Below are 51218 nucleotides of genomic sequence, written 5' to 3' on the forward strand. Positions count from 1 at the left end.
ACAGTTTTTTTCCAGCACTTTGTTGGTCATAATCCAGTTTTTTTTTCGGCCAAAGCCTTGTATTTGGCACTCAAATCCAGCATGCAACTCCCTAACTAACTGATTAACATATCTAGTTCAGAAAACAACTTCAATCATCAACACAAAATCATCTAAAAATTTCCAGAAACATCCAACAAGCCTCGGATGAACGTGCACTTGGCAGAATTCAATTTCATTTTATTTTTCTGCTTTAAACCCGTTAATTAACTATAGGCAGAACTTAATCATCTTGTAGTTTACTAGTTAGTCGTAGTTAGAGGTTCAGAACAGCAAAATTATACCCAATGAAACTACATGACTCAAGACAAATCTCGGCAGAATCCTTTCAGCAAAACAGAATTTTTCTAAGCTCCTTAATTCATCACCCAAATACATAAAATTATCATGCAAGGCCCTAATCATAATAATCATCCAAAAATTCAGTTAGTTAAACATCATTTCATGCTCGAATTACTTCAGCAAAACAACATTGAAGCTGCGGTATCCACTCAGCTTCTCGGCAGAAACAATTACTTCCAAGACAGATTTTCTAATGTTTTGATTTCATCATCCGATGGTTTAAAATCATCATGCAAAGCTCAATTATCATGGTATTAACTAGTTATTCATGGTTACAAACTCAAAACAACGAAATTGAATCACATGAAGCTGCAAAAATGCAGGACAAACTCTCGGCTGCAACAATTCATAAGAACAGAATTTCTTCTTCTAAATCACTTGTCCGGATGTTTGAAACCCATATGCGAGGCCCTAACCGCATTAATCATCCCAGATTTAGATAGCTAATCATGAATACAATTCCGAATTATCACAAGAAAGCAGATTTCATCAAGCATGTCTTAATCAATTCTCGGAAATCCAATTTCAGCGCACGTCAGATTTTTCTTTTCCTAAATTCCTCATTCATTGCCTAAGCTTCACATGCAGGGCCCTAGATAGCTTAATCCACCATTGGTCAGTTAGCTTTAGTTCAGAAATTACCTCACCGATGACTCACTCGCGTGGCAAGGAAGCTGAAAATTTTCTCTCGGCTTCGTACGCTGGTTTGATTGTTGCAGAACCGCAGCTCACCAGCTCTTCTTGTTCACACGCGAACTGGGGTAATGGTTCTGGTTGGATGTTGCAGTTGCGATGGAGTTGGGAACCAGAAATGGTTGCAGCTCGCGGACAGAACCAGAAATCTTCCTCTCGGCTGCAGAGTGCAGCTCGGCCTCTCTCTCTCTTTCTCTTACTTGGTCGATAATCACGAGGTGAAGAGAAATGTTGTAGTAGTCTGCGGTTTGAGGTGAGATGGTCGAGAGAAATGGTGCCCGGTTGGAGGAGTTTGAGTACTGGAGTCGAGAGGAAAAATGAAGTGCGGCAGAAATGAAATGTGTTTTTTTTTATTTTTTCTTTCACCTTAATTATTTAACAAAAATAATAGTAAAACTAAATAATAATAAAAACAACAATTTTAATTACAAACACATCGAAATAAACAAACTAAAAATAACAAAATTACCATTTTCGATCTTTTCTTTCATTTTTCATCATTTTTTCCTCTTTTCTTTTTTTTCAAATAAATTAACAAAAATAAACCAAAATGCCAAAAAATTAAATTTGAACGTATTTTTGTGAACAATTTTCTTTTTTTCTCTTTTTCCATGATTTTTCTACGTTAAAACTTAAAAATTAAAATAGAAACTAGAAACTAAAAAAAACAAAAGCAACCACGACAAAATGAGAATAAAAAGTAAAAGAAATTACACCAAAAATTTGGTGTCTACAGTTAGGGTTGGGTTCTTCTGGCTTTAATGCAATTGGGTAATTAAATTCCTACGGTCGTACCTAGGGTTGTTATCTGGTTAGAGAAGCAGTCAATGGTCGTACCTTGACTGTCGAAAAAGTAAGGAAGAGCTGGTTGTCAGAGCTTATTGATGGCTATAACCAACCTAGTGATAAATGGGTGAAATATCTTTGCATCGATGAGCATTTAATTGGACCGTGCCTGAGCAGTTGATCCTTTGGGTAGAACTTTTGTTAATTGTTATTTTCAGTGAGTTGTGCTTTGTGAGTTAGTTTTGAATTTTGTTTGTTTTATTTTATTTTATTTGTGTGCCTCCCATTGAAAATCCCCCAATTCTGTTCTACTGATTTGGAAAGAAATAATTTCCTACCTGCTCCCTGTGGATTCGACCCTACTCACCGCTATATACAAAATTTGTAATTTTCTTGAGTAGGTATTTATTATTGCACAGGTTCGGCACCTGTCAAATGCGAATGTTTTACACCGTTATTTCCTTAGTTTGTTTCCCCACAAAATGCAGAAAAAAGAAAAAAAAAAAAAAGAGGGAAAGGAAAATCCTTTCCTGGCTTGAGGATGTCCAAAACTATGATCAAGCGTTATATCAGTTGAGCAGGATGCTACCACATGTTGCTATAAAGATCTGTCGCACAAAGATGCTTGAAAACCAAGAAGAAGTAAAGTTTGCCAAATTAAGCACATCTCCCATCAGGAGCCTTACTTGGAGGAAACATGCATGGGCATACATCTCTATAATTAGATCAAATGCAATTCCAAAGCAAGCGAGCCTAGCCAAACAGATGTAATTAAGACAGTTCCAAACAAGACGAATTTGAAGAATATGGCATCCAACCAAATCCACCGGCCACCGAGATTATGAAAGATGCGAGAATGTTAGTATATTTTGTATATCAGCTACAAATTAAGGTGCTTAGACCGAAATTGAAGCAAAAGGAAAAGCCAATTTAAGTTGTTTGGCACCTGAGAAGCAAGAGCCCAACGTAAAACCGGATTGCGCTATGACAAAGTGGTGATATTCTCACGCAATATTTAGAATAGCGACTAGAACCGTCCTTCTTCATCATGTCCAGAAAATTCTTGCTCTAGGCCATGAAATTAATGAGAATAAATCATAAAACTCAGAGTTTATTTCATAATAATGTATACACTATCTAGATTATATATATGTGTGTGTGTGTAAAATATAGATTTCAAATTAATTATCATGCATATATACAATTAGCATATAGAATATTAATCCTAAAACTTCACGTTTAACCACAAGAAAGATGTGTTGAGCAAAATACACAGCTCACCAACACAAGCTTAGCAAAACCAACATACATACCATGCATCTAGTATCTATACATGAACTTTCTGCATTCAACGTTTCTTTGTAAATTTTGTAGAAACTTGCTGAAGCACTATAAATTGCTTAATTATATGGGCAATCAACATGGTAAGTTATGAGTGAGATTTAGAAAAAGTGAACTTAGGCTGTATTAAATCATGAAGCTTATTTCAATTTTCAGAATCCTAACTCCTTTAAAATAAAGTGTCGTAAAGGATTTGTATTTGCCCACAACTCTTTGCCAATCAATAAACGACCTAAACTTATTCAAAATCCCTCTCTTCTGCAAATAATGGTTCCATTTTGCTCGAAACTTCAAATACTTGGGGGTTCTCAAGCTAAATAAGGCACGAGAATTGAAGTAGCTTAATGTAGCATGATGTTTTTGGTCCTCACTTATCAGGAACGGTTTAGTTATATACCAAAAGAACAAATGCATCTGTTCTAATATGATTCACCTCTTTGTATTGCGAAAAGATACTCTCTCAAGCGTCAAAGAAAGGCACAACCTGAACAACTTTATCTTATCATGCATGAAGCAGCACAACTTCCAGCATGCATACAGCTTATGCCAGTGTGGGAAAATGTCTAATCATCACCTTGGAACAAATAACAAGTATTTTTTCTAACTCATATGCAAATTATAGTTGATATACAATTTTCCGTGAAAGTCTATCTTGTTTGACAACCCTAATTTTCCATGACACTGCATCAGTAATTAAACGTAGACAAGCGGGAGGATACTTATAAATGATGGATAGTAGGATATGCAATGAACATCAAATAAGTTGAGAACAAATTTCCATTAAACTTTTCTGGCATATTCGATCTTGTTGGGAATGTCAGAAATTTGTACCATACGAAATGCTCATTCATATTCTAAACCTGTGTATTCAACTGGAACTGTGTAGATTTAAAAAAAAAAAAAAAAAAAAGGGAACTAAGTTTGTGATTAGCTTCCGTCAATTCTATTCAACTGTGATTAGAAAATTCTGTAGCCTAAACTGTGTCATTAAGTTGACATATTTGCCTTGATTAACTTGAGCACGCTGATAACGTATCATCTCCTGAACAAATCCAATGTACTTAATCTGTATTTGACATGGCAACATAACAAATTGCTGACACTTCCCATTAAGCAGAATGAATTTCTTTGTTATGTATTTATCAAGCTTCCATGATTACTGATAAATGTATAACAAAGCGTAAATGCGTGCACCGATAATTAGATCGACTCAAAATATGGAAGGGAAAGAACGGTGAAATTTATATCATCTCATCTTGCACAGCACAATCTACCAGATTTAGCGTATTAAAAGGCAAATGTTAGAAGAGGCCAAATACGGTAGAGTGTGATAAGCAAGAAGACATCATACATCATGGTCATGGCCAAAGACAGGCTTTGAATTTCAATAGAAAAGAATCTGGATTTCAAAATAACCAGTCCATGAAACTCTTTTTTTTTTTCTTTTTAATAGCGGATGTAAACTACCTAATACCGAGTTTTCATTTTACTAAATGAGAACCTTACAAAAAGCAAGCAGGAAACTTGAAATCTTCAGAAACCTCTAACTCTTGAAGCCTTGTAAATTCTGTGCTCATATAACATGAGTACCAATTCTGGTATTGCACCAGGGCTAGAAGTTAGAAGTTTTTCCTAGTCATGACTTTTTCAGTCAGCTTTTGTTGCAGAAAGATTATATCAACGTCCATATGACTGGCCTGCAAGATTATGATACAAACCATGCGAATCAAAAGGAGGCACACCAGTTATTTCTGTGGAATTCATTTCGCTAATTCATCATAACTGTACCTCAGTTTGGATTGTGTAAAGAAAATTTTCATCGACTTTTGTGCAGACACAGTTTACAACATTAAGACCCTCGTCAAGCAGCATATCCAGTACCCTTGATAGAGGAAAGCAGTTACCTGCCAAATCATTCTTCATCAGAATCTCGATACCACCACTCTCGCATTGCTTGACTGTGAACGTAGTAGACGAGGAGTTTGTTTCCTCAACACTTTTGACGTTCAGATCGCTCGATCCACCCATCAAATTTCTAAGCTTGTCCCTCTTTACCTTCAATTCCCTAATATTCTTTTCCTTGTGTGTTATATAGTTAACTGCCTGATGAACTTGATCAGACATTGAACGCTTTCCCTGAAAAAAAAAATTGTGAGCAAATCTTGATTTCTTACAGTACAACTAAACTGGCACCCAAAAAAAAAAAAAAGGAAGAAAGGAGTTATTGTTGTATTTTGTTGAACAGGAAAAAATTGAAGGAATATTTGTAAAAGACGAAAAAAAATGGGTTTAAGTACGTATGATCCTACCGAGCAAATGCCAGAAGGGAACACTAGATGAAGATGATCTTTCACTTGTGATTATGCATAAAATGTGAGAATTCACCCATTAATTGATCAGCTAGTACGGTTCAATCACCTTTATGTATTCAAGAGGAAGTAGATTCCTGAGAGAAGCATAAAGATTAGCCATTTCTTGCCTCCTTAGACGCTCAACATCCCTATGAGCTGCTCTTTTCTGCTTGCTGTCATCAGGATCATTGTTATCAGCTGGAATAGCTGATGATGGTTTTTTTCGCTGCCTTCCCCTGGGGTGGTGGTTGTTATTGTCATCGTCATCGATGCTGGTCACCTGATCGTAATGCTGCTGTTGATGGGGAGCAAGTGAGGATGCAGCCTGATTTCCCAGATCTTGATGATGGATAGTGTCGTCTAGGCAAGGATGAATGGTAGGGACTGTAAGGTCATATGGAAAAAGCTGGGAATCATCGTCTTGTTGTAAAGGAATCAAAGAGGAAGTAAAGTCATCCATGTTCAGACAACTGCTCGATTTCTTGGGTTGATATCTTCTGATGATATGATGAAGATGCCAAACTAGGGATACGTTTGTTAGGGTAATTTGGTATGATGAGATCCCTTAAATGGGCCGAGGATGCGCAGATATCTGCCATATCTTCTTAAACTAATACAGAATAGGAGTGACTAGTGACCCTTTCCCTCTCTGATAGGGGGCCATTAATAAAAAAAAAAAAGAAGCTCGCTTGGTTACTGTACGTCTGCACAACAAAATTTCACAGCTGAGTTCACACCAGCGGGTCCAACTTCTCACCTACAATCATATACACTAAACAAAAAAAAAAAAAAGCACTAATATAATAAACTTTAATTGTCTCGTGGTCTTTGGATATCTTTTCATCAAGTGACATGATCATAATTCATAAGGGAAGACTCTTGCTTCCTATTCAGTATTTTGATTGAATAAGAAGTAAGCTTGACCTAATAATGCATGGTAGAAGTACTACTACTGTTTTCCATTTTTTTTTTTTCGAGAAACGCTTTTCAGGTTTTCTTCTAAGATTACGGAGGGGGAGACTTTGGCTAATTAGGGTGTTTATTTTATTTTATTTTGCAATACTAATTGGGCAGATGCTGGATCGATGATCGATCACAATGATCTACAGATTTTAATTATACTCTGACTTTTTCGTAGTCCTGTTCCGTTTAGGAGCGGAGGACTACGGCGTAGTAAGATCACATGTTCGAATTGAAAAACGTTTTTGTTTTTAAATTATTATTTTCTGTTGTTTTTTTGTGTGATGGGTTCATAGGTCAATGACTTGTGATCATATTGCCATCCTTTTTGGAGGGAAGGACAAAATGAGTCACTTCCTGGCTCCTTAATGAGCGTCGGTATATTCAGCTACCTAAAGAAAAAGTTAAAATTCCGTCCAATTCACCCAATAGTTGAGAATCAGACCAGAGAAAAAACAAAATAATTGCAGTCAAATGATGGAGGTATAGATTCAAAGATATGGGCTTGCCTCTTTTATTATTTATTTATTTTTTTTTGTATGCAAGTGCATAAATTTAATTATCAATGGCCTCTTATTTGATTTATGATTTATTAAGTGAATAACAGAAGGGAAAGAAATATAAGTGAGAGACAAACAATGTTTGAATGTTTATCAATATCTTCTAATCATATGGTTTCCACTTTCCAGAGAACGTGTAGTCATACATGATGAATTAATGGTGAGAAATTACATTGGTATTTTCAAAATTTTAAATGGGAAAAAAATGTCATATATATATATATATATTTTACCAAAAACGAATTAAACTGCATCAGAACTACAGGATTACATAGATAAGAGAAACTTTCGATTCTTTTTAACAGAAAATAAACAAATAACTACTTACATCTCGAATTAAAAAGTGGAAAAAGAAAAGGCAAAAGTGGAACTACTATACATGAAAATACCAAATTAATTTGGCAGGAGACATAAACAGGACATCTCTCGTTTGCTTCAACCCTTCACTTATTAGTACAAAGCAATTCTGTGGGACAGCTGCAATGGAAAGCAATAACCCTCCAGATTTGGTATCGTCTCCCTTACTTGTTTAAAATTTATATACTCAAAGTACAGGTTGTTGGTGTCGTTTAACAAGAGGATCTCATCCATTTTTATAAAAAAACCCAACAGTGGGGAAGTTGGAAGTGCAAATGGCAGTGGGCATTGATACTATAATAATGCCTCCTTCAATTAGTGAACGGATTAGGCAGCTCGTTCCATATCTTCTGCCTGACAAGCAAAATCGGGAACCCATTGTTTATGCTGGTTCAGGATGATTGAGCTCATTAGGAATATGGGGGGGGGGGGGGGGGGGGGGGGGGAGGGCAGGCACGTCGGTCGTTCCAGGAGCGAAGGAAAGGATTTTGAAAGGTGACATATATATATCATTACCAGTGGCATACTTTTCTTGTCCATGATTAACGGTTTCCTGCCTCCGTCTGACTCTGCACAACGTATATTATTTTGTTCCCGGAAAAAATACAAGAGCACCATAGACCACTCTTGATACAGGGGCAAGATCTTGTGTCCATGCTTGAAATTGTCCTCATACTACTAGACGTAGATAAGTAGTAATCTCTAAAGATAGCCGCTACGCGGAGAAACAAATCAAAGCCTCTGGTGACAAATCCGTAATCACACAAAGCTTAGACATCAAGAATTGACGTCCTCAGCTCAGCAGAGATGGTCTAGGGCAAAAGAGCTAGTGTAGAATTTGTTGAGGCTGGTGAGATTACTTTTGTATACTAACTAGTAAAGCTCTCCGTGAAGCCCTTGCTTGTATCAGTTGCTTTCCAAGTTACTCGGACCGCTACCATGAGTTTCAGTGCTATATATATGTGCATTAAGCACCAAATTCTTTGAACTGATATTAGTTTCACGCAAATAAAATTAGATGGATTCTCGATATGTGTTCTTCTCTTAATAAACGTGCTTTAATTAATTTCAAGACTTAGCTCAATATGGGGATGGAACAGAGGTCGGATACTGGTATTCTTGTTGGCTTATTCACTTTGATTCTCAATTTAGAGCTTCATGTCCAAAATATAAGTGTTATGATTTACATGAACTTGAGCAGTGTAGAAACGCTGGAACTGCATTAAAAAAAAAAAGGAACTTTTATTGAAGAGTTACCAACTTATCATACAAAACCTCCAAAGCTGCCCGTACGTACCTGGAATCCACTTCCCACTTACAAAAAATGTGGCCCAAGGGTTGCTTTTGAAGATTTGCAAACCTGTAATTACTTTCCGCGGGTAGAATTCTGTCCTTAACTAGATCAATGGGAATCTATGTTGTTTGACCTGCTCGCAATTCCTGCGTTTTACTGTATATTCTAATTTCTAGCTGATAAGTTGCTACCCAAGAAGAGCTTTACGTATTCCAGAAAGTCAAGTTTTGGCAAGTATAGCAGTTGAAGGAGTCCAAATTTTCGTCACTGTAAAACAATATTATACACACAAGAAGTACCGCCTTACTTTTTTAAAACAATACTAGTACAAGGAACACAAGTACCGCCTTGGTTGGTATAAAAATCTTCTGAGTTTGCTCAGACAATAAGCACATAGAATCAGTAGTGTTCTAGAAATCAAACAAACATTAACACAACTCATTGTTGTTTATTTTGGTTCGACTCGTATCTGCTCCTAATTCTTGCTCAATTACTACAAGACTGAGGAAACCTTTTTCAAGAGTGAGGTAAAAGAAAAGTGGGAAGAGAAGACAAAAGAATAATTAAGCCTAATAAAGCACTCACAGGTTGTCCTCTTTTTGATTAGCTAGGATTGAAAAGCTAAGAACTCAAGGTTCCTGACACACAACTGTCGACAGGTGCAAACCGAAAGAAATTGTAGCCAAAACTGAAGAGATAAAATCAATTTGTTTGTTGTATTATGACATGCATATTTGAATTTACAAGCTGTATAAGAGTTGCCTTTATATGTCCCATCATTACAAATCTCTGCAGAAAAACAAAAATAAAAGAAGGTACACACTCAAGTAGCACAACCACAGGCGCATTTAATTTGAAACCCAAAAAAAAAAAAAGAGGATACATCAATTCAAGCGCGGCATAATTTACTAAGGTAGGGTCATCCAAAGTTTCCATGTACACAAACAGTTTATCTCCCTTGCTGGTGTCTTATTTCCCATGTCAGTTCCTCAACATTTTAATGGAATTGGATTATCAGATTCCCTTTGGCACCAATCTCTTCATCTTCCCTTCTTTTCTGTTTCTTTCTTATACTCAGGCTCTCGGTCATATATTGAAATCTAACTAAAAATTGAAAGAATCAAAACAAAACTGCAAAAAAAAAAAAAAAAATTTCAACCACTTGATTACAAGATAAAGATGAACTTGCTTCTATGATTTAATTTGTTTGGTCATACCAGGGAACAGGATGTTATGACAGGTGAATAAGCTACCTTATTCAGCTTTCTGATTAGTTATCACAAATTGATCAAGCTGACCTCAAACTATAGATTAGCCAGGTACATTCTTGCTATTGTGATGGTCATGAATCTTTATTGATCAAGAAATAAGCGAGTGCACAGGAATCAAACAATCCCTACTTACATCAATCCTATCACTATTACAGTGCACAAACTCAATCTTGCTGGAAACACACATGAGATAATCCGACCTCCATACTTAGCTCCCAATTGGCCTTGGTCAGTGAGACTCCCCTCTCCAACTCACAACAGTATTCCTAACTGATTCAAGGACCATAGATGGTGGTCATGAACTTACATAAACGTTGGTCATAATTCGTCAAAATGAGCTGGTCCCAATTTAGTTTCTAGGTTTTCCTTCTAGGTTTCTTCTGGGTGGGAGGGGAGAATGCGACTCAACAGTAAATCACAAACCAAAAATTTTTTTTAAAAAAGGGAAAAAAAAGATACTATATGCATAAAATATGCAAGCAATGAGAGAGGAAAAACATCTTTATAATCACTTGGTCAGTTAACGGAACGGTTCAAGCCTGCAAGGGACATCACGAAAAACTGGAATGAATAGAGAAAGTGCCAAAGCCAGTACATGCTAGGAGTTGTCATTCAAAGCCATAGTCCATAGAGTTTGTGAAATTGTCATCGAGCCCAAGCCTGAGGTTACTGCTAGTCTCTAGACAAATATTAAGATGGAGAGTTACTCAGGAGGGTTAATCGCATTCATCAGTTGGTGTTGCAGCGCCAATGTATCTATACTTTTCCGATCATCAGTAACCTGCAAGGTTCAATTTATTCAAAAAGGTAAATCATCGTTGAGAATTTGGGAGAAAAAATGATATATAAAAGCCCAAAACATGGAATTTTTGGTACCTCCGCCAGAATCTTATGGACTTTGATCTCATTAGTTGCTGTGGAAACACAGCTCACAACATCGAGCCCTTCACCAAGCAACATTTTCAGCACTCTCGAAATGGGGAAAGTTTCCTCCTTAGAACTAATGGAGATCAAAACCTCCACCCCATCGCCGCCTTGGCTCACCCTCACAATCGCACCACAATCACGCAAACACCGACTATCGGCACTTGTGCTTCGATTCCCAGAGCTAAAAGTAGAACTCAAATTACAAGGCGGGATCATGAGCCTGTCTCTCCGTGACCCCAGTTGGTTGATGTTTTTCTGCAGACATTTTATGTAATTCACGGCCTCCTGCATGTGATCAGATATCGCCCGCTTTCCCTGCAATTGATTTTTAACACCCTTAGCTCCATAATAGTTTCAAGAAGTCATCACATAATACTGTGTGTGTAAATTGGTATGAGAGTGACTGCCTTCTTTCTGCTGTACTGAGAGAGAGAAATTTGACAAAGATTGATAATGATCAATTGTACTGACACTAGATCAAAGACGCATATCCATGCAATATTCTTTATGCAAAAGCTAATGATCCAAAATCATGGGGAAAGGAGTACAAGGGCGCTCCTCTGTGGTGGGTCGGGTTCTTGATAGTATTTAGTATGTACCTTAACATAGTCAAGGGGTAGGAGGGATCGAAGGGAAGCATAGAGGTTGGCCATTTCTCGCCTTCTCTGGCGTTCGATGTCTCTATGAAGAATTCTCTTGAGCTTGTGCTGGTTACTATTAGTGGTAGTAGTATCCTCATGATCTTGTTTTTTGTTTTCTTGCTGAATTGCCGGGAGGAATCTCCGGTGGTGGTGCTTCTTTCCGGTGATATTGGTGGCTGGAGGCAGACTGGCAGTACTCTCAAGGGTGACCAGATCGTTAAGGATTTTGTCCGGTTGGCAGGGTATGCAAGGGTTTTGGTTTTCCAGCTCATTGCCTTGTTGTAAAGGATACATATCTAATCCCCGAAGATTAGCCCAATCTTGGGTTCATTCCCCGCGCGATTGATTAAACTCACTCACTCACTCCCTCTCTCTCTCTCTCCGTATAATAGTGGGCATTTGATTTGGAAAAAAGCAGACGAGATACGTTAGTTAAGCAGACGAGATCTTCAATGGCCCTCAGATGCAATAATAAGTAATCTCTGCAACTAATATCTGTCTTCGCTTCATAAACAAGGCGATGCAAGAATCCTTGAAGACTCAATTAAGCAGCGCAATCTTTATTTATTCATGAATTAGGTATAGCACCCCATTTCTCTTCTTATTTTAAGACCGATGTTCAGTCACTTGGTTATTGTACAAATATAGGACCAAGAACCCCACTAACATGTTCACACCAGGTCGTTGATAGAGGACAAATGGTATGGATATGGACCATCCTATTACATGAGCTAGGAGGGGGGCAATAGATGACTGATCGATTTACTGTAAGTAATATGTTCCTTTAATCACCTGCTGAAAACCGTCGACATCCTTGACCTAACAAGAAGGGTAAGTTTCATCCATTTAACACGTTGTAATAATTTGTGATTTTTATGTCGGAAGATAACTGTGGACTGTGGAGGCAGAAACCAGTGCCAATTCCTAGTTTTTTTTTTTATTAATCCCTCCGTCCCACTTTGATAGTCATGTTTCTTTTTTCACACAGTTTAAGAAAAAGTAGTTAACTTTGTTGGAAAAGTAAATTTAGATTGCTATTTTCCTAAAATACCCTCACATTAAATAGAGTATAACTTTATGGGAACTTGAATTGATGGTAAAAAAAAAATTAACTGTCATTAAATGGGGTAGGTTTATAGTAACAACAACTTACATTGAATAAGGGCATTTTAGAAAAATTAAAATACAACTATATTCTTCAATTAGAAAGTGGACTACAATTTGGGACAGAGGAAAAAGGAAAACAGGACTATCAAAGTGGGACGGAGGGAGTATTATTTTAGGGCCAAGTTATAGTTATAGCGTGTTTATATAAGATGTATTGGAATTAACCCATCATTTTGCATGGTTGTAGGTTGTGAATGGCTAACAAATTATATATTCCAGACAAAAGGTATTTAGTTTCTCAACTTGAGGACTAAAATTGAATTGATTATCTCCAAAACCCAACTCAAGTCGTAAAAAATATTAATATTAGTCAGTGATCATTGGATCGCCTCTTCAAGTTCTCCTCCATTTTTCTTTTTTATGAGACCAGGAAAAAAATTGAACTAACCATCTAATTTAGGATTGGGAGAGGCTAATTTAAGCTGTGCTGTTCTGAATGTACACTCAATGTTCTCAAACTCTGTCCGGACTATTTGGTCGAATCAGTTAAACCGGCGACCGAGTTATTTTTTGAATTACGTTAAGGCTCGAATAAAATAAGTGGTCTATTAGGTTTAAACCAGTTAGTTTGTCCGGTTGATCTAAAGGATCATTGAACCAGAACGGTTCTTTTGAACTGTCCGGGTCTCGCTTTCCCTTTGACTGGTGCCGTCCCTACTGCCGACATCATCTGACAAAACACAATATGCAACGTACTTGACTTTTGCTATTTAATCCTCGTAGTTTCTTTTACATTTCAAATCCACCATATAGTTTTGCAGAATACTAAATTTTGTGTCACTTTACTTTTGAAAAATTACAATTTAGCTTTAAATTGGTTAAAATTTTCAAAACTTCTTATTAAAATTCATATTTTTATCCAATAAACCATGATTAAATTAAAATATCTAGATTGTATCTTAGTTTTATATGACTTCCCAAGTTTTTTTATTTTTATGGAATCAAAAGTTCATGTTTTTATCAAAGTTATTTTTTCTTTTTCTTTATTTATTGCCTATATTTGGCGCAATTTAATTTTCTTCTTTGCTTTTAGATGCATTGAGATTGTAAAAATAGATTTATTCAATTTATATTGCATTATCATTTCAACTTTTAAGTTATTTTCATCAATATGGAACCAAAGTATTTTAGCACCATCCATTAATATTCAATTAAGTGTGAATTTAGAAAAGCCATTCTAGTGGTCCATATAATACAAAGTGATACATTATTTATGGCACATTTATAATGTTATAGATTAACAACGACTCAATAACAATTAAGTTGACAGTTGAATCAGTCATTCTTGATCCATTAAGATTTTCAATTTAATGAACGAGTTAGGTGTTGAAATCTTGTGCGTACATTGTTTTAGTTTCAATACAAAGGGTGCAAGTGAGCAACGAGCAAATGTCCAAATTTAGAATGAAGGGCGCGGAACTCCATTCATTTTCAACCTGTGCGTTGTCTTCTTGTTGATTTTTCAGCTTTCCTGGTTGGCAGATTTTTAGACATTCAAATGGAAGACGAATGACTCCAAGGCATGACTTCTGCATATGGAAAATGTCATGGTACTGTGCCTAATTGTGGACAGATCCAGTTCTACGAACCACAACAATGAATGGCATTTACATTTACTATGAGCTCGAGTCTTTTCTAATTCTTGTATTTATATTTTGCATTCTGATTTTTTTTGTCATGAGGCAACGCTTGATGCCTTCAATTCCGACATTGAAATACTAACAATAACAGTTCACTTAGCAAAGAAAATAATTACATTTGCATTGTGATTTCCAGCAGAAAAATTATTACGTTTTTTATGGACATTTTTTTTTTATCTCACATACATTTAATCGTTATAATATATTTTTCTATAAAAATTGGTAAAAATAGCAATATAAATTGACAGAAAAAGCAATATAAATTGCTTTCGTTTGGTTTGGACATCATGCCACCAAAAAAAAAAAAAAACTTGGTTTAGACTATTCTTGTCCACGTAATTAATCCTGTAATATCAACTACTACGTGATTAGTCATCCTTCTCTAAAGCCATACGACAGCTCTTGTTGCTGCCACTTGTAGCATCTGTTATCCCCTCCCTTATTACAAGAAAGTAGTTGTATTAATCACTGTCCATGCATGTTTTTATTGTCTATCGCACGAACCATACTTATATATCAATTCTCCAGTACTAGCGCTCCTATTAGCACTCCAAGGTGAATATATACATACATATATATATATATATATATATTTTAAACAGAAAAGGACATTCGGGATATTATATATGTGGGTCAGGCACCCGATATGAAATTGCCGGGCGATTTCCTCCTTTTTGAAAGCATTATAATACACTATTAAGGAAATAATCAGTGACGCAGAGAATGAGATCATCAGTGATCGGACTGCCGTCAACTTTGCATTGGAAATGATGATTGCAGTGGTAATTCCACGCAGCACAGAGTGAGATAAAGTTCTGCCTATCCTATGATAGTTTAATCTCTTTCGAATTATTTTGGACCTACCTTTCACTATGCTCTGTTTTGATCTAGAAGTTTTTTAAAAATTATAAAAAATTTTAAAAAGTATTATAAAAGGTATCCTAAAAAATAGTCTAAAATTTTTTTAATGTTTAAAAAATATCTCAAAATATATTTTAAAAACTCTACTACTCTTAAATATTTCAAAATATTTTTTAAAAATATCCTAAAATATACTCTAAAAACGCTGCTACAGTAAAATTTTTAAAAAATACCCCAAAAAATAGCTAATCCAAATGAATCCTAGATTATACAACAATTATCGTCTCTAAAAAAAAAAAAAAAGAGATAAAGTGAGTGCAGTGGTATTTCATCCATCAAAACCTTCGCGTTGGTGGGCTTTGTCATGATATCTCAAATTAAGTACTCGCTATGAAGGGGAGATTATACGGTCTCGTTTATGTAACACGTCAAACTTATAAGTTGATTTGCAGACCCTTTTGCCAAAAATTTGTAAACGAAAAAATTTTACTCCTCTGTTCCATTTTAATAGTTCTAATTTTTTTTAATTTAATTTAAGAAAAAGTAATTAACTTTATTAGAAAAACAAATTTAGATTGTTATTTTCCTAAAATACCCTTACATTAAATAAAGTTGGCTTTTCATATATCAATATGTTTTGAAAAATCTAAATACATTAAATGGGTTAGGTTATATTCAATACTAACAATCTCTATTAAATAAGATAGTTTATAGCAATAACAACTTACATTAAATAAGGGTATTTTAGAGAAATTAAAAGCCAACTACATTTTTTAATTAGAAAGTTGACTACAATTTGGAACAGACGAAAAAGAAAAACAAAACTATCAAAGTGGGATGGAGGGAGTATAAAAAGCAAATATTCGTAATACTTCTCCATAGTTTCCTCTTCTTTTTTTTTTTTTGTTTTTTTGAAGAGCTCAATAGTTTCCTCAAGTTTCTCTCTGATAGGGTTGCCTATACCCCGTACCTATATATACAGTTTAGAACAATAAAAGTAGGCTTTACTATAATTAAAGAGAGAGAGAGAGAGATCGCCTGGCATTGCATAAAGATGAAAGAAAGTAATGGGCCTCATTGTATGTTTCCCAGCTGCCTCTTTATTGGATGCATGAATTGAAGAAATCGGGGCATGATTGAGGCCCCGGGAGACAGTGAATACAATAATCCGCCTGTATCTGTCATACATGCAGACTAGTGACGGGTTGGTTTTCTTCTTCATGAATTATTGGAAACAGATGTTACTACGCTGTCTGTCTATAATTACCGCACCAGTTGTGCAATTTTTTTCCCAACCTTCTGTGTTTGGAGGGAAGTCTAAATAGAGTTGTATGATGAGTAGGAAACAAATCATTAGACCAGATAAGTGTATTATTACACTTTTTGAATTTTTTAAGAATAAGAAGTACTATACTTCTTATATAATACACTACGCAATCTCCAATTTAGTGTATCGAGAGAGTTTTATAGCAATTCAAAATATTGATATTACAATTTGGTTTCTTGCCCATGCACACCATTCAATGATTCATATATCATGCTTGGTCAGCATTATATATATATATATATATACATATATTATCATATGGCAACAAGTTGTGAAGGTAACCTACGTGCTTGTGTGGTAACCTACGGTCCGTTGTGAAGGGACTGTTGGACCCTTGGGAAGGGACCGTTGGAGTCACAAAAGTTTTGGCAATAGGAAGACGACACGTCATCGGGTGCTGCTGACAAATCTTATCAACTCTCTTTGTGAGAAATGGCTCCTAGTACTATTATGGACTTTTTTTAAATAATTAAGCGAGATAACAAATTGATTTTGTATGTAGTTCAACTTCAACCAAAACCACCGCGAACGAAACCGAAAGCGTTGAAGGAAGCTGGTTCCAGGCTGTCCCTTTCTGGAAAGGAGGGAATAATTAGAGGAGAGAGAGAGAGAGAGGCATATATAGCATTCCAATTTCGATTGATTACTATGGCTTTTAAGTGCGTTTGGTCCAATGGCAGATTCTAAGAGAAATCTTTGAAAATCCCAAAAAGGTTGCCTTCGAGAAAGCTGTTGGGCAGCATTCAGCTATTTAGCGGCAGAGAGAGAGAGAGAGAGAGAGAGAGAGAGAGAGAGAGAGAGAGAGAGAGAGAGAGAGAGAGAGAGAGAGAGAGAAGAGACCGAATTCTTCTCTTCTTTTTTTTTTGGTTAAACTTTGAACAGGGTCCTCATGGACCATGGTGTTGTCCATCACAGTAGGGTTATAAGCAAGGTCAATGGGAACGACTAGCAGTCACTAGACCAGGAAGAAAACATGCATATGACTAGTGTTAGGTTCTAACCAATTAATTCGTTTAAGTTGAATGCACTGATCTAATGATCAGGAAGGAAGTGCCATTTAAAACTCTTTTGTGCGTTAGATCAAGGATTTAAACCCTGTCTAATGCATTACAAGGGAGCATAATTCTCCTTTGCTCTTAAAAAATTCAAAGCATGCAATAGTGTTTTTATCCGATCTGGTGATTCATTCTCGAACTCCTGTACAAATAATTTTAGGTTCCCCTATCTATAATGTAGGTTAATATAAGAGTAGAATAGATGCTGTCATTGCGGGGAAAAAAATCATTTAGGTTGAATGCGAGGCAAATGCACGCTAAAGAAATATATACAGGAGCAGTAACATTAATTATTGTGTAGGAATTAGGATTTCAGATGCTGATCTATTTTGTAAGATTTTTTTTTTTTAAGAAAAAGAAGAAGTAGGTATTTTTTAGGGAGCACACTTTGAATCAGGTAAACGTCTAATAGATAGAAGGATTATCTAACTAAAATTTCAACGCCAAGGACAGTTATGTGATGAGTCGAACGAAATAAGGAGTGCGAAATACTTGAAGTTCTCAATGGTTAAAAATCTGAAGATTTTACGTTTTAGATTAAAGTGTTTCAGAAGCCACAAATAATACTAGTAATTAGGCAACCGGCAGCAGCTTCATTCAGTAATCTTATTGTCAAAAAATTATGACCGTCGCAGCTATTGTTTAGTAATTGTATTCCGTCGGCAGCCGCAGCAATGGCCGACTGCCGCACCACAAACAGTAGCGTTATTCCGTATTTCCCCCCCCACATCCACATGCATATTTTGTTGACCCCTTATATTATTCTTGTCTTTTTCATGAAAACTAGTACCACTGCGTTACGTTCCACAAATATGATTCCACCACCTGCCGTCGTTGAGCTTTTCTCCTCCTAACTGTGAAGATTTTCGTCTCCAGCGAGATTTGAACATCATCATCATCTTGAAAAAGTAATTGTGAAAGTGCAGAAACCAACGATGCACTGCTGACTGATTGGGACGCCAACAAAACAACAATGAGTAATTAACCAACGCAACGTGGAGAAAACTACACCGCAGATGGGCTTCCATGGTTCGTTCTATCTATCCCTTTCATCACGAAGATTGCAGCCACTACTTTACTACACCATTTGCACCACGTGGAGATGGAAAAGCACACAATTATTAAGGTCAATCGCCATTCTCCTACTATTTGGGCATGCTGTTTATCTCCCCGGCAAAGCTTGCGAATTACCCCGAGTCTGGTCCCCTTGGAAGTGGAGCATGCCACCGGACGCCAAAGCAGACTCTTTCCAACAAATAGTTAAGAAAATCGCTACTAAGGGGTACCCACTAAGTAACTACATCCAGGCAATTGCTGATTGGACAGGCACTCAATAGACCTTATACACTCTCACTCGACTACTTCCTAGACCGATGTGAGAGAAAGAAAGGGGGAGGGAAAACACTCGACAAACTAGCGGCCAGCTATTACCACCTCGCCATGACTCTTGCTTCTTTTCAACAAATAGTTAAGAAATCGCTAATAAGGGAGACCCACTAAGTAACCACATCCAGGCACTTGCTGACTGGACAGACACTCAATGGAGCTTGTACACTCTCACTCGACTACTTCCTAGACCGATGTGGGAGAAAGGGGAAGGGGAGAAACGCCAAAGCAGACTCACTCTTCAGACCATCTTCCTACTCCTATAGTAGTACCTGTGTGCGCGCATGTACACAATTTTTATACAAGTTAATTTTATACACGCTAGCTAACAGAGTATATATTTAAGTTCGATTCAGATTACTTGTTGTCATAAAGTCAATGATAATATATAGACCGTAAATCTTTTTGATCATTTCAATATATAATATCTTAAATATATAAAAGGGGGAAGGGGGAATAGCTACAGTGCAGCCTTCGGCCGGTTTCGATGGTAATTCTGATGACTTCGTGGGGTGTCTTGGTCTTTCCATTAACAAAATCCTCTCAATCACACAACAAAATCCATCACCCCCAACACAGGCTAAGCGCAGGGCCCAAAAACTAGTCTTATATAAAACGTGGGGACTGAATTAAACAAAAAAGAAATGTGGTCTTCCCAGCTGCTGATTGGCCAAGAAGGTTGCTCCACGACACTCGGGGCCATTCACCGCTATTGCCGGCGTTCTTAACATGCTGGTTTTGGTTCCTCACCAGTCTGTAGGCCTTATCTTTGTTCTTAACCAAGACATAGCGAGATATTGTCGCCTGCCTCATTTTTCTGAAACCCCAACTGTTGTTTTCACAATCCAATTACCTCCTCATTGCAACTCGATACACCTAGGAATCAGATGAGCACTCTCATAGTGAACAAGGTTTTTGAATCCAAACTGAGTTTTGTCATCCTCTTCTGGACTACAAAGCGATTTAACTCACTTTTTACGTGGGCAAGGAATTTGGAAAATGGTCTAAGTTCAAAACAAAAACACTTGGCGTCAATCCGCCAGATCAGATTCAGAGCAATATGCATCCCCAGTTATCCAATAATATGTAACCGATAACAAGCCGCAAGATCTTTTCCTATGGATTCATAAAGACAGAGTATCTGTACAAGCAATAAAAATGCAGAAGAGGAGATCCTTTACAAGCCAATTCAATGTCAGCTTGTTTAAACCGGGCTGAAATCATGAGAACATTCTTACATGTAAGTTTCATTCTCCAACCGGGCTGAGATGAACAAAGATCCATCAATCAGAAATCAATTTGGTAACGAGCATTTCGCATCCCTGTGAATCAATATGAACTGCCACAATTTTTTCCCTGCCCATAATATAAAGCAAATCATTCTATACACACCTGGATAGCCAAAGTTAAGGATGTAGTTGGTGCAAAATTTTGAAAGAAATTATATTTAGCAGCATATGAACTCAGTAAATATACCGAGTCCAGTTGAACAACTGATAGCTGATCAAGATAATAAACAAGACTGAGCTAGAAGCCACATGATCAAGCACAGATACCGTATGCCTGGACTCCAGCAAACTTCTTACCACGGACATATAATGTCTGTTATTTCAAACAAATCATAGGCTTATATGCAATAAAACAAGGGCAAGTGAATAACAAACATAGTGCTGCTATTGTTTTCCGGATACAGTAAAGCAGATTTTTGAGAAGTGATTCTTCCCAACTTAATAGATTTTCTTAATTAAGTAAAGCTACTGCCCCCTCCTCCCCCCACCCCAAAAAGGAAAACCCAAAAAAGACCCTCTTTTCTCCAAATGATTGTCATCCTGATTGCAGATAGCTTTTGCAGTTGCTTCCTCCCAGTTCATTCCTAAAATCTGACAGGTTTGACCCCACTTTAAATTGCTTTTACGCTGAAAGTTCACGTTTTTTAAAATAACAGTCAAGAAGTTTCAGGTAAAAACCATTCAAAACATTCAAATCGATTGATGAACTTCATCAACCAACAAAATATTCTTGGAAAGACAAAGTTCTCCTTCACGTCAGTCATGTTCTAGCAGCCTGACATGTACACAATTGACACAGTATAACCATGGGAGACTGCAAAAAATTCAAAATGGAAGTACAGAATGGTATCGTTTAAATTTTAGAATTTGAAAAAAAGAAGAAGAAGAAGAAAAGAAAGACATGGAGAGAAGATATACACGGTTTGGTTTTTCATTTTATTGTAGCTGCAGAGCATTTGACCTATGGTAACCTTCCCTTGATAAATACGAGATCAACCGGATATGTACAAATGATAACAACAACAATAAGAAGCACAAGAATTTAGGTATCATGTTAAATTTATTATGCTACCCTAAGGGATAGTGCTAGGTTGAGAGGCAAGGACCATATATCTAGAGGTTGTCACTTGCAGACAGCAAAAATGAGATCTTAACTCAATATTGGATAACAACAACAATAAGAAGCACAAGAATTTAGGTATCATGTTAAATTTATTATGCTACCCTAAGGGATAGTGCTAGGTTGAGAGGCAAGGACCATATATCTAGAGGTAGTCACTTGCAGACAGCAAAAATGAGATCTTAACTCAATATTGGATAACAACAACAATAAGAAGCACAAGAATTTAGGTATCATGTTAAATTTATTATGCTACCCTAAGGGATAATGCTAGGTTGAGAGGCAAGGACCATATATCTAGAGGTTGTCACTTGCAGACAGCAAAAATGAGATCTTAACTCAATATTGGTTACTGTCAGGTCATGCAGAAACAGATGGTAATTCCAAAAATGGATATCACAAGAAAGATTACTGAATTTAGAATACATCTAATGCAACATGAAGAATTGATGAGGTAATACAGAAGTACCTTACATTCAAAACTGAAGGCGCGCCTGCAACTGGATGCTGTTTGTACACAACGAATATCCTGAAGACAAAAATTTACTGTACCTGAGTCAGCAGCCAATGATGACGAATTAAGATATTCTCCCCCATCTTAGAAAAAGGATTATCTGCAGAACCTATCCAGATTTCTTCACTGCTCTGTCTGTTATGTAACACCATTCGAGCTTTCAAGTATGATTATCGTGAGCACCATATTAAAGCACTCAGAAGCTCTGAAGAGCCTCTCTAACAGTTATATATGAGGATGCTGATGATTAATCCAGGCAAAACCCAAGCAATACACATGAAGGAAAAACGTGCAGCCCAAAGACCTTATGCAATAGTGTAAAAGCATGTCATTTGGGTTGTGCTCGCATTACTGCATCAGACTGGAATTTTCAAATCATTTTACCCCCCTGAAATGGAGGGTTTGACATGAATTGTTTCTCATGAAAGATGGAGAAACTCAACCTGCATCCCTGTTGTTATTAATTAGCATTGTGCAACAAACACCTGGCGATCCTGAACATGATATGTTAAGTTGAAATGAGTCAATGCCTCTCAATGAAAAACAAATTTAGAAGCTATAAATGTATTGTACAAGATTGTTAGATCAAGAAGAAATCTTCTCATCGGGTGAATTCCCATCTTTTTCCCTCACATATTACATGAGCAGGAACAATTTCCCAGAAAAGAATATGGCTTTCGCCAAAATTTGCTATCAAACACAGAACTCATTGGTCCCTTTTGCGGGACTTATAAGGAAACCGGGAGGGAGGTGAAGGCGAAAATTCTATTGGAAGTTTTGGGGATTCCAAGTCTCCTGAGAGCACTCCAACCACCTCTTTCATTGAAGGCCGGCGAGCAGGAGACTTTTGCAGGCAGAGCAGGGCTACAGTGATGCACAGTAGAGCTTGTTCTTTATCCAAAGAATGTACGGATTGATCCACCAGATCAATAAGTTTTCCTGCACGTGCAAGATGACGTGCCCAGGATAAGAGATTTGCTCGTTGGAACTCTGACATTGGCGATCCGCTCACTTGAAGCGGTCTACGCCCAGCAATAAGAACCAGTAAGAGAACCCCAAAACTATAGACATCGCACTTCTCAGACAAGTCACCACCAACACCATACTCTGGTGCAATGTAACAAACAGTTCCTCTCATACTAGGTGTGCTGCTAATACCACCGCTCTTAGGAATCTCCCCACTAGCAGAGTCATAACTATTCCTTCGAGCCCTCCAGAGGTCCCCGCTAAGTCCATCCAACCACCAATCCATACTACTCTTACTACTCCTCCGACTCCGACTCCTTTTCTTCTTTTTATCAGAATACATATCGTCATCCCTAGGCCACCAATTCTCACTGTAACAGTCATCACTCACCGAACCTTGCTCTAACTTTTTCTTCTTCTTCTTCTTCCGCTCAAGCTCTTCACAGTACTCCTCCTTCCACCATTCCCTTGCTGGCCTCCTCTTATCCTTCTTCACGTTCTTGTCATCATCCAACGACACCCACCAATCTAACCGCCTCCGGTTTTTCTTCTTCTTCTGTTTTTCACTTTTCCCAACTGCTACAGAAGTTGATGAAGTCCCAATCCATTCACTCTTCGGCCTCTCTTTCTTAATCTCATTTCCAATCCATTCCATCACATAATCCTTCACCACCCCCGATTCAACGTCTCCATTATCTTGCTTCCACCACCAATCTTTCCCAGAAAAACTCTTCTTCTTCTTTTTCGCAATCTTACCCCCACCACTGCCCAATTCTCCCCCACTCTGGACACCAGTCCTATCAAAATTAGCCGCTAAAACACTATTCTCGTCCAAACCTTCCAGTGGAGTTGCCATTGCAGCCGCTGTTCTCGGCGAGACCACCATAGTTGTCTCCGGGGACAATTCCGCAGTCAGCACCGTCTCCGGCGAAGCCTCCACCGCAACAAAACAACTCTCTGGGGACTGTTCCACACCCCCATCACACCCATCACAAACACTAGCCGTTATCACACTCTCCGTCTCCTCAGCTACTGATCCATTATCCTCCACCGAATTTCCCTCTTTTTTCACCTCAATCTCAACCTGACCCTCATCTGATTTTAACCTTGCTAACCCAAAATCGCCAATTTTAGCATCAAAATTAGCATCCAATAGGACATTACTAGGCTTAATATCACCGTGAACTATAGGAGGATCACAGAAATGATGCAAGTATTCGAGCCCTTTAGCTATATCTAAAGCAATTGAAAATCTTTTGTTCCAATCTTTTAATTCAGCACACTTACGATGCAATAGACAATCCTGCAAGCTTCCACTAGCCATGAGCTCATAAACGAGCAGCATACGGCGTCGTCTCGGATCAGAAGAAAAACCCAAAACAGAGACGATGTATTTGGCGTCGATTCTCCCGGCTAAAAACAGCTCGTTCTGAAACTCGCGCTCGCCCTGTAGGGACCCGGAATCCATGAGCTTAACGGCTACTTGGATGCCAGGCTTAAGGGTGCCCCGGTAGACGGAGCCGAAGCCACCTTGACCGAGGCGAAGGGAGGGGGAGAAAGCGGAGGTGGCCCGGCGGAGGGAGGAGTAGGAGAAGCGGTGGGGAGGCTTGGAATCGGTGTCTGAAGATGGGACGGTGCGTTTGCGGGAGACTTTGCGGAAACAAAAAGTGCAGAGAATGAGGAGAGAGAAAGCGGCGGCGACGGAGCCGGCAAGAGGGGGTTCCAGGTGGTGGAGTGGCGGCGGCTGTGGCGTCGGTGGAAGTTCACGAGAAGGCATGATGGATGATGAAAAGTGATCGGAGTGAAAAATTGATGGGAATATACTTTTCGTAGATGTAATTAGTCACCTAAAACAACTAACTAGCAAGATTTATTAGGATCGGGATCAAGTTATTTAGTGTTAGAGAGGAGGACGAATTACTTTACAATAAGTGCCTCTTACGAACTTGAACTGCCGGTACTACTACTGGTGTGGTGGCTGGATCACTTCATAGACTTTTACAGCAGAAATTGACTCGGTTGACAACTTGGAAGTTGGAAAGTTGGAATTTGGAAAGAGAGAGAGAGAATGCGTTGGGGTGGCTGCCCGCTTTACACCCACTATAGCGTTTACATGTCCATTAAGGGGAATTTAAATTTAAAATCTGTATTTATATTTTACAAGTACATCCTTCCTTTCATTTTATTCATATCAAGTTTATAACTGTGGTGCCTTCTTTTTTTCAAGTTATATTTACAATTATATGAAAATTGTATTAGATTAAAATCATCATGGGAGCGTGATTAATAAAAATAAGAGTATAAATAATATTTTTAAAATATATTTTGGATGTTTAAAATTGCATTAATTTTAATCATTTAAATTTTGAAATTTCTGCCATCACTATAGAATTTTACCATGTTTATAAGATGCCTTATTTCGAGAGACAAAAAGAAAAAAAAAAATCTTATAAGACGACTTGGTAATGTCATATTAGTACTACCATCATATTAGCGGCCAACCAGTCATTAACATTTTATAGAATACGGCGCGGCAAAGTTGTAAATACTTTTATTTCTTTTTTTTTTTTTTGAAATGATAAGTGATTTTATAGATTATCAAAACTATATATTTGCGAGCAAAGGCTCGAGTGATCTATACACGCAGTGTGCTTTGACACTGAGGAATCCAAAGTTCCTCATCTTCGATTATGCCTATGGCATATGAGCTAATTCTAATACTAGCATGATTATATATTCCTTTCTTACTAAGTAAAAGGAGCACGTTTGAAACAACAAAATTAATTGATAAATGTCCTCCACCAAGGTTGCCCGTAAATACTCCTATTCCAATAGACTCGATTTGTGGTTGAAAATTTTCTTAATAGAAATTGGTAGCCCCAAAAGGGGAAAAATGCATTACCCGATTTGTAGTTACAGATAGACTAGGAGGTGGTCTCCGCGCTACGCGCGGTGGATCAATGCAATTATGCCCTAACTTGTATTGGTTATTGAGAGTTGGTGTGATGTTAGAGTAAGAAGAAGCATGTAAACTATATAGGCTATTAAGTTTAGATTAAGATAAATATGGAATGATTAAGATGAGAGTTGGGTGTGGAAGTGAAATAGGCTGAAATCATACAATGAAAATTGAAAGTAAGAAAGGGACAAATGTAGGAGAGTGGTATACCCCCCTCAACAACCGCAAATAACACACACACCCAGCCCATAAGCGAAACTCACAGCCCAACCCAAAAGGCATGCTAACTTTCAGGCCACACTGAGAAACTTATGAGCTACGCACACACACCACTCACAATCGATGGACTGGGTGTGTGTGTTATTTGCGGTTGTTGAGGTGGATATGGAAAATTAAGGAGAGTGGTATACATGATAGCTGAAAATGGTAGAATGGTCCAAGCATTAAAAGTTATAAATGGAAAAGCAGTAGAAATGGCTTGTCAGTTGTTGATGTTGATTCCGTTTATATCTAAAGCTTGATCCATAAAGTAGAAAGTGATGATTTCATAAATTGCATATGAAATGGTGGATAATGGTAAAATATATTGTGAAAATTTTGTTGGTTTAGAAACGCATGCTACCATATTTCAATGTAAAATTTTTTGGTAAAATAAAAGATAGCTATATATGAAGTCGGTGAACTAGTGCTAAGATGGATAACAAGGTAAATGTTCGTTAAAAGGAAATTGTTAGTGGATGTAAAGTTCAATTTGTAATTGATTTTTACCATTTTTTAGTATTTTTATTTATCAAACCATGTTTATTGATTAACCACAGAGAATAAAGGAAATTCATTAGTATTAATAAATAAGGATAACATAGTTTATGAATAATGTTACAGATACAAAAAGTTAATGAGTAACTGTAATAATAAATTGGCTAATTATAATAATGCACATGAAATACAGGGTACCAAGGGAAAATTATAAGGATTCCCCAGTTGTACCTTAAAAGACTACTCTGAACACAAAATGGAGTAGGTAAGTTGCGGAATTTTGAAATAAATCTCTGTCCATCAATTTCAAGCATAATGCCAAAAATGAGCACTTCAGACTGAAGGACATGAAGCATGAGAGAAGACCTATGGGACTCTTATAAAACTCAATTACAGAAGTTCTTACCCCATTGCACCTACACACGCTTCTCCACTTCTCAAATTCTGCTTAGATCAATGCAAGTCTTCTAACGTTTCGGAAAAAAAAAAGAAAGTAGGTAATACTAAAAAATAGCAAAACATCATCTTTATCTCTCATATAGTTGAAGTACTCTTTATAACAAGATTGAAGTATAAGATGCTACTGTGTGGCAAAAGCAAAAGATAAACATGCTAATTGCAATGCAATGCAATGCAAAAAAAAGCTTAAAAATGAGGCAAATTGTACTTACAACTTCAAGCATCTTGAGTTTTTGCAATTACATTGCTTCTTCTTCTTTGGAGTAGCATCTCTCAGCCCAATGCTACGCTGGTCTGGCAAATTGAATTTCGATCAATTTCGAAGCTTTTTCTCAATTAAAACTCCAAATTCACCAAAATTCAGTAATCATTTTGCAAACATGTTAGAAATAAGCGAGCACTTAGCTTTTCACATCACAAAAACTCCAAAAGGAATGACATAATTTTGAATATAACAGAAAAGAGCGCCAAATATTAATTAAAAAGCTTGTCAATTTCAAAAATTGAGAATCAAACTTACTTTACTTCCTGCGAAGTCGGCTGACGAACGATATCAATAAGAACTCTGGAACAATTCTCGGACAAACTCATATCCTTTTCCAGGAGTTTAAGAAGAAACAAAAACTGCCAAAACAAAAAGTAAAAAGAGGGAAAAAAGAACGAACATGTAACCTACAGCAAAAAAAAAACAGGTTGCAGAGTATATAATAGAAGATGGCGAAGAAACAAAAAACTGGTAGAGCAAAAAGCTATAAAAAAAAAAAGAGAGAGAGAATGATCAGCTAACCTGAAACAATACAAGCTGCTGATATGTAAGAGAATATGACAAAGAAAGAAAGTTCCTTACAGCAACCACAGACGAAGAAAGTTGCATGCAAAATGTAAATGGGAAACGGGGGAAAAAGTTAGAACACAAGAATAAAGACTCAAAGAAGACAGGAAATTTAAAATAGGCTTACCTTAATGCAACGGCAAAATACAAAACACCCATAAACAAAGTAAAGCTGAGTTAGTCCACGAATGACCGACCAAAAAACAGCATTATAGATGAGATAGTTCAGTAAAAGAAAAAGCTCACCTGACCAATCTGTATCAAGAAGAGCAAAAACTTTTTGGAACTCAAAATCTGAGCAATGCTAGGACACTATCGGGAGATAGTATCAAAAGTGACGCAAGTTCTGTAGTACTTGAACGTCCTGATGGTTTTGGAGCTGCACAAATTGATCTTTTGCTCACAAGCTCGGGACACGATGTATCAATTGTTCTTCCAACTGAAGAACAGAATAAGATGGAATAAACAGCATTATAGATGAGATAGTTCAGTGAAAGAAAAAGCTCACCTGACCGATCTGTATCAAGAAGGGCAAAACCAAGAAGAGGCTTCGAAGGAACAGAGCAATAAAAGAGAAAATAAGAACTGAGCAAAGCAACTGCCAAAGACAATCATGTAAGAAAATAAGAACTGAGCAAAGCAACTGCCAAAGACAATCATGTAAGAGAGAAGATAGGATGTCGTGCTATAAACAATGACACAAAAAAGGAATGCAAAGAGTAAACACATCACTAACCGTTAGCATAAGCAGAAAATCCGGGCAACAATGCATGGCTTTACCGGCAGCGATGGGTTGGACAGAGCAAAGAAAGTGCTACAGTCAAATCAAGAAACTCCTTTCAATAGCCGCCAACAGTAATGGAATTATGTTTTTTCACAAATACAACCCAAGGGTAAATAGAATTTTACCTCTTGACATGAGCACGAAGAAGATGAAGAACACCGTAAAACCAAAACCAATTTCTTGTTATGGGTAAGAAAAATGCGATAGGAGGGCAAAATTGTAATACAATTGTCCTTCAACCAAACTGGATTATTACAATTACCACAATCAAGTCCCAATGCACCTGGGAAAAGGGGAAAGACAAATGCCAAAGCGGTCCAATAGGATACAACGAAAGTGAAGGCAAATAGTTATTATAATAAATTAACAAATAAAAAAAATGTAGCATTCTTTTAAAAAATATAATAACAACATTTCCATTCGGAATTTTTTTTGGCACAAACACATGCAGTTATCACGTCCAAGGACGACCACAAATTATCCAATAACGTTTTGCCACATCACAAAAAATGGAACGGTCTTGCCACACCCCTACACATTTAGTACATATGTGTTAATAACCCAAAACAGTTATCTATCTGTAACCATCCATCCAGAGACGGAGAGAAAAGGACCGAATCTACTACTTGACTGTTGTGATTTCAAAAACTACCTCTGTTAGTCCTATCATTTTTGTTTTTTTTTTTATTTGACATAATCTGTTGGTCCTATCATTGAATCTCAAGTCTCTAAAGACAAATCAGTCAGAGAAGTTTGTTTGGGAGTATTCCCTTCGCATACTACTGATCTAACCTTCTTGCAACTTGAAGGATTCGTACTGCAAGTGATGAAGTCTGTCCAAACTGTCCATCGATTTCGTTACTGAAGCATCTGATGGCTACATTATTATTATTATTTATTTTTATTATTACTACTACTGCTGCTACTGCCAGTACAGGCGCTATTCTCGTTTGCTTTAGATTTTACAAAAATTAATTATAAAAAGTAATTATAGAAAATAAACAAACTAGATAAAATTTACTCTTTATTGATTATAAATTTTATCTTTTTGGTTATTAAAAACTTTAAATTGAATAAAAAATAAATAAAAGCATTATAATAATTTATTATCCAAATTTAGAATATATAATCAATTGAAATAATCAATCTCTAGTGACATCACTACCTATTGCGTTTGGATTGCAAGTTTTCAAAGAAAAAATGCTACATTTTTCGTGGACATATTTTTCAATCATCTTTGTACCTCACATATATTAAATTATTACAATAATTTTTTCTACAAAAATTTAAAAAAAAAATACAATCCAAACAAGGTAAACTAGTTCTCTACTATCACCGAAAACTACGGTTCAGACAGTATAAGTTAACTCTCTTGTTTTTATTTTCTCGGTTTTATGTCACTGCAATTACTAGGATAAGTGAATAAGCTCACCCTGAGTACATTTTCCATGAGGAGAATATTATTGCTTTCTTGGCCAACTCAAAAAAAAAAAAAATCCACTGTATCGCAACAAAAACATCTAGATATATAAAGTATGAAGTGTGCAGGTGGCAAGAAAAAACAAATGAACAATTCTCTTTTTCTTTTCAAGTGCTCCCTCAGAAACCTTGGACCACCACATAGTCACTTACACTTTTTTTATACTCAGTGCCCGTCTTTATAAAAATTTCCAAGATGTTGTCGTTGGCTGACAAGCAACCAGGACAAGGGGAAAAACAACCCCACCCCCAAAAAAAAAAAAAAAAAAACTCAACAAATTTAGTGCACAATGGCAAAGCTAAATCTGATAAATTAAGGCGAAACCAATCAAGCAACCATGGGCGAAGTAGATGGAAGACACAGATTGTCCAGTCGTTCAAGTCACACTCGGCAAAATAGAAAGATGGGATTAGTTGGGGGAGGTCGGTTGGTTTTTCCTACTTTCTTTGCTTTGCTGAGTTGATTTCTCATTTTCAAACTCCAATGCCTGCTGACATTTAAGAATTAAGATTACCGTACCGCATTGGTAAAGACACTAAACATTGAAATTTTCAGTTTCCTATGTTTGGTTTGACAATCCAATACCATGGTTTGGTTTAGTCAACTGAATCGAAGACCTTTTACAAATGCCGTGTTATCATTCTTTAATCAAGTCTTAATTGGGGGCAGAGATACACGAGGAGGAGTAGGTGTAAATGAGAGGTATCGGATTCAAAACTTACCACCTGCAATTGTACATATAAACGTTGCAGCCAATAAGTGTACCAAATTCTCAACTCGGTAATTTTTCGTAAGTCTTTAGTCTATGTTCATTTTCTTATCGGGTTTTTCCCCTGCCAAGTGATGATGGATTTTTTTTTTTTTTTGGTGCTAAAGAGAATTTATTCCTCATTCTCGTTGCTCCATTCCCCTTTCTTGGTGGGTTTGTTTGGATAGAAGGTTATTTGAAAATTTTGTTTAGTAGTATTTACTGTAGTATTTTTTTGTTTGGATTGGGCTTTATTTCCCCAAATTTATTTGCTTACATCATCATTACAATTTCCAATACACCTTTTTACCTTCCCAATTACCTTTTTATCTCATATACATCACATCACAAAAAGTACTACAGTATAAATATCTCTAATAATTCACAATCCAAACAGACCAGTACGTGAGTGAAAAGAAGTGGTTAATTGCGTAAATAATTGTAGTGTATAATGTATTTAGATAAATTTGACCTATGGATCCTGTTCTTATACATAAAATAAGCACGTAGACCAAGTTTATTTAGGCGTTTTTTCTTAATCGAGTGTACAAGTGAATATGCATGGCTTGACATTCTTTGGTAAGAGGATTAACTTAGTGCTAGGTTTCAATCAAGCATGTCTTTTCTCTGTTTTTTTTTTCCCCATTTTTCTGTAGACAATTGACTGAATAATGTGTAGGATGTTTTAAAGGGAACCTTTTTGTTTTTAAGAAAATATAAACGATATATAGAACAGTGGGAAGTTCAGTCAAACCTAAAACCTTCTAAGATACATGACGCAAACAAGGCCTTACGGTTTCCGAGAAATAAAAAGGTGATAAAAGTACAAAATCTTGATGCACAAGATGGAGAAAAGAAAGCAGTAAAAGCAGAAAGAGACTCGAACTAAAGCAGCATTACCCAATAATATTGGCGGAAAATATTTGACTCCAATGCTGTAATATTCGATAGTTGCTTTTTCTATCATACATTGATTTACAATCCAAATCATCATTGATCTTCATTTTTTTTTTTTACCATCATTATATACCACTGATATCTGGGTTTTATATATACCACGTGATTTACAAACAAGTGAGAATTTACACAATACACCAATCTTTAAAATGAAAATAAAAAATACTCTCTGTAAGCTTTTCCCCTCTTTCAGCAGTCATTCCACGAAAGGTTCATCGAGGGAGGCGAACGAAAAACCGTACTGGCTAATACCTAGTTTGGGAATTTAGAATAGAAAAGAAGAGAAAGGAGATGTTAGAAAAAGAAAAGAAAGGACGGGAAATGATCCAAGTTTCTATATATGTTGTTTGGAAGTTTTAAAAAAGAAAAAAAGGTTAGTGATTTTTTTATTTTATTAGGGAGTTGAAGAGAAATGAAAAGAAAAGATACTCAAACAAGTTACTTTACAAATTTGCCCTTTTTATAAACAAGTGTGAATCAAATAAGTTGAGAGACTCATCGAAAAATAAAATTTTTTGTATCACAATTTTAAGGGCAATATTGTTACATTAAAAAATTCACTTAAAGCTACATGTCTTCTTTTCCTTTCCGCCCAAAGTTTTCCAAGACATAGAGGGAAGTGAAATCTTTCTAATTTTTTTCTCTTTCTTTTCATTTTTACTCTCAAACAATGGAAAAAAGTTTATTATCCTTTCAAAACCTTTCTTTTCTATTCATTTCCTTCCTCCCACACTAGTTATAAGAGTATTGACTATAGTCTACCAAAATTATCTAGAACGAACCGAAGTACCTAACAATTTACGAGCGTGAGAAAATTTGGCCTTATTGATGGATCAAGAGTAAAAATTTAGAAGAAATGGATGGGAAGCCAAAATTTGAACAAGTTGATGTTTATGAAAATAGAAGAGTCGAGAAAGTATTGATTTAGTAGCCAAAATTGGGACACCTTTAGAAGTTTGAGTTTTAATCTACATCTTTTCTCTTCATTTCTTAAGATCTCATCCCTTTTCACAAAAAAAAAGCCTTGAAAAAATGGTTAATTATAATTTATCCCCTTAAGATATATCTCGATTTTCATTTTTACCTTCTAATTTATAGTTCGTGTCACTTAACTCCTATGAGACAAAAATACCCTCTGCTATATTGATTTTATTTCCTTTTTTGGTCTTCTATCTATTTTCTAGTCCAAATTAGTTTTCTTTGATCAAATTTTAATTTTTAAGCAAATAAAAAATTCCGTAACAAAAAAATTAAGATGTCCACTGTCCAATTTACAAAATTGAAGAAATTAAATATATTTTCTACAAATCAATCTCATATATTCTCCAATTTAAGAAATTAAGAAAAAATTGTATTCTATTTCCCTATAAGTCGACAGTTCAAAGTCAACTACCCATTTTTACAATCACATATTCACATGTCAATAATCAGACATTTTTTTGGTTGCTTTTTCTCTAATGAATTTTTGTTTATTGGATCTTTTATTTGTTATAAATTTTTTAAACAATTCAATTATTAGTGTATTACCTAATAATATATATATATATATATAGAAATACACACACTAATGTCGCGTAAAACTTTATCGCAATCAATTAGATGGTCAAAATCAAATCACAGGTTAAAATTCAATGTTCAAAGAAAGGAAGTAGAAAATTTGAAAATAAACACTCACTTAGTATAATAGAGGATCTCTTAGAGGTTAAGTGTCAAAAAAAAAAAGTAGGAGTCAAAATTGAAATATGGAATTAAAAGGTCCGATGACTCGGACCGACTCTGTTAGCTCTCCCTGTCTAATATTTAGGATTTTTTTTTGCGAAACGATTAGTGCGTCTAATATTTAGGATTGATGATATTTACGAGCAGACACGTCTCCAGATGCCACCAATTGCCATTTGGTGCCAAATGGCCTTTGGAGTTATGTAAATAATTGATCCAATAGTAAAGTTTAGTAAACAAAAAGTTTCATACGTCCCACATGCGCTTCCCTGTCCGAACTCCGAAGCCACAGCTCCCTCAGTCCTAGCACTCAAAAGACACGTGGGTGGGAACTGGGAAGTGGGTCAAAGGCCTTTTGTCTCTTTGTAGCAAATCTATGTATGCGGACTGCGGACCCCACTCTGACTCACGGATGCGAAGGACTCGGGACGCTCTGTCTAAATAAAAAACCCAGGACCCACCACTAAAATACTAAATCCACAGGCGCGTTGTTCGAATTCCTACATCCCAGCTCATTTTGCTGTCGTGGACTCGGGCATCTTCACACCGACTTCTTCAACCCGGTATACAACAGGCCAGCAACACAAGGGCCCTTACAATTCCCATCCGAGTCCCAACCTTTAGCTCCACAGTGTTACCCCAATTCCTAAGCCCAGTTGACAACTAATTATTATTCAATTAAAGGTGCTTTTAATAAAATTGAAGTACAAAATCTAAATCCGTTAAGTTGCTAAATTTGATATTTTTAAATATATATCAGATTAAATTACTATAAATAAATAACTTATTTTTTGGAATAAATTTTATTTAAAAAATTTAATATCATTTAATTAATTGAGATATTTTATTTTTGATTATCAAAAGCATCTCTAAATTCATTAAGTATTAAATTGATTTATCAAACAGGTGGCTACTTAGTCATTATTCATCAATAATCTTGAGCAGCTGTTACATGAGCATTACATTACATGGAACGTATCAACGTTTTTTGTAAACACACATGCATGCCGTGTTTGACAAACCGGGGTTGTCTAAGAGTTACAAAACTGCAGAGGTGCATATCGGCCATATTACATCCACGACGGAGGATTCAAAATGAGCGATTGAGGGGCAAAGTACCTATACAAGGAAAAAGGAGTTCTAGCCCGTAGATCAATCAGCTAAACTACCAGAACCACTCATTTCTTGCCTCCACGGCCTTTACATTTGTTGACACCAAAGGCATTGTTCCATACAGCGAGACGAAATCGTTCAGGCATTTGTTCCTCTTGTCACTGTGCCCATTTAGACTGCTAATCCCTGAAGAACCTATCTCGTATATTTTCCCTGAAAAGTGGCACAAGTTGTTGAGTGTTGCCCATGATCAATCACCAATTAGACCTTCAAAAGACTAACAAAGTACTCCATGCTTTCTAATTGCATGACAGAGAATGACTGCACTTATTATTTATTTATTCATCTCACCAAATTTCACAGCCTATGGTCTAATGTTACACTTCCTCTTTCATTTACTCCATTTTTTTCCTCTCCTCTTTTCAAATTTCGAGGCCAAGGTAACTCAAAAGGATCACAACCTTGACTTTGAATTTACTATCCCTTATGTGCATTCGTAGCCCACAAGAAACAACAAACAAAAAATGAATGAATACGATAACTGAGTAACATAAACTACCAAATTTAAAGGAGTGTGAACATGAGGAATTTCAAGTATCTGAATTCTGATATACCTCGACAGGGCTGTCCAGTGTAGGTAGACAGGCCAGAATTAATGGCAATAAGAAGATATCGCCCACTTACATGGTTTGCTAGGGAAAAGAGAAAAAGGCGACCATAGCAGTTCAATTAAAGACCAAGTACTCTGTGCATGTCATGAATGGTTGCGAGAAAAGTGAGTTGTAGTGGTGATGCTAAATACATTAACAAGACTTCTATTAAAGACCAAGTATCTCAATATGTTTCATAAAACCATAGGATCTACAAAAGAATACAGTTCTCAGTTGCAAGAATTAAAACAAGAAATAATAATAAACGGAGTATGAAGAAATTACCTTTAACCCATATTGGTGGGGTGTCTGTAGCATTTGCTACAAGCAGAGACATTGCTATGTCTTCGCAGTTTCTGCCATGAAAATCACAGATGAGGTCAAAACCAGTCACAGATCAGGTATAAGCATCAAACCTCAAAGAAGAAAAAATTTGCTGGAAAAAAGTCATTCAAGCATACCTCTCCCTCATCACATAGTCATGAATGGATGAAGGCATCTTGTTTGTGTACAAATCTAGGTACTTCTGATGAAAAAAAGCTGCTTTTGTGAGGACCATACTGTAAGTGCCCATCCACCAGACTGACCACCACCCACCATATTTATAATGTGCCATGCCGTTTTTCTGTAATATATGAAGCAATATATGTGAAACATACTAGAAGGAAACATGAATGACTTGTTTGACAGAAGCAGTAAGGGCTATGGATTAGTTATGTCAGTAATACCAAATATTTTTTGCAAAGAGATGCTCCTTGAGAATTGGAGATCTTAGAAAGTTGCAAATAGGTTGATTTTATAGTAAATCACATGATAAGACAAATTTTTAACTTTCTGGTCCATTTATGTGCATGTGCTTTTATAGCAGCAGAAATTTGGAAAAGTAATGAAGAATTAAGTCACTTGTAGAACAAATTATTGCCTCAATTCGAAGACGGGATTGTGTTAGATGTGTCCATAAATTAGAGTATATGATTTTAAAAGACAATACCAAAAAGTAGTTAAAAAAGCAACAAAGCATACAACATTAGAAGAAGTGAACTAAGACTTCATTATTCCCATCAAAGGAAAACAAAGGAGGAGAGAATAAGATGAAGAGGCATATTTGGAATGCCAAATTGTTTTCTGGTCAAAAAGAGCAAAAGAACACCTGACCTCCTCATCCAGCCAGTGCATGCGCGGAACGAAGCCTACCATGGTATGTGGAGCACTTTGCCACACAGTAAATGAAAAATCCAGAGTACGACATGGAACAATTACATCATCATCAACTGAGAAAATTGCATCAGTTCTGAGATCAGAAATTGGTTTGAATCTATTGTTCAGATTATCTTCCTCATTCAGGTCAAACCTGAAATTGGGCTTGTGAGCTGTCTGTGACTTTTTCAACACTATGTTCTTAAGATGAGCTCTCAGTTGGTCTGATGGTGGGTCACTTTCACTCCATATGACATGTATAGCATCGGTACCACTGCACGATGCGTAGTGAGCAACAGACTGCTTAAGTAAAGAATTTCGCTTCCATGTATTTATGAGCACCGTGTAGCTGCCCCTGTAAAGATACAGATTAAAGCTGACATTAGAATGTGCAAGTTTTAGAATTATCACATGCACCTTAAAATTCACAAACAGTGAACTGCAAAACCGATGATTAATAAATTAAGACATTAATCTGTCTATGAGTCAGGTAGCATGATGTAATGTTGGCAAAGGAAAGGAAATCAGGGATCCTTGAGGCCACTTGATGTATTGAGGGCGAAATATGTGGTGAATAAGTTACATATCCTAACTCCATTAATGACATTAACAAAGTTTAAGTCCTATCATGCAAAATCCAACTGATCCGGATGCAACCTGACAAAAGATGGCAACTTTGCTCTCAACTCGAGTAGAAACTTCCAAAGAATCAAAGGCCGAGTTTCGACACTCAAATAGACTTGAGAAATTTAACCAGGAAGAAATAGCTTGCTAGCAAAGTCTTGACTCTAAAGACACCATTTAACATCATTTCAACATGAAGTCTAGCATTTAAAGCAAATACATGGTGAAAGAGTGATGACTTCGTAGAAGAAGAAGCAACTCTATTTCAAACAGTTAGGTTAGATTCACCTTAAGAGAAACAGTAAAATCCCGAACAGGCTATCGCAATTGATGAACATCATATAAACCTTCCCCAAAAAGTGAAGCATAAAAAGAAAGAGAGAAATTAGGTCCAAACCAGTACGTCCAGAAAATTAGAGCTATATCCTATTTCCCATAATCTGCCTCGTCAATTTCTAGACATGTATAACTTAAGTAAATTATGACACAAGAAAGGTAACAAAAATCTCATCCAAACTTTATCGTGTCCCGACCTACCCGAAGTAAAAGAAATCACAAAGCTCAAACTTCAGCTCTAAGACCTTCCCAGAATCTTACATTGACAAGGTTATAACTTAAAACTTTCTCCCCAAAAAAAAAAAAAAAAAAGTTAAAACTTGATTGCACTTAAGGCTCAGTGTACTACTAGTATCATATATCAAGTCATCCTCATCAACAATCCTTACTGGTCGTTTACGGAGTTAACCGTTATACCAGCAGAAACAGCTGGGACTATACTCAATTCACAATTTAGTTTTTACCCAAAAATAAGAATAACAATAATAAGAAGAAGAAAGGGGAAAAAAAAAACATTACAAGACAAAGAACTGAGACTGGAAATCTTCAAGCGAAAGTAGATACACGTATACCTGTTAGGAACGGATATAGAAGAAGATAAATCAGGATCCCATCCCATGAAAGGACCGATTTTGGAGCTGAACCAGACGACAAGGCATAGCAAAGAGAGGCAAAATAGAAGCTTGAACTTTAAGCCACCTAGCAACTGCTTTACGCGGCGATGGAGAAGAGGAGAGCGGCCGTTGTAGATGCCTCTGTTAGCTGCTTTTTCCTTCGCCGGAGAATACTCCCCGCCGGCAGTCAGGGCAGCGTCTCGGATCGCGATGAGCGTGGACATGTTTTTCTAAAGTCTAAATCATGGACCGTCCTAGTACGATCTGCGGAAATTAACTTTTGAATTTCAGAATTGATATTGATTCAGTTAATAGTGAGTAGTGAATGCGTGAACAATTACTATTAGATTACCCCTACAATTTGAAGTTTTTCCCAACTGATGGGGAGCCACCGCTACAAAGTACAATGGCCCTAAATTCTCTCCTGCTGCAATGGCAAGTCGATCGCACTCAGGTTTTTATTTTTTTTTCTTTTCTATAATGAAGTACTTTTTTTAAAAAAATTTATTTTTCCTTTTTTCCCCTATAATCCATTATACACCTATCTTATTAGTTATTACTATTATTATTATTATTATTAATGAAATGATACTCATATTTATTATTTGGTAGACCACTATTGCAAACATTTAATAAGAATCAAAGTGCTAGATATCATTCTACTTTAAACCAAACATGTTTGGAGGAATAATCAAAATTCATTATTCCGATTTCGACATGCAAGCCAAACACTTCATTAATATTATTAAGGGAGTGTTTGGATAGTGTATTATTTGGAATAATTACTGTAGCACTTTTTGTGATGTGATGTATGTGAGATAAAAAGGTGGTTGAAAATATAAAAAGATGGGTTGAAAAATGTGTCTATGATGCAAGCGAAATATTATTTGGGATAATTGAGGTATCCAAACAAACCCCGTAAAAGTTTACTTTCCCAAGTAATGGGGCAGCTTTTCTGTTTCTGTTTCTGTTTCTTTAAGAATAGAGAAAAACATTTGGAAAAAAGATAACTAATTATTTAGAATTTTTTTTTTGTATTACAACCTAAACACGTTTTTTACCCACTTTTTTAGTTATTTCTTTATTTCACATATCTCGGTATTACAATCCATTTATCCAAGCTCTTGCTCCACAGATAAACACCGTACGATCCGGTGGTTTCAAATTCCCTTTGACCTTTTCAATCGAGCAAAGTAAGAAGTCTTCAAAACATGCATCAACTTCAGAGTTAATTGCTAGATTTTTTAATTTTAGAATTTTCACTCTACATAACAATTATTAAAGGAATTATATTTAATAATTTTAATGGGTTTAGATCTTAACATATTTTAGATACGTTTGATAACAAAAAATATAATATCTGAATTAATTAAGTGACACTGAATTTTTTGAACAAAATTTATTTCAAAAAATTAGTGATAAACTATATTCATTTATAAGATATACATTCAAATATATGAAATGTAGTATATAATAATTTAATAATTTAATGAATTCAAATTTTATCAAATGCACTCCTAAACAAATTTGGTAGGAGTGCGCCAACTAAACACCCGCGCGTTGTAGGAAAATTTTAAAAAAAAATGCCATTCATTTAATCAAAAAAGAAAATAAAAAAAGCTTGCCAAAATTTTATTTTATTTTATTTTACCAGTCGCTTGCATTAAAAATGGAAAAGAAACTTGCCAAATACAGAATCTAATTAAACCGGGCGGAAGAGTATTGGATTAGGAGTTTGGACTTGGAGTTAGTCCCTTCAAAAGCCTAAAAACTTTGGGTAAAGAAAATGTCCACCGTTGGAATTCAGCCATATTTGAGCTCCAAATGAAATGACGTTATGTATATGGTACCATATTTGGCCCAAGATGGATATCATGGCGTGGACGCAATTGTTTCCGCCCGATTCTCATCCATCGTTGCAGCAGAGCTTGGCCCTTTCATTGTTCCTCAGCACAGCACACGATCCAAATTCCCGCACATCGTACTCAAAAACAGAAGAGAAGGAAGCGACCCAAATTGGGATTCCGTTTCTCCCTTCTCGGGCAAGCAAGCAATCAGAGCCCAAGAAGGCAACCGGGACAATCACCGGACCTCATCTCTGTTTCTGAGGAAGCATAAAATAGTAATCGTACCGCCGCTGTCAGTTACAGTTTCCCTAATTCTTGAACATTCGAGCATATTATGCTTGATGTGCCTAGTGCATTATACTCTTAGTGCCAGATTAAGTTCAATTGGGCTGAAATTTTCAAGCACGTAGAGTATTATCCAACTCGTGAGGAGGTCAGAGTCCGTTCCTGTCCAGCTCAGTTTCTTTTTGGTTGCAACTCCGTTTCCTTTTGCTTCGCCCATTATCTACTATGTGCTGGTAATTGCACTAATTCTATCAAACCTCTTTACGAACCAACCAAAAGGCAATACTACTTAATTTAAATGACCATGTAGTTATTCTTGTTAGGAGCGGACAATGTAAGAAAATCCAGGTAACTTCTCGTATCAAGAAATCAGAGGCTGTTACTACGCTGCATAGCAGGAAAGCGAGCAAGTGCATTATATCCTGGATGAATAAACGAATCTTTTTTTCCCCTATTTTGCTATGGAACTTGAGGCGCTGGGTAGTTTTGCCATTTTGGATGATTCCAATTTGGCTGATTTTGTCTCTCTTTTTTTTTTTTTTTTCTGGAAACTTATCTTGGTCAACCGATTTGTCAAATTTCCAAGGGTGGTAATTGATGGGCGCTGTTTGTAGGATGAACAAAACAAGGGGGCACCCATGAGCTGGAGAAATATAGCATGATGATTGGAATGCAGCGAGTCAGGTTTGCTCTTCTACTTTGAGACTGGAGCCTGGAGCCCCAACCAGGGGAAAAGTCTATTTCTGCTGATTTCAATCTTGATCATGAATAACCAACCATTGGACATTTGAAGTCATTAGAAAACTTTTAATCCAAAATGTAGGATCAACAGGATCTATATTCCTGAGCATTCAAAATACATACCTACAAAATGTAGGACCTTAAACTCCATTACGACTTAGCACGTGATAATAGATTGGTTAGTTCAAAATTTATAGGCCGATAATGCTACTTGTTTGTATACAATTAAAAGACATGCAACCTGGTGACAGGCACTGCTCTGTTTGGATTGTAAATTATTTGAGATATTTTTACTATAACACTTTTTGTAATGTGATGTATGTGAGATAAAAAGGTAATTGGGAAGATAAAAAGGTGTGTTGGAAATTGTAATAATGATATAAACAAATAAATTTTGGCAAATAATTCTCTGTCCAAACAAACCTGTCAATAATCTGAAATTTTTGGCAATTTTCCTACTTAGTTGCTGTTGAAAGAAAATATCATAGAATATGTCCCACCGGCTAGCTGTTTGAAAAGTTATTTAGTGACTCCATTTCCTCCTGGCTAGCTATGTGTCCCACTGTCCTTGGTCTAGCTTTTTAAGAAGAAATGTGTATTTATGCGCTTTTACATTTGCATGTACTGTCTACTCTTTTGTAAATGGATCCATGGAGGCCAAGCTGTCCCCTTCTGTGATTGCAGCTTGTACCCAAGGTCTTCAAACTGAGTTCGTGTGATTGGAGTACCATCACACTGCTACACCTCTCACACTTTATTAGTGGATCTTTTGTAAATTGCTGTTGGACAAAGAGTTTATAATTATTAATGCTTAAAATTTGGGATAATTATACGCATGCACAGAATGTGGTGTTTGTTGCGGTTCTAAATGCGAATACGAATTGTTGGTCTTACTTGTCTTGCTCTTTTTTAGAATGTGTTATTCAAGTATTATCATGCTTTTGCCTCTTTCGTCATCATCAGGCACAGTTAGCAAGGCTTGAGAAGAACCTGAGATCACAAAATCTGGTGAATTTCACTTTTTACTGAGCAATTTCAGATGCCCGTATATGAGATTGTAAATGCCTGATATATGTAGCCAATTTAGATTCAGCGAAGAATTTGTGATATGAAATTGTTATCCTCCTAAGAATGAATGCAACTTTATCACTGAAAAAAAAAACAAAATTTTCAATTTTATAACATATGCTTATTGTGCAACATCCTTCATGTTGACTATTAGGCAACATGATTTATAGTGGAGGCAGCCATGTGATTACAATCGGGCTTCTTACCTTGTGTTCCTTACTTTTCCATGTCAAGTGCCCAAATTCTGGTGCTGTTTGCCGAGATCTTGTTTTAAACGTAACCTTGTAAGATAATTTCTGGTGTACTCCGGTAAAATTTAGCGTTCTTGGATCGACCTCTACAAGAGCACCCCTGAATGGTGAAACTGCAACATGGTAATTTGAGTTGGGAGGACCAACATTGGTGACTGTTCTACGGAGGGTTAGAACTGAAACCTTCGTGTTTTCTGGGAAAACAGGCGAAATAGCTGGGTAGTTTAGGTCACCAGGATTGGCAAAATGTTGAAGGCACTTTCTGTTGGAGAACTTAGCGAAAGCTGTCAGCTGGGAAGGAGTCAAACCCTGTGCACACAAAAACTCAAAGTAATCCTGTGCCCCTATGTCGTAGATCAAGCCTGGATCAAGGGCTTTCGATGGGTTTATATGACCTGCACCGTGGTCATAAGGGGTGGAGGGCACACCTGTGGAGGCATCTTTCAGGGGATGAAAGGTATTGTCGTGGACATAAGCCGTTGTCATGAGTGCTGATTTGATTGCAGCTGGACTCCAGTCAGGGTGCCTGGCCTTCAGCAGTGCGGCAATCCCACTCACATGTGGACATGACATGGAAGTTCCAGACAATATATTGAACCTTGTTCTTCTAGGATCAGTTGGCAAACTTGATGGACCTGTATCACCTGTCCATGCTGCAAGGATATTCACTCCTGGTGCCACCACATCTGGCTTCAGGATCTCCAGTGAGAGGAAATTTGGTCCTCTGGATGAAAAAGCAGCCACCACTGGCGAGGGTTTGATCCCTACCTTGGTCCCAAGAAATAGTAAAGTTGCACTAGCCTTTCGATCCCTTGAAACATAATGTTTAATCAGTTTACCTGTCGTCTCACCAACTGCGACTGCAGGGAGAAGGTGACTATCTGCAACCAGCTCCTCTCCGTTAACGGCAGTATTAGACAGAATCATGCCAACTCCTCCGGCATCTTTCACCACTTGACCCTTCTGAACTCGAGGACTTATGCCCCGGTCGCATATTACAATTTTTCCAGCAACAGCATGGCTGTCCAAAGTTCCTTCTAGGCACAGTGAGCTAGGTGTGGGGCTGCTCGAATTACTTCCTGGGTAAATTATAGGGTATTGCTTCTGTGTAGACAGAGTTCTTCTGCCTCTATAAAGTGAAGTTCCAGTTAAGATTTCACCTGTCCCGAGCTTGACAATGGCTGGAAAGTCTCTGTCCATTGTGCTAGCTCCAACTGTGGTGATCCATGGTGATACATTGGTAAGGCTAACCGGATCAGGCCCTCCATTTCCAGCTGAGCACGAAATAAAAACTCCCTTCTCCATAGCACCGAATGCTGCTACTGCCAAACTGTCACGGTAATAAGATGCAACTCCTCCTCCCAAAGAGATGGATAGAACATTTACTCCATCAGCCACGGCTTGATCAACTGCAGAAAGAATGTCTGAGCTAAAGCACCCTCCAGTCCAGCAAACTTTATAAGGAACAATCCTCGCACCAGGGGCCATCCCTTGTGCAGTGCCATAAGCATAGCCGAAAAGATTTGCACCGTGAACAGCTGAGCCTGCAACTGTTGCAGCAGTATGAGTGCCGTGGCCATCTTGATCCCTTGGGGACTTGTACTCATCTCGTTCATTGATCTTGCCTGAAGCTGCCTCATAGCCGCGGTAGAACACTCTAGCGCCGATTATCTTTCTGTTGCAATGATGCCTGTCAAAAGCACGGCCTATCTCACATTTTCCTTTCCAGTGACCTGGTACTGGTCCCATTTCTGTGTCATTGAAGCTTGGGCTCTCTGGCCATATCCCGGTGTCTAGCACTCCCACAATGACATCACTTTGTGACAGTCTATCAGACCAGACACTTGTACCATATCTGTTTTCGAGCCCAAGGAACAGGGGACTTCTGGTGGTGTGGAGATGGTATACAGTCTCAGGAAAAACAGCCATCACACCATGCTTTTCCTGCAGTCTCTCCACTTCCTCCTGGTTGAGCCGAGCAGCAATGCCATGAAAAGCAGTATGGTAAGTGTAAATTATCCTATCTTCATCTTCTGAATCATCTACTTTGCTTGGTTTGGAAGTTACAGATTTTACTATGGATGAGTACCACCGCACATGGTCGACAAACAGTGCTGGTTTTGCCCATTTATCGATTTGCACTATGTATGTTGTTGTGGTGGAAGTTTTGTTGCTGGTGCATGTTAAAAAGCTGAAAGCAAGATAGCTTGATACAAAGAGGAGCAACCGTTTGCCTAAAAATGCAACCATTTTCTCTGGTATTTTTGTTGAAAAGGAAGAAATAGGGTTGAAAGAATGAAGAAGAATGGTGGGGGAAGAAGAGGGAACGGAGAAGTGATATTGGAAATAAAATATCGAGGGTGAGGGACCTTTGGTTCCGTCTCATTGTGCAGGTAATTAAGATGGTAGTTGTCTCATGAATGTCGGTATTCTGTAGTAGGAAGTACGGGGCTTTACTTCTGGCTGGTGATGTGTAGTTATTGGTTATGGTCCTCCCTCTGAAGTCTGAACCAGCCATTTGAGTTGTTCTGCATCTATGCTAGTCTTGCCTGCCTTGCGCGATTATATGATGGTAGCTGCGGGAGTTCTCCTCAGAAACTATTTTGGTGGAAAGTGCACTTTTCATCCTCCTCAATGTTTGGTAGCATGGTTCAAAGTCACGGTCGCGGTCGCGATCGCGGCCCGAAACGTTTCACATCGGTCTCGGCATATCGGTCGCGGTCTCGGTGAGACGCAAATTTTAAAGTATTTAATATTGTAAAAATTGTTAATAATATAAAAAAGTATGCTGAATAAAAATAATTAAAAAATAGCAAAAGAAACGGCCAAGTCAATCCGCCGCAGTGTGATTAGGCTGATTTCTCGTATTGACTCGGGATAACTCGGACAGACTCGGTGTGACTCGGCCGAGTCAATCCGTCGCGGTGACGACTCGACCGATTTCTCGACGAGTCAAGTATTTCGGTATCGTTTCGTCACGATATCATATCGGTAAGGGCCGAGACGGTGACGACTCGGCCGAGTCGTCTCGGTCTCAACCGAGACTTCGAACCATGTTTGGTAGTGGGCCGATTTTTATCCCCATTGTTTCGGTAAAAGCACATTTAGTCCCTCATCGTTTCCAAATTAAGGGAAAAATTTTCACAATACTACATCCAATTAAGCGACAAAATCTAGACTAAACCGCAGGCACATTGGTGGAATGGTATCAGAACCGATCAAGCTCTCACTAGCTCTCCCCTTTTTCCTCAACGACAGTGTACTGTGGAATACGAGCAAAAATGACTATATTAGGGGGATTGACATGATGATGATGATGAACGAATATGTGAAACATCAGGAGTTATCATTCCTGACCCATCGAGAAGGTTAAATCGAATGGAAGAAACGATTAAAAGGTTGCGGAAGGAGAATACTCTGTTGTAGACTATATATTAGGAAGGGTTACTATTCGCAAGTCTTATGTACAGGGATTTCAGGTTCCATCTTTTCACCCCAAAAAAAAAAAAAAAGAAAGATTTTTATCATTATTATTATTTTGGTTCCTCTTTACAACTTTCAACGTAGTACTGAAATACAAATTTTAACGAATCGTGGGTCCAAGTCCAACAATCAACATTATGAAATATCTACCCCCATGAGGGTGAGATCATAGCATGTGGGATAGGGTCCCCCATCGTTGTAGGGGCATAATTTTCAGAAATTTGAGCACTCGTGTTGTTAATGCAAATTCTGCATATTGCCTTTGCGAGAGAGTGAATTGGACCGTCCTGGAACATAATAATGCATCTCAAAGCCTCCTAGACTGGATGGCTAATTGACAACTAGTACAAGATTATAGGTAGCAGAGTACCGGGCAGCAAGGATTGGATGATCTTCTTCTTCATAATTCGTCTCCATCTGCATATCTAATGAAGCAGCTAGGCCAATCAATTTGCTTACCTGGATGCTTTTGATTGAAACTCCCATTCCCAAACCTTTAACCAAAAGTTCTTCAACAGAAAAGAACTTCCCCTCCAATTAGAGAGCAAATAAAACAAGATTTTTTTAAAATCAATTGCTGTAAATAATTTTGCAATAAACATGCAGGAGCCCTTACGTTAGAGTGAATTAGTAGTACAAGGAAATTACAAAACCACCGCTATGCAACAAATTCGACATTAAATGAAGGGGCAGAGTCTCCAAATTCCAAATGATGCAGTAGTGGCCGCAGCAGTTATTAACTCAACCGCAGACAATCTGCTTCTTCTTCCCTCTTCATTCATTCCATGTGACGTCGTCCACTTCTTCCACTGCCTATATCTGAGAGGGCCATCAATGCGTAGCCAGAGTATTCATGATCATAGCTGCAGCATGGACTATCCCCATCGCCCCCTCATAATGCCATCCAACTCTATTCTCGTCGGGGCTCGTCTTTTGTTAATAATTTAGCGTCTTGGACCCTTTATTCAGTTTTTTTCGCCACTAAAATGGTTCTCGGCAATCACACGTAAATGCTAACAGCTAAATCATGCACGTCATCTGTCGACAACTGTACCTTTTTTTTTAAATCTGCAACAAAATTTTTTTTTCCTGCAACGATAACATTCTTGTAACACAATTTATTTTATTCTACTAAGAGGGGAAGTCTAAGAAGGGCTAGCAACCTAATCTATCATATTCTATTGGAAGGGGAGTCCAAGAAAAATGTATAAGAGATTAATAAGTATACAAATCTGACTAGATCAAAGCGGTGTTTTCACACTTCTTTTGAATTTTTTTTTTCATTGCAGGTGGAGTTCGAACCTCCGACTTATAGTTCAAAGAGGGACTTAGACCCTGTTTGATAATTCCATTTAATACTTAAATTTAATGGATTCAGATTTTAATATGTTCAGACACGTTTGATACAAAAAATTAAACATTTGAATTGATTAAGTGATAGTACTAAATTTTCTAGACAAAACTTGCTCCAAAAAATAAGTGATAAACCATTCGCTTATCACTAAATGTGACGTACACTTAAATATATTAGATTTAATATTTAGCTATTCAATAACTTAATAAATTCGGATTTTATATTTTAAATTTTAGATTTCAATTTTTAAATTTCAATTTTATCAAATGCACCCTCAATCCCTTTTCGATGGCCACTGAGCCAAAGCTCGATAATTTTGTCGACAACTGTGCCTGATTCAACAACTTTCGCCTTTAGGACTTCGAAGGAAATGAAGAACGAAGGACGAAGGCAATCAGAAGCCAGTCCCCATTTTAAACGAGTAGCAGATGATCACCATGCTAGCGCAGGGTGCTAAATTATAAATATGCCCAGGATAAAATAATAATTATCTATATTGAGTATAAAATAGACTGTATAATATTGTTTTAATTTACTTAGCATTTTACTGAGCATTTGATAACACTGTGATAAAACAAATCAAATTTTCTCACAAGATGCCATGAGACTGGCTTTGGCATGTTCTATGCTACACTATCATTTGAAGGTCCGTGGTGTAATTTGAAAACAAAATCTCCAGCAAGAAGTAGAAGAGAGCTCCAAGTAATGCGTGTCAATACGCCTACCAGACGGATAGGATTTTCGCGACTTTAATGAGGGGACACTTGAAAGCATGGAATCACGCCTCAAGCACGTGCAGATTTAGAAAGAGAATATCACGCCTTCTAGGAGGCGCCACCGATAGCGTGGTCTTGGTCTTTCTTTTCCCTTGTACTTGCAAACATTCTTTAGGCAAAGCAATTTCCTTGCCTATACCATACATACGAATTCACCCCAGAACTTTCCCTCTCCCTAGATCCATTCCATCCTTTTCTTTTCCTCAAGAATTAATCCAAAGAAGAAAAATCAAACTCCTCCAATTCCTTTCGCTTCGTTTCCCTCCCAGTTTCTTGAATTCCTAAACGGATAAAATCGTTCTTTTCCATACCGAAGGACCAAATACCTACCGACTTTTATTTGCTGAATTCTGACCACCAGTATGACGTTCGTTGGCAGCCGAGATAGGATGGCCTTCAAGGCTGTCAGCCCATGGGCCTATTTCGGCATCGGATGACATGGGCCTGATGCACTCCCAGACCAGACTGCTGCATTTAGGCCCACTTCCCATTCCAAGCTGCCACACTCTGTCACCTTTCTTCACCCTTCCCTTGGCTTCCATGTAGGCCAACTCATACCACAATGAAGAAGAAGATTGATTCCCAAACCTATGCAATGTCATCAAAGCAGGCTCCATATCCCTTTCTCCAAGTTTCAGACCTTTTCCGATCTCTCCGATAACCGGCTTCCCAGAAGTTGGCAAGCAGAAATGTTGTATCACTGTTTTGAAATTAGGCACGTAAATCTCTGTGGCCTTGTCCATAAACTTCTTCCGAAAGACTGAGACTGCATACCAAATTTGTTCCGTATAAGGCAATATTCTTGCACCAAGAATCGAAATGTTGGACCGTAAAGTTTCTCCGGCCACATGCAGTAAATCCCTCCTCAGCGTAACCCCAGTATGTCCTCTGGAGTCCTCTTCGCGGATGGCGGAATAATAACCCTTGTCATCAAAGGCTCTTTGAGTTCTTTGGCTCAAGAGCAGCTTATATTTGGATGCCCTTTTGGCTTCTCTTCTGTTGGTCAACAAGATTGCAGCACCTCCCATGCGGAAGAGGCAATTTAGGACTATCATGTGTCTTTCTTTTCCGGGGTACCACCCGGTTGACAGAATCTCGGTGCTGAGAATAACAGCATTCCAATTCTTGTGAGTTTTGAGAACGCTTTGAGCCATGTCAATAGCTAATGCACTTGCACTGCAGCCCATACCAGAAACATTGAAGCTCTTAATATCTTCTCTCATGCGATACTTGTTGATAATGATGGATGAGAGAGATGGAGCAGGGCAAAAGCCGCTGCAGTTGACAATTAATACGTCTATATCTCGTGGAGAGAGTCTGGTTTTGGACAAGAGGTCATCAAAGATTGGGAAGAGTGCCATGTGTACTTCTCCAGTGGCATCTTGATGGCTTGATCTGGGTGGGATGTAGTGTAAAGCTGGGGGAAGATAGGTTCGTTCACCCTGTCCTGATTGAATCAAGATTTTAGCCATGAAAGCTCTGCTTTGATGGTCCAAAAAGTCAAACATTTGAGCATGCTCGAGGTAGGTGGAGAAAGGTACCCTGCAGAAACTTGGTGGCTTCAAACATGAGAAATCCACTAGGTATACTGGTGAATGGCTTGAAGGATAAACTTGGGAACTGCAGAACAGAAGGAGACAACAAAGAGCAATGAAGTGGAATAGTGTTCCCCACTCTTGAAAGAGAAACAGCATTTCCATGCAGGACAAGACGAGAAGAACAACAAATTTCATCAACTCCATTAGTAATTTCAATCCTGACAAGGGAGAGGTGATTAATTAAGCTGCAGGGAGAGAGAAAGAGGTAACGCAGGAATTTTGTGATTTCAGACTGTAAATATCTATGGAGATGGGATCATATTAGAATAGGAGGGTGCTGCTATATATATATGCATTTCCATGACTTCACAACGAACGGGTTCCTTCTCTCTGTAAAAGGCGGAGTAAAGAGGATTAAGTGCGTCAGTTAGGACAATGAGATTTGCGCAGTTGGGAAGCAAAATTCATTGCGAGAACAAGCTGTGAAGATTTTGAAGCCTCTGCCGAACTCTGAATTCTGAAGGCACTCAGGAATATTCAAGGAAGATTTGATAATATCAGCCTAGTAGTAGCTTTCTTGAGTTATCAATAATTGCACATTGGAAAAAATATATATATTTAAAAACGATCTGATCATAAAGGTATAAGTGGATACCGTCGCATGCATACTTCGGGCTATGGCTAGCGGTGCCGGTGAAGGAAGGTTCTGCAGTGCATGCACCTTATTAGTTAAGTATTTCTTGACCGACAGGAGGGTATGGTATGCGCTATCCAGTCAACCAGCAACTGCTGACCATGAATATAGGCAAACAACAACAACAAGTGCTCGGCTGATGTGTGAATCATCCAGCCCTCTTTTGGCTACTGATATCGTATGAATCTTGCGAGGGAGAGACAGAGAGCATTCCTCTATGGATTATTGAATGAATGAATTCTCGTCCGGTTGCTCCAGCAGCTCCACACACGTTTATCAAAATATGTGCATCAATTTTCCAAAAGTCAAACCGTGGAGAGCTCTGGACTGTCTTGATGAAAAGTACACAAGCATTAAATGTTGCAGACTTGCGGTTGGTCAAACGGATTAATTAGGCAGGAATGATGAGTTGGGTAGCAGCGGGAAAGGAGTCAAAGATCTAGAACTCCTACTTCAAGGAAAAAAGGAGGGGAATAATTAGTTCTATATGGAAACATTTTATTGTCACACAGGGTAATATAATAATAGTTGGTTTTGTGACCCTCAATTATGGAATTTGGTTTGTGTCTTGGTAATCCTTGAATCTGCATAGACTCAGAAAGAGTTTCGCGTATCATGTAATAATACCATTGAGGCATTGACTGTCTCCCTGCTTAGGGTGTGTTCGTACTCGTATATAATAAGGATTAAGCGTGAGGGAACTAGCTAGAATTAACCAACTATATCAATAAGAGTTTGGTTATAATATTTCTATTGTTTTGAAAGAAAATATAAGATAGAAAACTTGAATTAAACATGTGCACATGTTTGTCCCAAAAAAAAATAAAAAATAAAAAATAAAAAATAAATAAATAAATATATATATATATATATATATGTCTTTGGAAGTGGTTAACTCTACCTTTCTAACCCTGTCAAAAAAATGATTAGCCACCATAATTTTTTTGGCCACCCTCTCTAACAGGCATCAAACCCGGCTGTTTTGGAACCTGAATTAGAGCATCAACAGGTTCCTTGTGGACAAAAGAGTTCATAATTCTCAGATTGCTAGTGGATGGAGAGAAAA

At 37.4% G+C, this 51218-nt stretch overlaps 6 protein-coding genes across 7 annotated transcripts; all 6 read right to left on the reverse strand.

The window, feature by feature from the left end:
• Window positions 1-4690: 4690 nt before the first annotated feature.
• On the reverse strand, window positions 4691-6012 carry LOC113763115 (transcription factor bHLH36-like). The gene is made up of 3 exons (XM_027306839.1): window positions 5620-6012; window positions 4985-5337; window positions 4691-4742 (listed from the first exon to the last, which is right to left on the reverse strand). The coding sequence occupies exons 1-3, from the start codon at window positions 6010-6012 to the stop codon at window positions 4691-4693; spliced, it is 798 nt and encodes a 265-aa protein (XP_027162640.1).
• Window positions 6013-10047: 4035 nt separating this feature from the next.
• On the reverse strand, window positions 10048-12085 carry LOC113763281 (transcription factor bHLH36-like). Its single transcript, XM_027307046.1, has 3 exons — window positions 11521-12085; window positions 10871-11236; window positions 10048-10775 (listed from the first exon to the last, which is right to left on the reverse strand). Exons 1-3 carry the CDS (start codon window positions 11854-11856, stop codon window positions 10698-10700), a joined length of 780 nt encoding a protein of 259 aa, XP_027162847.1. The 5' UTR covers window positions 11857-12085; the 3' UTR covers window positions 10048-10697.
• Window positions 12086-22407: 10322 nt separating this feature from the next.
• LOC113763720 (receptor-like serine/threonine-protein kinase At4g25390) lies at window positions 22408-24960 on the reverse strand. Its single transcript, XM_027307626.1, has one exon. It carries the CDS (start codon window positions 24662-24664, stop codon window positions 22628-22630), a length of 2037 nt encoding a protein of 678 aa, XP_027163427.1. The 5' UTR covers window positions 24665-24960; the 3' UTR covers window positions 22408-22627.
• A 9515-nt stretch (window positions 24961-34475) lies between these two features.
• LOC113761821 (glycosyltransferase family 64 protein C4-like) lies at window positions 34476-38558 on the reverse strand. 2 transcript variants are annotated; one of them, XM_027304966.1, is made up of 6 exons: window positions 38468-38558; window positions 38074-38379; window positions 36500-36896; window positions 35806-35969; window positions 35630-35700; window positions 34476-34907 (listed from the first exon to the last, which is right to left on the reverse strand). In XM_027304966.1, exons 2-6 carry the CDS (start codon window positions 38337-38339, stop codon window positions 34747-34749), a joined length of 1059 nt encoding a protein of 352 aa, XP_027160767.1. In that variant the 5' UTR covers window positions 38340-38379; window positions 38468-38558; the 3' UTR covers window positions 34476-34746. The 2 variants fall into 2 exon arrangements, with proteins under 2 accessions (XP_027160767.1, XP_027160768.1); XM_027304967.1 differs by having other exon boundaries at window positions 38474-38548.
• Window positions 38559-42138: 3580 nt separating this feature from the next.
• Window positions 42139-44675, reverse strand: LOC113761202 (subtilisin-like protease SBT1.3). The gene has a single exon (XM_027304073.1). The coding sequence runs from the start codon at window positions 44555-44557 to the stop codon at window positions 42221-42223; it is 2337 nt and encodes a 778-aa protein (XP_027159874.1). The 5' UTR covers window positions 44558-44675; the 3' UTR covers window positions 42139-42220.
• Window positions 44676-48246: 3571 nt separating this feature from the next.
• On the reverse strand, window positions 48247-49662 carry LOC113763138 (3-ketoacyl-CoA synthase 5-like). The gene has a single exon (XM_027306866.1). The coding sequence runs from the start codon at window positions 49660-49662 to the stop codon at window positions 48247-48249; it is 1416 nt and encodes a 471-aa protein (XP_027162667.1).
• Window positions 49663-51218: the final 1556 nt, after the last annotated feature.

Source organism: Coffea eugenioides, chromosome 2, assembly GCF_003713205.1.
Source record: "Coffea eugenioides isolate CCC68of chromosome 2, Ceug_1.0, whole genome shotgun sequence".
In the NCBI taxonomy this organism is placed as follows: domain Eukaryota; kingdom Viridiplantae; phylum Streptophyta; class Magnoliopsida; order Gentianales; family Rubiaceae; genus Coffea; species Coffea eugenioides.

Bases quoted from the DNA above. Each gene is read 5' to 3' on its own strand.
- LOC113763720 (XM_027307626.1), bottom strand. From the start codon at position 24,664: ATGCCTTCTCGTGAACTTCCACCGACGCCACAGCCGCCGCCACTCCAC.
- LOC113761202 (XM_027304073.1), bottom strand. From the start codon at position 44,557: ATGGTTGCATTTTTAGGCAAACGGTTGCTCCTCTTTGTATCAAGCTAT.
- LOC113761821 (XM_027304966.1), bottom strand. From the start codon at position 38,339: ATGTCCACGCTCATCGCGATCCGAGACGCTGCCCTGACTGCCGGCGGG. The intron at 35,970-36,499 runs GTCAGGTGTTCT...CATATATTACAG, and splicing joins TGCACTGGCTGGATGAGGAG to AAAAACGGCATGGCACATTA. The intron at 34,908-35,629 runs GTAATTTCTTCA...GCCACTTTTCAG, and splicing joins CCCACCAATATGGGTTAAAG to GGAAAATATACGAGATAGGT.
- LOC113763115 (XM_027306839.1), bottom strand. From the start codon at position 6,012: ATGGATGACTTTACTTCCTCTTTGATTCCTTTACAACAAGACGATGAT. The intron at 5,338-5,619 runs GTGATTGAACCG...TTTTTTTTTCAG, and splicing joins TTCCTCTTGAATACATAAAG to GGAAAGCGTTCAATGTCTGA. The intron at 4,743-4,984 runs GTTATGATGAAT...CAAGAGTTAGAG, and splicing joins ACAATCCAAACTGAGGTACA to GTTTCTGAAGATTTCAAGTT.
- LOC113763138 (XM_027306866.1), bottom strand. From the start codon at position 49,662: ATGGAGTTGATGAAATTTGTTGTTCTTCTCGTCTTGTCCTGCATGGAA.
- LOC113763281 (XM_027307046.1), bottom strand. From the start codon at position 11,856: ATGTATCCTTTACAACAAGGCAATGAGCTGGAAAACCAAAACCCTTGC. The intron at 11,237-11,520 runs GTACATACTAAA...AATCAATTGCAG, and splicing joins TACCCCTTGACTATGTTAAG to GGAAAGCGGGCGATATCTGA. The intron at 10,776-10,870 runs GTACCAAAAATT...TGAACCTTGCAG, and splicing joins TCCATAAGATTCTGGCGGAG to GTTACTGATGATCGGAAAAG.